The sequence below is a fragment of the Salvelinus sp. IW2-2015 genome, linkage group LG18, assembly GCF_002910315.2.
Source record: "Salvelinus sp. IW2-2015 linkage group LG18, ASM291031v2, whole genome shotgun sequence".
Taxonomy (NCBI): Eukaryota; Metazoa; Chordata; class Actinopteri; order Salmoniformes; family Salmonidae; genus Salvelinus; species Salvelinus sp. IW2-2015.
In genome coordinates, this window is record NC_036858.1 from 15,920,026 (window position 1) to 15,983,582 (window position 63,557).

General features: G+C 42.7%; 2 protein-coding genes across 3 annotated transcripts; one reads left to right on the forward strand and one right to left on the reverse strand.

Moving 5' to 3' along the window:
- Positions 1 to 6,044: 6,044 nt before the first annotated feature.
- Positions 6,045 to 47,842, reverse strand: LOC111977731 (BRCA1 DNA repair associated). Of its 2 annotated transcripts, none has more exons than XM_024007304.2 (21): positions 47,750 to 47,842; positions 45,036 to 45,137; positions 44,759 to 44,812; positions 44,489 to 44,569; positions 44,139 to 44,227; positions 43,998 to 44,031; positions 43,704 to 43,825; positions 40,483 to 43,452; positions 40,303 to 40,376; positions 37,434 to 37,593; positions 37,150 to 37,219; positions 35,204 to 35,325; positions 33,508 to 33,749; positions 33,230 to 33,317; positions 26,961 to 27,038; positions 26,743 to 26,783; positions 26,408 to 26,491; positions 23,730 to 23,787; positions 10,238 to 10,311; positions 8,903 to 8,963; positions 6,045 to 7,944 (listed from the first exon to the last, which is right to left on the reverse strand). In XM_024007304.2, the coding sequence occupies exons 2-21, from the start codon at positions 45,116 to 45,118 to the stop codon at positions 7,850 to 7,852; spliced, it is 4,680 nt and encodes a 1,559-aa protein (XP_023863072.1). In that variant the 5' UTR covers positions 45,119 to 45,137; positions 47,750 to 47,842; the 3' UTR covers positions 6,045 to 7,849. The 2 variants fall into 2 exon arrangements, with proteins under 2 accessions (XP_023863072.1, XP_023863071.1); XM_024007303.2 differs by having other exon boundaries at positions 33,508 to 33,752.
- becn1 (beclin 1, autophagy related) lies at positions 47,815 to 57,279 on the forward strand. Its single transcript, XM_024007305.2, has 11 exons — positions 47,815 to 47,902; positions 48,432 to 48,565; positions 48,681 to 48,745; positions 48,872 to 48,930; positions 49,164 to 49,391; positions 50,524 to 50,718; positions 51,260 to 51,406; positions 51,682 to 51,831; positions 52,027 to 52,087; positions 52,335 to 52,477; positions 55,683 to 57,279. Exons 2-11 carry the CDS (start codon positions 48,439 to 48,441, stop codon positions 55,849 to 55,851), a joined length of 1,344 nt encoding a protein of 447 aa, XP_023863073.1. The 5' UTR covers positions 47,815 to 47,902; positions 48,432 to 48,438; the 3' UTR covers positions 55,852 to 57,279.
- The last annotated feature ends 6,278 nt before the right edge of the window (positions 57,280 to 63,557 follow it).

Below are 63,557 nucleotides of genomic sequence, written 5' to 3' on the forward strand. Positions count from 1 at the left end.
TGTGGTCAATTTGCAGTGTACAGATTATCATAACTACGTTCCGGCCCCTGACAATCCGCTCGGACCCCTGCTTTAGATCAGAGTTTTGGATATGACGAGACACCTATGTTTCCACCCTAAAAATGGGATTTCTTGTCCACAGAGTGGAACGGCGGGCTGTCAAGCTCACGCCCTTTCCTCTCTTTGGATTGGTAGATACATCTCGTTATTTTAATACTTTTTTGAATAATCGTGTGGTGTTGACGTCAATTGCCTGTATTCAATGGCGAGAGATGCTATTCTACTTTCCTCATGTCATGAATATGCTTCACCATCTCGCGACAACTGTGATAAGTGTTTTTTTCTCAAAGTTGTCGGGATGTCACGTGTCCTACTTATATCAGTACACTCGTAACAACCTTAGCATTACGAAACTTTATTAGATCAAATAAACATAATAAAGCAAATAAGCCATTCAAACTCTTGACCTCCATGCAAAAACTCCTTGCTTGGTGTGCAAAGGAAAGGAAAACGCCACCTGCTGGAGAAGACAGGTTTTTTGGCCCAGTTAACCATCTGGCTTAGACCAGAGATGGGCAACTCTTTACTGCACCGCTGTGCACCTCCCACATTTTGTAACAATGCGGAGGGCTCAATATACCTACGTACAGCTCCACACTGATTGGTTGATGGTAGGTGGGGGGCGGCAGGTCCTGTATAAACCACAAACCGCCTTCCCGACAGCTCTGCGCTGCTCCACGAGGCGCAAGAAGTATGGCGGTCCCCATACACTTACAACAAATGCCTTGTTGGCTAAGTTCGCTGTACTATACATTGCTCTCCATTAATATTTTTTTGTATCAGCATTTGTACAGTATACATCATCCTAATTTTATCTCCAAGATGTTGTCAATTTGAAAAAAAAAGTACATATTGCCGATATATTGGTGCATTGAACCATGTTGATCACAATTTAAAAACTCAGTAGATATTGCGAAAGCCATAGAAACAGAATGAATAGAATGGGATGCCCCATTCAAGTCAATGATTGCATAATGGGTGGACTGGCAGCCATTGGGTATACTTGCATAGGAGCAAAGCAGGACATGTACACATCAACATGTGCTGTGATTTGTTGATTCAACTCAAATAGGCATTACAAAAACACATTCCATTGAATGAACTACATCAGGTAACAATTTCAAATGAACATTCTACATCACCATGGAAATGAGTGCGTCACAATATCAGGCAGCCATTGCGAGTGGACCCATGAGTATACCAGTCAAATTGACAGGGTTAGAGGTTCCACGCCTGTTCTGTTCATTTTATTTCTATGGCTAAAACAATGACATCATACTATGTTTGAATTCCGACATCTTTATGCACATTGGCCATTGTCTATTGAACCATTTGAATATGTCCATTGTTGTTTGGTCCTTAAAAATCACTCTCGTAAAACAGTGCAATAACTCAGCTGATGGCAGTGTTTGGGACAGAGAATGTGCAGTGTTTGGGACAGAGAAATGTGCAGTGTTTGGGACAGAGAAACAATGTCACATTGAGACAAGTACTGAAAGAGCTGAGGCCTAATTCAGTGTTTTTTTCTTCTTGTCTCCAATAAAATGCATGCTATTGTCAAAGAGTTAAGCTGAATCCATACTCCAATGTTTCTCTGTGACTTTGGGGGAAATGCTGAAAACAGCATTCAGGGCTCCGTCACACCAAAGTGCACATCTGGCATTTGAAAGGCCCGCAAGTCAGAAGTGTGACAATTTTTTCTTCTTCTATTTTTCGGCCATGATGGAGTCAACGACCGCCTTGTTCAAGTTGGAGACGGAGCGTTGTAATGAGGACACTGGCATTTTGGTTTGTTTTGAATGCAAGATTTCAGAGTGCTTTCAGCTGAACTCTCACAGCTATTCTTGGTCGTCAATGGTATGTCCGAAGCGTGCACTTCATTCTTTAAAACTGAAGGTTTATGAATAATTATGAAATTGTAGATGTTCCAAAAGGGGGGTTAAAGACAGTTTTGTATTAGGCAACTTGAGTCTAGAACTTGATTGTCATGACTTGGAACTTCCAGCACCAAGTCGTTCTTCGCCCCCTCCATAGCCCCAAATGCAATACACTAATAGACTGTACATGGGAAACATATTGGCTTGTAGAGAACTGTTATACCTTTCTCAGCTAAAGTGGGGTGGGAAATACTCAGTAGGGTCTCTACTAACCAAATACAAGCATAATATCCCGCTGCTAGGAGAACGGTAATGTAATGTAAAGGACTCGGACGCTAAGGACTTGGACTCGAGGACTTCGGGTATCAGACCAGACAATATTAGACATTAGCCAAGAACATTTGACCGACATATCAACATATTACATTTATATATGAAATGCTCAGACATATATACTACACGGCCAAAAGTATGTAGACACCTGCACGTCGAGCGTCTCATTCCAAAACCATAGGCATTCATATGGAGTCGGTCCTCCCTTTGCTGCTATAACAACCTCCACTCTTCTGGGAAGGCTTTCCACTCGATGTTGGAACATTGCTGCAGGGACTTGCTCTGTGCAGGCCAGTCAAGTTCTTCCACACCAATCTCGACAAACCATTTCTGTATGGACCTCACTTTGTGCATGGAGGCTTTGTCATGCTGAAACAGGAAAGAGCCTTTCCCAAACTGTTGCCACAAAGTTAGAAGCACACAATTGTCTAGAATATCATTGTATGCTGTAGCATTAAGATTTCCCTTCACTGCAACTAAGGGGTCTAGCCTGAACAATGAAAAACAGCCCCAGACCATTATTCCCCTTCCACCAAACTTTACAGTTGGCACTATGCACTCGGGCAGGTAGCGTTCTTCTGGCATCCGCCAAACCCAGATTCGTCCGTTGGACTGCCAGATAGTGAAGTGTGATTGATCACTCGAGAGAACGCATTTCCACTGCTCCAGAGTCCAATGGTGTCGAGCTTTACACCGGTCCAGCAGATGCTTGGCATTACGCATAGTGATCTTAGGCTTGTGTGCGGCTGCTCGGCCATGGAAACCCATTTCATGAAGCTCCCGACTAACAGCTCCCGACTAGTGAGTGTTGCAACCGAGGAGACAATTATTACGCTTCGGTGCTTCAGCACGCCGCGGCCCCTTCTGTGAGCTTTTGTGGCCTACCACTTTGCGGCTGAGCCGTTGTTGCTCCTAAAAGTTTCCACAATAACAGCTCTTACAGTTAACCGGGGCAGCGCTAGCAAGGCAGAAATTTGACGAACTGACTTGTTGGAAAGGTGGCATCCTATGACGGTGCCACGTTGAAAGTCACCGAAAGTAACTTTTTTTTATTTATTTTTTTTACCTGTTTTTCTCCCCAATTGGTAGTTACAGTCTTGTCCCATCGCTGCAACTCCCTTACAGACACGGTAGAGGCGAAGGTCGAGAGCAATACTTCCTCTAGAACACGACAATGCCAAGCCGCACTGCTTCTTGACACACCAATGTGTCGGAGGAAACACCTTCCAGCTGGCGACCGAAGTCAGCTTGCAGGCGCCCGGCCCGCCACAAGGAGTCACTAGAGCGCAATGGGACAAGGAAATCCCAGCCGGCCAAACCCTACCCTAACGCGGACGACGCTGGGCCATTGTGCTCCGCCTCATGGGTCTCCCGGTCACGGACACAGCCTGGGATTGAACAAAGGTCTGTAGTGACGCCTCAAGGACTGCGATGCAGTGCCTTAGACCGCTCCGCCACCCGGGAGGCCCCAGTAAGGACATTCTACTGCCAACGTTTGTCTATGGAGATTGCATGGCTGCATGCTCAATTTTATACACCTGTCAGCAATGGGTGAGGCTGAAATAGCCGAATCCACTCATTTGAAGGGGTGTCCACATACTTCTGTATATATAGCGTATATGTGCATAAGACTCAATTTAAAACAATGCATGCGTGTGCATACATGCATAATATCATCCCGTCTAATTCACGACTTCTTGATGGAAACCTTTCCAGATTCCCTCAGCAGGCGATAATGTATAAAACAGCAGACGATAAAGTAGTATAGCAGGCCCCGTGGGCACCGCCAATCAATAAACCAGCGGCAGGCGAAACACTTCCAGGAGCTCAGTCAAAGTCTCTGTCGATATTTATACCCCAACTTCTACCTGGAGTAGGCTGCGGTCTACAGGGTAGGACTCTGTGAAGAGGGGATAGACGTCCTTGAGGCGTCACTCTTCCTTCAGTGCGGTCTACCATAAAAGCACAACCCTATATAGTGATATTATTACAAGCTTATAACTGGGAATCAGGACTAACTTTCCATCTTGGTCCCCCTGTCACATGCTCTCGCTGAATCTTGTGATAGCAGACCAACAGACATATAACATTGCCAAACATATGGTATAGCATTAAGCATATCAATGTTTTTTGTCTTGCATACATTTGGCTGGTTTCAATACATTATTTAGACAGTGCTTTTTCCATATATGATCGTTAAAGAGATATTGTCACCCTTTGGGGTCCAATTATAGTCAAGACAGACATGAGGCCTTCTGTCTCTCACAGCAGGAACGGTGCTCCATTACAATACGCCACACAACTGTCCTTTGTTCCGAAGCACGGATTCCAACTATTAAGATTCTCATTGACCGGATGCATCCATAGCATATGGCGCCTTGAGAGTGAAAAAAAGAAATGTTTAAGTTCAAATTCATTATTTCTATCCATTCTATTGGAGGGTGAACTTACAGCTAAAATCAGAGAAAAATTTGTCCCTTCCCGCTACCATTGAGGTTAGTACCCAAATGTGTTATTGAGTTTTTAAATTATTATAGAACTTTAAAAAAAAATGTTTTATTCATTATCGGTTAAATTGTCCGATATTTTGATATTTAATACCCTGGATACATACAAATTAGTTTGGATGGAACAGTCCCCCTAGGGTTTTACATTGCAACTTTACCACATGCCGCTAACCGTGCTAGTGTGCTACAAAATCTTTCATAGCACAATATTTAGGACACCACCAACTTTGTCTATCAGGAACAACCTCCCAGGCTTATGTGACCAACCAGGTATGCAAACCGGATAACCTGCCCGCCACAAGACTGTGTTAGCCTGTTGAGCAAAACCTAGGCATCAGCTCAGGGAGCTAACTCAAGTCTTCAGGTCTCAAACAAATGTCAGGCTACCCTAGTCACGCTAAGTTACTTACAGTCACAGAATTGCAACAGGCTCTCAATTTATGGACGAGGGCCATCCGTGGCCCCCTTAATGTGCTTGTGGTCCTCTCCACTTCTACCCTCGCTATCTTCCTTTCTATTCCCACATGTCGMCTGTTCAATAATTCAGTAGAACGCTTGCTACTGGCAGAGCATATTCCTGCTCCCCCCCCACGCCCCCTCTCTCCGCGCTGGTCTTGTTTAGGATATCTAGTGAACAGGGGTCTGAAAGCCTTGTAGGATACACATAGTGGGCTTTAATGAACCAGGGGTAAAAAGCTTCAACATTAAAATGCATGAGACCTTGAGAGAAGAGAACGGCGTACCGGGAAGTCAAGGTAAATAAATACTAATAGGTTTTTCTGAAAAGAAAAACACTCAAATGACGCTGGCGCAAAACAACAAGTATGTCTGATAAAAGGTTTTAAGCCAGTTTGAGCTCCCGGGCCTCAAACAAAGGTCTTTTTTCCTACCCTATAGAACAGTTTTGTGCTTGGCCCCCTCTTGCAATATGCTACTGATTCACTGAGAGAGATGCTCTGGCCGGAAGCACAGTTAGTGTATAATGTCAAATACTGGAGAACATTTCGTAACAGGCCTGTGAGCCCCACAAGCGTCCCCTTTTTCGTTGTTGTTTTCAGGGTATGCCAGGATTTTCGGAGGAAACAGAGGGGGACAGAGAACGGAGGCAAAAGACGACAATGTTGCGCCACCCTATTAAGATTCCTGTTGGCTTTCCCTGTGTGTGTGTGTGTGTGTGTGTGTGTGTGTGTGTGTGTGTGTGTGTGTGTGTGTGTTTGTACGAACACGTGCGCATGCGTGCATATAGAACAAAACACCAGCCTCTGGCTCTCTTCAGGTCATTGGTTTCTCATTCTCACAGGGTACAAAAATATATCATTTGTTTCCATGCGAGTCGTTTTAAGTAAGAGAACATTACATTTATGTACATCACACAGAGTTTAGTTATAACACAAAGCGACTGCATAACAACTATTTTAAAGGATGTAGTCATGGTGACAAAAACAAGACAACTTCAGGGGGATGGGGTAAAGTGCAGTAATATTTTGAACTGGTTGATCATGGATTGTCTCTTAGGCATACAGTGGTTTCAGAAAGTATTCACAACTTTCCCCCCCCCAAAAAATTGTGTTACAGCCTGAATTTAAAATGGATTAAATTGAGATGTCACTGGCTTACACACAATACCCCATAAATTTGACAAATGAATTACAAATGTAAAGGAGAAATGTCTAGAGTCAATAAGTATTGTTATGACAAGGCTAAATAAGTTCCCATAATAAGTTGCATGGGTTCACTCAGTGTGCAATAGTGTTTAGCAGGATATTTTTCCATGACTACCCCATCTCTGTGCCCCACACAATTATCTGTAAGGTCCCTCAGTCGGGCAGTGAATTTCAAACAGATTCAACCACAAAGACCAGGGAGGTTTCCCAATGCCTCGCAAAAGGGTACCTATTGCTGTGGTGCATCTGTACACCCAGTCACTACAAAGATACAGGCGTCCTTCCTAAAGCAGTTGCCGGAGAGGAAGGAAACCGCTCAGGTATTTCACCATGAGGCCAATTGTGACTTTAAAACCGTTAAGAGTTTAATGGCTGTGTTGGGAGAAAACTGAGGATGGATCAACAACAATGTAGTTACTCTACAATACTAAACTAATTGACAGAGTAAAGAGAAAGAAAGCATGCACAAAAAAATATTCCAAAACATGCATCCTGTTTGCAGTAAGCCACTAAATACCGCAAAAGAATTGCCAAAGCAATTCCCTTTTTGTACTGAAAACAAAGTGTTGCGTTTGGGGCAAATCCAATACAACACAATACTGAGTACAATTCTCCATATTTTCAAGGATAGTGGTGACTGCGTCATGTTATAGATATGTTTGTAATAATTGAGGACTGGGGAGTTTTTCAGGATAAAAAAGAAAGGGAATGGAGTGAAGCACAGGCAAAATCCTAGAGGAAAACCTGGTTCTGTCTGCTTTTCACCAGACACTGGAAGATTAATTCACCTTCCATCAGGACAATAACCTAAATCACAAGGCCAAATCTACACTGGTGTTGCTTACCAAGAAGACATTGAATGTTCCCGAGTGGCTGAGTTAGTTTTGACTTAAATCTACTTGAAAAACTATGGCAAGACCTGAAAATGGTTGTTTAGCAAAGATCAACAACCAACTTGATAGAACTTGAAGAATTTTAAAAAGAATAATGGGCCGTGGAAAGCTCTTACAGACTTACCCAGACACTTACAGCTGTAATCGCTGCCAAATGTGCTTCTACAAAGTATTGACTCAGGGGTGTGAATACTTATGTAAATTAAATATTTATGCATTTAATTTTCAATAGATTTGCCAACATTTTTTATAACATGTTTTCACTGTCATTAACAGGGTATCGTGTGAAGATAGGAGAGCAACGCAAAATGTGGAATAAGTCAAGGGGTATGAATACTTTCTGAAGGCACTGTATTAAGAAAGAGGGTGGCAAGGGAGCCACTTGGACGTGACACCAGGGACTGCCTCTAGTGACAGGATCCAGACCAGGGAACGATTTGCGTATCACACCAATGAACTGAGTGGAGTGGGTCCAGGCCAGCGGAGCGATTTGGATGTGACACCAGGTCTGGAGGTTACGTTCTGTAGTTGCCGAGGCTTTGAAGGGTGTAGGTTGCCACGGTATCAAATAGCCAACCACGGGTAATGACCGTGGCTATCCTCTGGAGGGCTGTGGAGAACACACAGGAAGTGATGATGAGGTATGTGTTGCTATGGCAACACCCTCAACAACAAAATGGCCACAGGTGCATTTAACTAAAACAGGTAGACGCAGCGATATGACATCACACGCAGCGGATCGACTTCTTACACCATTTGCTCTTCCCAATGCGAGCGTGACCTTGTGTTACCTTGTGTATGGGCTGATGTGTGTAGTGTGTGAGATGGTGCGACGTGAATGTGTGCATGTCTGTGTGTTTGATTAAAATCGATGGTGCAGAGGGGCTAGCAGGTTTAACTTGGTTACCTGGGAGAGCCTGCGGACGCTGGGTAAGAAAGGCCACGTTAAATATGTAACTACACGAACTAGACCACCGGGAGAGGGATGTATTGGGTGTGGTGCCGTTAGTAACTTTTTAATGAAAGAGATTGTATTTTGTGGCACAGAATTGATATTTTTCACAAAATATAGCATGTTTAAAATGGTGCCCCATAAGGATGCTGCTGCACCACCTCTCTCATCACCCCTCCCTCCCTCCCCCTCTTTAGCTTTATTAGTCCATTTGTTACAACGGACATAAAAATACAAAAATGTATACATGTTTCTCAGACCCCCAGATAGTACGCACAAACACAGCCCTTCCATCTGTCTGACACACTAGAGGTCTATCCCTGTGCGGTGCTTCAGCCTCAGGGCGATAGGGTGTGGATGACTTATGTAACCGCCCTGTCGCTGGCCCGGGACGGCACCATAATCACAGCATTTTTCGGAATGGAGCCTAACGGTGTGTGTGTTTGTGTGAGAATATGTGTGTGTGTGTGTGTGTGTGTGAAAGAACATTTTTGGAAATGTGTGTGAAAGAGAATGTGTGTGTGTGTGTGTGTGTTGTGTAGTGGGTGTGCACGTGCACGCGCGAGTGAGAATGTGTGTGTTTGTGGAAGAGTGTGTTTCCACTTGTGAGACTCACCTTTGTAGTTTATTGGTGATTGGTCCGAGCCTGGTTGTACCACTATTAGCTGACGAGTTTTCTGACAAAAAGTAAGAAAAATAGAATTTATAATCCCCTCTTCCCCACTACTGTATCCGGAATTATCCACTCAAGTAAAGAACAAGAGTAATTTAGTATTTCTCCACTTTCAGTTCTTTCAGTGCAGTTACAACACAGGTCTTACAAAGGCCCACACTGTGATATTTACAGCCGATAGACACAGTAACCCTTCTCCAGGGTTAACACACACACACACACACACACACACACAGGATACTTGACGCATTACAAGTCACGCATTACAAGTCTATCTGCATTCATCTTGCACTGACTCTAAGGGATACTTAGAAATACTATATATAGTAAGCTCCAAAAGTATTGGGACAGTGACACATTTGTTGTTGTTTTGGCTCTATACTCCAGCACTTTGGATTTGAAATGATACAATGACTGAGGTTAAAGTGCAGACTGCTTTAATTTGAGGGTATTTTCATCCATATCGTTTAGAAATTACAGCACTTTTTGTACATAGTCCACCCCATTTTAGGAGACCAAAGGTATTGGGAGAAATTCACTTATGTGTATTGAAGTTGTCAAAAATGTAGTATTTGGTCCCATATTCCTAGCACACAATGTTTACATCAAGCTTGTGACTCTACAAACTTGTTGGATGCATTTGTTTTGGTTGTGTTTCAGATTATTTTGTGCCCAATAGAAATGAAATGGTAAATAATGTAGTGTGTCATTTTGGAGTCACTTTTATTGTAAATAAGAATAGAATATGATTCTAAGCACTTCTACATTAATGTGGATTCTACCATGATTACAGATAATCCTGAATGAATCGTTAATAGTAATAATAATGAGAGAATGTTAGACGCACAAATGGGGGGGGGGGGGGGGAAGTGATATTTGTGCGTCTAACTCACTTAACTTTAGACTACTTTAATACGCATACAATTTCTCCCAATACTTTTGGTCCCCTAAAATGGGGGGGACTGTGTACAAAGTGCTGTAATTTCATAGTCGTATAATTTCAAATCCAAAGTGCTAGAGCACAGAGCCAAAACAACAACAAAAAATGTGTCACTATCCCTATAATTTGGGAGCTCACTGTACACACTCTGTATCCCCCCCCCCCACACACACTTTCATTCTCATCATATGTTGCTGCTAGTCCGTTCTTTATTTTACTCTTATTATTATCTAGCCTGATGCATCGTTGGGAAAGGCTCGTAAGTAAGCATGTCACGGTAGTATTCGGCGCATGTGACAAATAACATAATATTTTCAAGGTCAGACAGACATTCTTACCAGTTCACCAGTGAAGAGAAGAGGCTCTTGGACCACCGTTGCGCCGCAAAGCTCCACCATCCACTCCATCTGACCTGGAGAAAAAGGGAGAGAGCGAGAAAGACATACATCCTGATTAAGAGACAGAGGTCAGTGAGTTTCCCAGAGCCTTCATTAATAACGTGACTCTTGAAAACCTTTGCACGTCTACGAGTGATCCAGACAACTCGTAGGGCAGCCAAAGGGCAACTCGTAGGGCAGCCAAAGGGCAACTCGTAGGGCAGCCAAAGGGCAACTCGTAGGGCAGCCAAAGGGCAACTCGTAGGGCAGCCAAAGGGCAACTCGTAGGGCAGCCAAAGGGCAACTCGTAGGGCAGCCAAAGGGCATCGTCAGATGCTTTTTATTGCCCCACTGCGTCACTTTATTCACAGAACATCTCTGGTAAAACTTAGAATCAAGATGTTTAGGCTATCTGTCAGACAGTGCAACTTGGTCTCAGAGCATTGCGTATTATTCTGTACGTAAATCGGTGACCCTCCATTTTGTATGATACGTATGGTATATATTACTTTGTGGATGTCTATCACCCATTTGCAAAACGTACTATATACACACACACTACATGACCAAAAATATGTGGACACCTGCTCATCGAACATCTCATTCCAAAATCATGCCCCCCCACCCCCTTGCTGCTATAACAGCCTCCATTCTTCTGGGAAGGCTTTCCACTAGATGTTGGAACATTGGAAGCAAATCCCTGCAGCATCTTGCAGCACAAGAGAATTAGTGAGGTCGGGCACTGATGTTGGGCGATTAGGCCTGGCTCGTAGTCGGCGTTCCAATTCATCCCAAAGGTGTTCGATTGGGTGGTAGTCAGGGCTCTGTGCAGGCCAGTCAAGTTCTTCACACCGTTCTCGACAAACCATTTCTGTATGGACCTTGCTTTGTGCACAGGGGCATTGACATGCTGAAATAGGTAAGGACCTTCCCCAAATTGTTGCCACAAAGTTGGGAGCACAGAATCATCTAGAATGTCATTGTATGCTGTAGCATCCCTGGAACTAAGGGGATTAGCCCGAACCATGAAAAACAGCCGCAGACCATTATTCCTCCTCCACCAAACTTTACAGTTGGCACTATGCATTGGGGAAAGTAGCGTTCTTACGCCATCCGCCAAACCCAGATTTGTCCGTTGGACTGCCAGAAGCGTGATTGATCACTCCAGAGATCGCGTTTCCACTGCTTTAAAGTCCAATTGTGGCGAGCTTCACACCACTCCAGCCGACGCTTGGCATTGCGCATGGTGATCGTAGGCTTGTTTGCGGCTGCTCAGCCATGGAAACGCATTTCATGAAGCTCCCGATGAACAGTTCTTGTGCTGATGTTGCCTTCCAGAACTCAGTAGTGAGTGTTGCAACCGAGGACAGAGGATTTTTACACGCTTCAGCACTCGACGGTCCTGTTCTGTGAGCTTGTATGGCCTATCACTTCGTGGCTGAAAAGTTGTTGCTCCTAGATGTTTCCACTTCACAATAACAGCACTTACAGTTGACCGGGGCAGCTCTAGCAGGGCAGAAATTTAACGAACTGACACGTTGGAAAGGTGGCATCCTATGACRATGCCACGTTGAAAATCACTGAGTTCTTTCTTAAGGCCATTCTACTGCCAATGTTTGTCTATGGAGATTGCATGGCTGTKTGCTMAATTTTATACACCTGTCAGCAACGGGTGTGGCTGAAATAGCCGAATCTACTAATTTGAAGGGGTGTCCACATACTTCTGTATATATAGYGCATGTTACGAATTTGGAAAACGTAAAAGTAGCAAAAAAGTAGATAGTAGTTCAAAAGTTGCTAATTAGCTAAAAWTATCCATGATTAGATTYGAACTAGCAACCTTTGGGTTGCTAGGCGTTTGTGGTATCCACCCACCCCGACCAACCACCCTACTTTTGTAGCTAGCTGGGCTGGCATTTTATCCAGGTAGCCTAGGACAACTAAAACTAAACCGTGTACTGTATCATGACAGAGTCATAGACCGWTTAGGCAACATGAGTGGAAGATGGTATTGGCGTTTCTCTACAAGTCAACATGTTTTTTTTTTTATATATATATAGGTGATTAGATGATGTTAAAGTTGAAATGGTGCTGGAATAGTGGAGGCGGCGCATGTTTTCTTTGTGGTAACTCGAGGTTCTAAATCAATAGCTGTTTAGTAGTTTGAAACATGAACTTGCTTGACCATGCTGTAGGTCATTTAACGGTTTGTTACATGCAATATGTTTCGTGGACTTCACTGGACAGATKTTGCTCTCCGGTTTTGTGATGAAACAAAGGTGTGGTTGAATTTATTCTGCCACKGTATCATCCTACTGTCTCGGTTTATGTATTATAGTATCGAGGCATATGAATTAACAGGTTAGAGAGCAAACACAATTATCACAACACGTGGGTTGTAATATAGCTTTTTTYCCTGGCTTGGATTCTCCAGTGATTTTACCCATGCACCGCTACTGTTTGCAGCCATAGGTGGTAATATCGCTCAGAGCTGATCCCTCGTCAGTATTGTGGAAWAATTCTCATTTTAAGTATTGTGGAATAATTCTAATGTTAATTTGAATGAAAGCTGATCCAAGAGCGGCACTGCTTTTCTTTCAATCCTATCAGTGTCGACACATGGTCTAACCATGCACTTAGCGAACATTCTCTCTACATTAAAAAGTTGGCTTGAGGCCCTGATCATCTTAATTAAGTAACAGTCGAACGAGAAGGCCGCTATACCTCGYCATGGATAGGTATCAACTCCTTTTTTCACCAAGTCACCGGACTTAATTTCCTCCTTACCTCCTCTCCCCCATCTTCCACATCCCCAAAAACAATTTAGAGCATGGATTCATTACAGGATTTGATCACACGAATGGGAAGAGATAGGGAGAAAAGTATAGGGGGTGAAGGACGTAGCAGTGGGTTGGTGGAGAGAGGACTATTAAGGAGACCCTTACCATATGTGTCAATAGGTTGGTAACATAGAACCTGTCCATGAAGACCACGTCATTTCTCTCCGACGTAGGTGTTGGTGGTATACCGGTATGATGTTGATATGGATTTTGCCATATCGTGTTTTTACATCKGCATTGCTTGCTGTTTGGTGTTTTAGGCTGGGTTTCTGTATAGCACTTTGTGACATCGGCTGATATAAAAAGGGCTTTATAAATACATTTGATTGATAAATTAATACATGTATGAAATAAAGCGTTTTTGTTTTGTTAATTTCAGTCGAGTTTCTTCTCCTAAAAACATAGCCTTTTTTTTTTTTAGCAAAGAAGAAAAACTAGAAGCATGGACATTACACGCAATCTGCATGCCAATCAAAGTCAACAAACAAGCATGCGCAACTGCAGAGTAAGCGGAAATCTTGTGAAGTAAACTCCTTTCGTTAGCAAAAGTGCCCGAAAATCAAGCATCGAGAATGACTGACAAGGAAAATAACGCTATTGAGGTTGATTTGCAGGACGACGAATAATTGGTTCGAAAAAAGGGGGCCTACTCTGCCGTTTGGAACTGGTTTAGCTTTATATCCGACCTCGACCAACAAACAGTACTGTGTAAATTGTGTCGACGCACTCGCCAAAAGGTGGAAACACCAGCAATCTTTTTCACCACCTGAAAACCCTGCATGTGCACGAATGTGAAGAATCTACCAGAATGTGTGCAACAAACCCCCGGCACAATTCCCAAGACATCTTCAAGCAAGACCCGCACTCAGCTATCACTCAAGGCATCATTCGTTAGTGGCATTCCCTATGACAAAAAGAGCAAGAAGTGGAATGAGATAACGAGTGCAATTACGTATCACATAGCGACATGGAACCAATTCAAACTGTGGAGAAAGACAGTTTCAGAAAGTTGATTCGAACTCTAGACCCAAGATATGAGATGCCGAGCCGTAAATACTTCAACAACACTCTACACAGAATGTCGGGGCAGAGTTGCCAACAAAACCCGTAACGCTGCACTCTTCTCTACCACTGCCGACTTATGGTCAAGCCGGACCACAGAGCCATACATTAGCCTCACGATTCAACATTGACGACAACTGTAAGCTGCAAAGTGAATGCCTTCAGACCTCTTATTTCCCAGACGACCACACCGGAGGCATAATTGCAGCTGGGCTGAGGGAGGCACTTTCATCCCGGGGCTTGAAAGAATCACGTCAAGTATGTATGACCACTGACAGAGGATCGAACATGGTCAAAGCATTGGAGCTGAACAAAATGGACAAGACTAGGGTGTTTCGGACACAGGCTACACATTGCCATTGGTAAGTTTCAACGTCCAAAAACAGCTAGGTACCAGACTGTATTCCTTCCTCTAACATTATTCCACGGTTCCCTTGGCCAATGAATGACTACACCGTCGCAAAACCAACCTAAACCCGAGGTGACCTCTGGGTATGATATCATACGGTGAGAAGATTGGAACACTTTTTACACGCTCTCATCGTCAGAGTAGGGGTGTACGAAATGAGCAAAAAGTAATATCACAATATTTTCCACTGTCCGTACTATAACTACATAATATCACGATATACTGTACATTTTTATTTGAAGTATCACTTTATTCACTTCGTTAATGTCTTCAGTCTGTCTTGTTTATCGTTTGTGTCGGTCTTCATCCACAGGTGGTGTGATGTTCAGAGAGTTTCCATCACATTGCTTGGCTATACCAGGGGTGTCCAGCCCTTCTCCTGGACAACCACTGGGTGGCTTGTTTTGCGGAGTTATATTCTGTACCCTTTTCACATTAACGAGTCCGCACAAACAGAGTCAAGCCGAGCTGTACTTCCCTTCACTGTGCTAGCCTGGTTACGCATTCACCGTAGTGGCTGGAAAAAACGCTGTGAAAAGTTTGTCGCTATAGTTTGAAAATGGTATAATGTTGGTGCTCAAGAATCAGGACAGACTGTTGGACAAGAAACATGGGGGAAGGAACATTTACTGAAAACAATATATTTTGTGGATCTAGCCAAGAATTTGTTCACTTCAGGAAGAAAAACTTAATTCCAAAACATTACAAGGTTAGAAACGGAAATGACATTGTGTGTAAATCAACAAGCTACACATAGGAAACGAACCGCAACGTTGATGATTCTTTGCTTTCAGGGCTCGTGTTCACAGCACTTTGTAATTGCACTCTATATCCCAGTGAAATCGGGAAAAAAAATTTGCACCAACAAAGTGGCACTCGTAGACAAACGCCAAGTCTCCAGCGCAGACAGTGCAACCAAAACCACATTCATTTAATTTCTTACGTTTTATTCATACTTAACTTTTATTCAGTCTGGTAAGTCACAGATAAATGATCTTTTGCAATAACAACCTCGTTATTCAATASGCAAAAAGTTAAACATTTTCGACCTAAAAATATTTTCGACTTCAAGAAAATCCTCATTTGGGGAAAGCCAAGTAAATGCACATGATGTAGAGATTATATAGATTGCACTTATTGTATATGATAAACACAGTGGAAGCAGGCAGGTAAATAATAGATGAAGATCCTGTTGAGACATGTTGCCGAGAACAGACTCCAGTTGTGTACCCTCTCCACGTGAAAGAAAGCCACAAACACATGCATGCACGCACACCCGCTGAAACTAGAGACATTTAGCACGTAATCTAAAGCAGGGGTTCTCAAAGTGGGGTCCACGGACCCCCAGAGGTACTGCGGGGGGTCCACCCCCTCCGTTTAAACAACAGATTAAAGCATTTTGGAATAAGTAATACAATGTAATATTATGAATCTACAATTTGTGTTCTCAACATGGGCCTGGGAGGCTCACAGGGACATTGGTATTCACAGTACTCCACCAATTACAATTTTATTTGYATTTTTTTTTAACTCTAAATTAGTGTAACTGTCCAGTGAAAATCTCACTTTTAAAAGTTAATATCCTGTTAACTCATACCCAAAATGTTGACTCATCCTAGTCGTATTGGTGGCCAATGTTCCCTCTAAGCTTCACGGGTGAGTGGCCATGCACCTCCAAGACTGCCTCGCAGAAGAAATGCCAGGCCGCGCAGAGACGAAAGAGATTGAACGTCACCGAGGTCGCCCCATTACTTTGCACTATACAGAGCAACGTTTTTTTCTGTGATCCAATCAACATTATATCAGCCCCTTTTCAATGCAACAAACCTAACTTTTCAAGATTGAGTTTGTGACTCTGTAGTAGGCTGAGTCAGAGCGCACTCGAGTAGAATTATATTGGTGAGGATAGCCCAGGAGTGGTCTTTCAAATCACCCGAGAGTGAATGTGCTTTTTTAGATCAGAGCCACGCGTGTGCACATTTCTGATATTCTTTGACGTTATTAGACCAGTTATAGATAAGTATAGGTCAGCAATTTGGAGTTACTGCTTMCTACAAGAGCACAAGTGTAGGCTACATTTCTTTGAAAAGCCAGTCAGGTAAAAACCTTATGTCTTAATTAAAAGGGTCAGTGTTGAATTGAATATGCAAATAAGCCCATAGGCAGAGGTGTAGAATACATTGTCTAATTCTCTGTATGGTAATAATGATGACTTTTATTTTGTGGTTTCTTGCATCATACAACACAATACAATTTACATTCACCTATTTGGCCCATGGTGTTACATTAATCAATGTCAAGCCCTTCATAATGTTTTTAAAAATATATATATTTGTCTCATGCAATGTATGCCAGCATTGAACACCACATATAGGCTACTATAGGATGTCATAGATATCATGAGCTATTTCCATGTGAAAATGTTATGGGATTTGCTTAATTGGTTTTGTTGGTAGGCCTACATTACGCTCAAATAGTAGCCAATATACTATTGTGGCTGTGTAAAACTGTCAGGGTACAGCCTTCAGTGTCTACTGTAAACGCACGCCAAAAGATGCATTTTTTTTTTTGAAGAATGTTCAAGTTTCCGCTCACAAGACCTAATATTTGCTCAGTGTCCCAAAGAATTTACAGGGAACATTGTTCGTGGCCAAAGCATAAACTTGAAGAAAAATAATAATTAGTCGGCTGATTGAGCCGACCAATCAGCAGTCTACTTGTATTAATATTTTTAATGACCGGTATATGCCCACACCATTCTGTTGTTGGGGTACTCCCACACCATTCCAACACAGAAAAGCTGATTTTGAACATGCGTAATTACCTTCTTTTTTTTAATGGAAATCTGTTTACCACATAATGTAATTAATTATTGGTCATGATTCATAGAAATCTGGAAACAGTGGGCAGTTACTTTAAGCTTTAAAACTGCAAGTATCTATCTCTGCCTCATTGCAAAATGTGTAGAACTGCAGGAAATTAGCTTGAAAACGGCAACATTTTCCTTCTAATGCTAAGAGCCGGGCCTTTAAAATGTTCCTTCCCAGGGCCCGAGAATTGGTTTGTCTGGCCATGCACTGCCGAAGTCATGGTAAAACTCCTTTGTGTTTTTGTGTTCTGATTATGATGGGGTGCCTGATGAATTTGCTATCAGAAAAGGGGTCACAGGCCCCAAAAGTTTGAGAACCCCTGATCTATAGTGCACGTGCAAACCCATTAGCCAAGCCTGCATTGATACAGCTTGCAGAAATACACATTAGGAGCACTTTGATGCCCCAAGACCTTCATCCATCCATCCATCCATCCATCATACGGAGAAGAAATGTTTTTGCATGACGGAATATGAATTCTCCTCTACCTCTTCCGAACAGTGTCTCTTCTAAAGCGGAGTGGACAGAGAGGACAAGATATAGATACCCTTCACAGTCTCTTTCCATCAGTGTTTGCCGCTTATCAAATTTGTGATGAAGGGAGAAGATTGAACCTCAACCTCCAACTACCTACAGTGCCTTCAGAAAGTAGTCATACCCCTTAACTTATTCCACTTGTGACTCGTTTCAGGTTATGTCGCGCGTCACTACTTCACAGGAGCACCATTTGAAAGTAAACAGTTTTTTAAAAGTTATCAAAAATGCATTTTTGGGCAGTAATACCTTCTGGAACATGTGAACTTTCATGTGCCTTAATAACAAACTTGTATGCCATCTGTGAATACGAATAAAATGGTTAAATTACAAGCCTAGTTGGTTAAGCCCGAGAAAGCCAGCAACCTTCCCGCTAGCCACGATTAGCCGAGATAATGAGTGTGGTGGACATGCCAGATGAGTTCGGATTGGTCATATAGCACGCTTCTGTCTTTTTGAGCTGGCCAGTATGTGTAGGATAATCCTGTCTAACGCGGCTTTTGTTTTGTTTTATGTATCGCGTATTAAAAACGTAAGACTCCACTATGCAAGTATCCATTTCAATAGAAAGTCACTGCAACAACTTTTTCATAGCACTCTCATCTGAGTGTGCCAGAGTGCAGAATAACTGACAAATTTACAAACGCTCAACCCCCGTTGAATATGGCCGGTGTCAGTAAACGTTGGCAAAAAAGACCAACCAGCTCTGCTAGGGCGAGTAAATTGGTTAGAGTGAGCTGTTCTCTYTTTTGTGTCTGGAATTAGTCAGCAAGCTAGCCAACATTAGCCAGTTGACATGGGTGCTTGACTGCTGTTGTCAGGTCAGAACGCTCGGATCAACCCTACTTTCTGGCCAGAGCGTCCAGTGTGCGCCCCGAAAGCGAAACGCTCCGAATTTACAAAGCGGCCAATCTGACAACACCCAGAACACACTCTGGCACTCCAGATTAAATTTACGAATACACCTGTAGTATAAACCAGCCTTTAGTCTTGAAATCTTTGGTTGATTAGTACATAGTACATGTGAATCCTTAAATAGATGGGTGGTGCTAAAGCTTAAAGAGGGTGTGAACGATGCTGAATGGGTGTAGACAAACAAGAGTTCTCCAGTTTATCAACTTTCAAAGCAGAATTACTTTCCCTATTGTTCCTCAACTGTAGTGTATGATTGACAATTTGCTAGCTCTGAGTCTCTACTTTTAACCAATGTAAAAAAAACAACTTCAACACCATTTGGCCATGTACTCTTATAATCACCACCCGGCGCAGCCAGAAGAGGACTKGCCACCCCTCAGAGCCTGGTTCCTCTCTAGGTTTCTTCCTAGGTTCCGGCCTTTCTAGGGAGTTTTTCCTAGCCACCGTGCTTCTTCATCTGCATTGCTTGCCGTTTGTGGATTTGGCTGGGTTTCTGTATTACACTTTGTGACATGTGCTGATGTAAAAAGGGCTTTATAAATAAAATGTGCTGCTTCCTTGCGTCAAATGTTGCTGCCTAAGACCGAATTGAGCCAGTCGGTCACATTTTGTGTTACAGCCCGAATTCAAAATGGAATTAAATATATGTTTTCTCACCCATTTACACACAGTACTCCATCATGAGAAAGTTAAAACATGTTTTTAGAAATGTTTGCAAAAATATCTAAATTTACATTAGTATTCATTCCCCTGAGTCAATTCTTTGTAGAAGCACCTTTGGCAGCCATTACGGCTATGAGTTTTTCTGGGTAAGTCTAAGAGGTTTCCACACCTGGATTACACATAATTTTCCTATTATTTTCAAAATTCTTCAAGCTCGGTTGAATTGGTTGTTGATCATTGCTAGACAATCATCTTTCAGGTCTTGCCATAGATTTTCAAGTAGAAAATTCACTGTCTTCTTGGTAAGCAACTCCAATATAGATTTGACCTTGTGTTTTAGGTTATTGTCCTGCTAAAAGGTGAATACATCTCCCAGTGTCTGATGGAAAGCAAACTGAACCAGGTTTCCTCTTGGATCTAGTCGTTTCCTTCCTATCCGGCAACGGAGTTAGRAAGGACGCCTGTATCTTTGTAGTGACTGGGTGTATTGATACACCATCCAAAKTTCAATGAATAACATCACCATGCTCAATGGGATATTCAGTGTAAGATTTTTTTTTGGACCCATGTACCAATAGGTGCCATTCTTTGCGAGGGATTGGAAAACCTCCCTGGTCTTTGTGGTTGAATTTGTTCTTGAAATTCATTGCTCGACTGAGGGACCTTACAGATAATTGTATGTGTGGGGTACAGAGATGAGGTAGTCATTCAAAAATCATGTCCATGCAACTTAGTATGTGACTTGTTCAGCAAATGTTCACTCCTGAACTTATTTAGGCTTACCATAACTAAGGGGTTGAATAGTTATTGACTCAAGACATTTCAGCTTTTCATTTTTAATTAAAATTGTAAAAGATTTTTTTTTAACTATTCTATTTTGAGGTATTGTGTGTAGGCCAGTGAAAACAAATTTTAAATATTCTATCCATTTTAAATTCAGGATGTAACAACAAAATGTGGAAAAAGTCAAGGGGTGTGAATACTTTCTGAAGGCACTGTACTAAAAAGAGTCTCCAAGAAGAGTGAAAGATTACGTCTTAAGACAATTTAGAAGTGTTTACATGTTTTCAGACCTTTGGCACCAACTTTACTCCACAGTTACCCCTAAGGGCAAAGAATTGCTGTATAATGTTCAGGTAATTGGCAAAATAAAGGAAACACTTGAGTAAATGAGGGATACAAATTATATTGAAAACAGGTGTGGTTCCTGAGTTAACTAAGCAATTAAAACATCCCATCATGCTTAGGGCCATGTATAAAGTGCCCATTATTGGGTCTACCATGGCTAGAATAAGTTCTCTTAGTGACTTTGAAAGAGGGGTCTCAAAGGAGCATAGCTGGTTTAAAGGGTGTGTGTGTGTGTGTGTGTGTGTCAGTCACCAAATCTCAACCTAATTAAACACTTATGGGAGATGAGTGTCAGCAAGACAAAATAGATGATCGTGGACTACAGGAAAAGGAGGGCCGAACAGGCCCCCATTAACATTGACAGGGCTGTAGTGGAGCGGGTCGAGAGTTAAGGTCCTTGATGTCCACATCACCAACAAACTATCATGGTCCAAACACACCAAGACAGTCGTGAAGAGGGCACGACAACGCCTTTCCCCCCCCTCAGGACACTGAAAAGATTTGGCATGGGTCCCCAGATCCACAAAAAATTATACAACTGCACCATCGAGAGCATCCTGACCGGTTGCATCACCGCCTGGTATGGCAACTGCTCGGCATCCGACCGTAAGGCGCTACAGAGGGTAATGCATACGGCCCAATACATCACTGGGGCCAAGCTTCCTGCCATCCAGGACCTATATACTAGGCGGTGTCAGAGGAAGGCCCAAAAAATTGTCAGAGACTCTAGCCACCCTAGTCAGACTGTTCTCTCTGCTTCCGCACAGCAAGCGGTACCAGAGCACCACCTCTAGGTCCAAGAAGCTTCTAAACAGCTTCTATCCCCAAGCCGAAACACTGCTGAACAATTAATCAAATGGCCACTGGACCATTACATTGATCCCCCCCATTTGTTTTTACACTGCTGCTACTCGCTGTTTATTATCTATGCATAATCACTTTACCTCTACCTACATGTACAAATGACCTCAACTGACCTGTACTCACGCACATAATATCTCTACCAGTACCCCCTGTACATAGCCTTGTTATTGTTGTCATTTTGTGTTACTTAATTATTATTTTTTTTACATTAGTTTATTTAGTAAATATTTTCTATTTATTGAACTGCATTGTTGGTTAGAGGCTTATAAGTAAGCATTTTACGTTAAGGTCTACACCTGTTGTATTCGGCACGTGACAAATAACCTTTGATTTGATTCTGGAGCGGTGTCTGAAACAGCGTTTCCCACCGCCATCAACTAAACACTGAATTATGGAATGGTGTCAAATCCCTCCAATAGAGTTCCAGACACTCTATGCCAAGGCAGCTCGTGGTGGCCAAGGCAGCTCGTGGTGGCCAATGCAGCTCGTGGTGGCCAATGCAGCTCCGGCAGCTCGTGGTGGCCCAACACCCTATTATTAAGACACATTGGTATTTTCTTTMTTTTGGCAGTTACCTGTAGCTCCTCTTGTGACTGCCACAAGTGAGGTGAYATGTACATATGTCTGGTTTAAAGTTTTAAAAACCTTGCAAAGTTAAACCTTTGTGTATTTTCATTTTCATGCTATTATACATCTGCCAGTTCCGACTGCATTATTTGCACTGGCAAAGCTAAGATGGTCGCCATTGTCATTTCAGTGGACTATCCCTTTTAAGAGGGAATGTCCCTTTAAGAGGAAGGGGAGCAGTTTGGGGGAAATAGTGTGTGTGTACCTGGATGAGGTTTTTTTTGTGTGGAAAAACTTTTAAGTAGCCTAGATTAAGCATTCAAAGTTACACTTGTTGCTAATTTTTGTGGATTGTTAAATCAACGACAAAAGGATTCCTTTGTTTTGGAGGAAGCCTTAACATTGAGCTGTTGTAAGATCTCCACCAGGCTGGATTTCCCTCTCCCACAACCATCTAAGATCCATCTTGTTTTTTTTGTGTGTGTTTTTTTGTGTGTGTATTTAGGTCACATTTTGAAGGGGGATTGCACATTTTTGCCTTTTGATTAACTTTGGGACATTTTTTTTGTTGCGATTCTATTTGGACTTTCTGGGACTTGGACTTGCTGAACTTTGTTTTTGGTCTAGTTGAAGAAAATCAAATAGTTTGGATGGTTGAAACACTACCAATATATGCATATTTTGTTCACTTTATTCATTTTGTTGGTCTTAAAAATAAAACAAGTTTTAAAATTTGACCTTAATTTAAAAATAGGCAAGTCTTGCTTTGGTCACTCATGTGAAGACATAGGAACACGGTATTTCTTTGAACTTTTATATTGTAGCATGGTTTGAGATCCAAGCTGGTTGTTAAACTCTAGCTATGACTCATCCATAACTTTCAGTCAGTTCTCAACCCTCCCATTGCACATTGCAATTTATAACCATTCAATAAATTGACAGGCACAGAACAATGGGCTTCAAACTGTTCCCAACGTCAGAGAACTACTCCTCTATGCCAGAGTGTGTGTGTGTGTGTGTGTGTGTGTGTGTGTGTGTGTGTGATGAGTCAGTTGAGTGTCGGAGGTGTGAGTCCTACAGTCACATTGGTAAATCGGGGGACCTGGGTAGACACGTGATTCATTTTCTTGTCTCTAACAAGACAGCGGTACTACGGTCCTGGGGAGGGCTTTCCATAAATGCTAAGGCCACCTTGTTTTTCCTGACGTCCAGCCTTTCTTCCTTTTATGCCTTTTCACTTGTCCTTTCTTGAAAAAAATACTATATCTCACACCAACAAATAAAAACAGCATTAATATCTCTCTTCCCATAGCCAACGTTCCAAAGTTCAGCCACACTGTCACCTGCAAAAGGCTCTAGGGGAAACTGATGATACTTCTAATTTAAATGGACTTCTATTTCGAATGAGGGGGCGAACTGTATTTTTTCACAAAAACATTAAACATCCACCATTGCCAAATAAATCAATGGTATTTTCTAAAATATATATATATATATATATTTTTTTAAGTGTTCCAGCCTCAACCCATTTCTTGGCGAGGTGAGATTGTGTAGTATGGTCTGTAGCGGGTTGTTTTCTGGTCGGCGTTGCAGTTACTTACCAGTGGTCATATCGGTGAAAGGGCCTTGGAAACAGATCTCGTAATCCTTCATCAGCAGCTAGGGAGAGAGAGAGACAGGAGCTCCGTTTAGATTTAGTCAATTCAGGAGATAAGACCTTCTTCCAGGTGGGTCACAAAGGCCCAAAGCAACATCCAGGTCCTGTGGGACCATAACGTTCCATTGAAACCAGTGGAGCCAAGGTGGGGGGGGGGGGGGGGGGGGACCCCGCCTATACAATGGTAGGGAAAACACTGTATTAAACCAAAAGCACTAACTGCTTTTGAATCCAGTATGGTGTCAAACAGAACACGGGGACAAAAAAAAGGCTCAAGCTGTACAGAATTCTCCATGGTAACATCCATGCTTTTGGTAAAGTGCACCGCCAGTCAGGCACATCTCTACTGTTTACTGTTAATTTAGACCTATACATGGAAAATATATGTTCTAAATGGGTATCTCATGAAGTACTTCATTATCAATAGTTAACATTTGTCCAAACAATAAAGTTATTTATAGCCAGTCAAGCCATATAAAGCGACAACACTGATTTCACATCAAAGCCTAGGCTAATATCCACGATTCGGTTGGATGGTACTGTTTTAGAAGATAAAGCGCCAACCTTTTTGACTGAGAAACACTCAATCTCAACACTTCGGTCTCCATCCATAATGACCGCTAGCCCGCGGTGGCGGTCTGATGAACAAACGTCTCGCTTACATATTTCTCATTTAGACACCTAATGCCCTTCAGGTGGAATTAAAGGACATGATAACACACACACACACACACACACACACACACACACACACACACACACACACACACACACGCACGCACGCACGCACGCACCTGTCTCTTATACACATCTAGATGTGTATAAGAGACAGAGCTCGTGGTGGCCAATGCAGCTCCGGCAGCTCGTGGTGGCCCAACACCCTATTATTAAGACACATTGGTATTTTCTTTCTTTTGGCAGTTACCTGTAGCTCCTCTTGTGACTGCCACAAGTGAGGTGATATGTACATATGTCTGGTTTAAAGTTTTAAAAACCTTGCAAAGTTAAACCTTTGTGTATTTTCATTTTCATGCTATTATACATCTGCCAGTTCCGACTGCATTATTTGCACTGGCAAAGCTAAGATGGTCGCCATTGTCATTTCAGTGGACTATCCCTTTTAAGAGGGAATGTCCCTTTAAGAGGAAGGGGAGCAGTTTGGGGGAAATAGTGTGTGTGTACCTGGATGAGGTTTTTTTTGTGTGGAAAAACTTTTAAGTAGCCTAGATTAAGCATTCAAAGTTACACTTGTTGCTAATTTTTGTGGATTGTTAAATCAACGACAAAAGGATTCCTTTGTTTTGGAGGAAGCCTTAACATTGAGCTGTTGTAAGATCTCCACCAGGCTGGATTTCCCTCTCCCACAACCATCTAAGATCCATCTTGTTTTTTTTGTGTGTGTTTTTTTGTGTGTGTATTTAGGTCACATTTTGAAGGGGGATTGCACATTTTTGCCTTTTGATTAACTTTGGGACATTTTTTTTGTTGCGATTCTATTTGGACTTTCTGGGACTTGGACTTGCTGAACTTTGTTTTTGGTCTAGTTGAAGAAAATCAAATAGTTTGGATGGTTGAAACACTACCAATATATGCATATTTTGTTCACTTTATTCATTTTGTTGGTCTTAAAAATAAAACAAGTTTTAAAATTTGACCTTAATTTAAAAATAGGCAAGTCTTGCTTTGGTCACTCATGTGAAGACATAGGAACACGGTATTTCTTTGAACTTTTATATTGTAGCATGGTTTGAGATCCAAGCTGGTTGTTAAACTCTAGCTATGACTCATCCATAACTTTCAGTCAGTTCTCAACCCTCCCATTGCACATTGCAATTTATAACCATTCAATAAATTGACAGGCACAGAACAATGGGCTTCAAACTGTTCCCAACGTCAGAGAACTACTCCTCTATGCCAGAGTGTGTGTGTGTGTGTGTGTGTGTGTGTGTGTGTGTGTGTGTGTGTGTGTGTGTGTGTGTGTGTGTGTGTGTGTGTGNCCACTCACATCTTGCAATCAGCATTCTGGTGACAAACGCCTAGAATACCAATTTATCGGTTTGACTGTCTGTCCTGTTCGTCTGGCGACGGCGAGCGAATATGAACACGGCAGTGTGTCTGAAGCCATCAAGGTGGGGAGACTGTAATCGGGTCCTTCAAATAGGCCTGAAATTACTGGTTAATTCAATTAGGGGCCTCCTCAAAGCAGCCAATAATACCAACATGACATCAAGCCATTTCAAATTCTCCTCTTCAGTTGCAAAGGCTCCTCTGCTGCTGCTTTCAGGTCTGGCCCCACTCCAAAAGGAGATGAAAGCGCCATCAGAAAATGGGTTTGACTTTTTAAAGCARGACTAGGCGTGCACTCCAAGATGACGCATCTAGTGGTTTGAAGCAGGTGCTGGAGATSAAATAATCTGTTCAGCAAAAAGTTTTGAAAAAGTAAAAGACTGCACACATCTTGTAATATGGGGGTGTATTCGTTTAAATGCAATATGGGGTAATATGTTGTAATAGAATACCTAGGTGTACATTTGCGATGGAATAGTGCAGGTGTGATATGGGGTGTGGTGTGTATTACGGGGTGTAATAGTGAAGGTGTAACAGCACAGGTGTAAAACKTACACTTGTGTCCCCTGTGGTCCGTGCTCTCATGGGCCCTTGGTGATCATGTCCGTTCACAACGTCTCCTCGCACCTCAAATGMCGTCTGTGGGGGTGGACGAGGGGTTAAAATATTCTTAATAGGGAAGTCGGTAGTATCATTTGTCATTGAAATAAAAATGTTTTATTAACATGWATTTTTTACGACCAAGACGTTGGGGGAAAAATTACCAGGACATTACCAAGAAAAGAACTAACTAAAATCCATGCTTCACAAACAGAGATTAACTCAATGGGAAACCTATGGAATATACTGTAATCTACTCTTGGGATATAACATGCAACCAGAGAGTGTACCTCATTTAAGACTGTCCCTTGTTTGAAGCACTCGGAAATCCCTGTGGAGTATAGGAACAAAAATAATGCTTATATTYGGCAACACAAACAATCCCCATTTTCCTTGAGCTGTGTTACGTAAGAAACCTTCCCTTCCCTGTGGTTTCACATTAACGCTGGTTTCCCTAAATCTGTCTGTGGTGAGGGGACAAATTACAGTGACGGAACTCTGAACTCACACTGGAAGCTCACCACCCACTTCCTGCCTGCGATGCCCAGGAAGTACTTGAGCGTGCGCTCACACACCAGATCACYATCTGTGACGGACAGACAAACAAAAAGGTAGGGTAGACGTGAGAAAACATACACATAGAACACATAGTACACACAAATCACAACTTCAATGAATGTCATCCACGGCRTTTCATAAAAATGGCCTCAAAACACTTCGTTAACCTCACCCAATGAAATCACTGTTCACAAATACTTTGTTGCCATGTTGGGGTTTTGTGATTTGATGACAAGATTTTCAAAATGACAGTAAGATCATGAACTGAACTTGGAAAACCAGCAGTAAATGGCAGCGCAGAGCATCAAATCGGAAATCYATAGTCGTATTTTACAGTCACAGTGGACTACGAGTCGGCATTCTGTGGGAAATGAATGCTTCACCGCATGTGATCCACAACCAGGTTAGAGAGACATGTCAGGRAGTCCGGTGATACTTCGTCAATCTGCGTAATAAAGTTACACCTTGATGAATATGAAGTTACACTAGATATCAAGCATGCGGTGGTTGACAGTGCAGAGTAGAGAGCTGACCCACGGCAATGAGTGCGTAGGCGAGAGCCCTGCTGTGATCTTAGAGATGGTGCCTGGAGCTTCCTGTCTGGTGGTTGGCAGCACACACACACACACACACTTTCCTATCAGTAACAGTCTTGTCATCAGTTAAGTCTTGTCTCAATCCACAACCATCTGCAGTGCATTCGGGAAGTATTCAGAGACCTTCACCTTTTCCCACATTTTGTTACGTTACAGCCTTATTCTAAAATGGATGAAAGAGTTTTTCTCCTCATCAATCGACACATAATGCCCCATAATGACAAAGCAAAATATCACATTTACATAAGTATTCAGACCCTTTACTCAGTACTTTGTTGAAGCACCTTTGGCAGCGATTACAGCCTCGAGTCTTCTTGGGTATGATGCTCGAAGCTTGGCACACTTGTATTTGGGGAGTTTCTCCCATTCTTCTTTGCAGATCCTCACAAGTCCTGTTTGATCGGGTTCAAGTCTGGCCTCTGGCTGGGCCACGCAAGGTCATTCAGAGACCTCCTGAGTTGTCTTGGCTGTGTGCTTAGGGTTGTTGTCCTGTTGGAAGGTGAACCTTCGCCCCAGTCTGAGGTTCTGAGCGCCCTGGAGAAGGTTTTCATCAAGGATAGCGCTGTACTTTTCTCCGTTCATCTTTCCCTCGATCCTCACTAGTCTCCAAGTCCCTGCCGCTGAAAAACATCCCCACAGCATGATGCTGCAACCACTATGCTTCCCCGTGGGATGGTGCCAGGTTTCCTCCAGACGTGACGCTTGGCATTCAGGCCAAAGATCTCAATCTTGATTTCATCAGACCAGAGAATCTTGTTTCTCATGGTCAGAGTCCTTTAGGTGCCTTTTGGCAAACTTCAAGCGGGCTGTCATGTGCCTTGTACTGAGGGGTGTCTTCCATCTGGCCACTCTACCATAAAGACCTGATTGGTGGAGGGCTGCAGAGATGATTGTCCTTCTGGAAGGTTCTCCTATTTCCACAGAGGAACTCTGGAGCTCTGTCAGAGTGACCATCGGGTTATTGGTCACCTCCCTGACCAAGGCCCTTCTCCCCCGATTGCTCAGTTTGGCTGGGCGGCCAGCTCTAGAAAGAGTCTTAGTGGTTCTAAACTTATTCCATTTAAGAATAATGGAGGCCACTGTTCTTGGGGACCTTCAATGCTGCAGAAATGTTTTGGTACGCTTCCCCAGATCTGTGCCTTGACACAATCCTGTCTCGGAGCTCTACGGACAATTCCTTCGGCCTCATGGCTTGGTGTTAGCTCCGACATGCACTATCAACTGTGGGACCTTATATAGACAGGTGTGTGCCTTTCCAAATCATGAACAATCAACTGAATTTACTACAGGTGGACTCCAGCCAAGTTGTAGAAACATCAAGGTTGATCAATGGAAACAGGATGCACCTAAGCTCAATTTTGAGTCTCATAGCAAAGGGTCAGAATACTTATGTAAATAAGGTTTAGTTTTTTTTWTTTTTTTTTATACATTTGCAAAATTTTCTAAAAAMCTGTTTTCACTTTGTCATTATGGGCTATTGTGTGTAGATTGATGATCGATTATTTAATTTTTTTAATCCATTTTAGAATAAGGCTGTAACGTAACAAAATGTGGAAAATGCGAAGGGGTCTGAATACTTTCCGAATACACTGTTAAGAAGTCACCACATTGAGTGCAACATGTCAAAGGCAGGGTTGTATCCATTAGTGCACATTGTAGCAAAACATTTTGCAACGGAAATCAAAAACAATTGTTTCTTAAGTAGAGGCAGTCACTCCATGTTTCAGTCCGTTTTCTTCCAGTTGGTGCCTAATGAATACTACCTAGGTGTGGAATTCTAAACGTCTGTTTTAGTCTAATGACCATGGTGAGATAACTCTTTCTCGCACACAGACCCAAACTTTCCTCCTCCTACTCCTCCTCAACCTTTCACTGCCCCCGAAAGATCAAGAACCTGCACAATTTCATTTGGCAGTTGCCGGGGTAACGGATGCCATTAACGTGGCTTCCTTAAACCACTCTTCAGCTAATGTTGTGCTTTGGAGGAGGCGGCTTTGAAATCCAAAGAATCCATCAGAGAGCGTAATTAAGGCTTGAAGACGGTGTGTGTGTGTGTGTAGAGGGCTGTGTGTTTGTGTTAGGGATGGGAATTGCCAGAGAACTGATACAATATTATCACGATACTTAAAAGTATTCACACCCCTTGACATTTTCCACATTTTGTTGTGTTACCGCCTGAATTTAAAATGGATTAAATTGCGATTTTTTTGGGGGTCACTTTTGGGTGATGCGTTGTATTTTCCGCAAATATAACACTTTGTATTCATGTCAAAAACGGAATTGCTTTGCCACATTTTTTGCAATATTTTCTTTAGTGGCTTACTGCAAACAGGATGCATGTTTTGGAATATTTGTTTTTCTATACAAGCTTCCTTCTTTGCACTCTGTCAATTAGGTTAGTATTGTGAAGTAATTACTACGTTGTTGATCCACCCTCAGTTTCTCCTATAAAATCCATTAAAACCTTACGGTTTAATATAACGCTTTGTATTCAGGACATAAAGTTAATTTCATTGCCACATTTTTTGCAGTATTACTTGTGCCTTATTGCACACCGGATGCATGTTTTGGAATATTTTTATTCTGTACAAACTTCCTTTTCAATATGTCATTTAGGTTAGTATTGTGGAGTACCTACAATGTAGTTGATCCATCCTCAGTTTTCTATCACAGCCGTTTCCTTCCTCTCCGGCAACTGAGTTAGGAAGGACACCTGTATCTTTGTAGTGACTGGGTGTATTGATAAATCATCCAAAGTTTAATGAATAACTTCACCATGCTCAAAGGAATATTCAATGCCTTTTGTTTGTTTTTACCCATCTACCAATAGGTGCCCTTTGCGAGGCATGGGAAAACCTCCCTGGTCTTTGTGGTTGAATCTGTGTTTTAAATTCACTGCTCAACTGAGGGACCTTACAGATAATTGTATGTGTGGGGTACAGAGATGAGGTAATCATTCAAAAATCCTGTTAAACACTATTATTGCACACAGAGTGAGTCCATGCAACTTGTCATGTGACTTGTTATGCACATTTTTACTCCTGATCATATTTAGGCTTGCCATAGCAAAGGGGTTGAATACTTATTTACGCAAGATAATTAATTTATGTAAACATACCGTTCCAGTCAAAAGTTTGGACACTCATTCAAGGGTTTTTCTTCATTTTTACTATTTTCTACATTGTAGCATAATAGTGAATCAAAACTATGAAATAGTGAGTAAGTGTGTCCTCCACAATCACCCAACCTCAACCTAATTGAGATGGTTTGGGATGAGTTGGACTGCAGAGTGAAAGAAAAGCAGCCAACAAGTGCTTAGCATATGTGGGAACTCCTTCAAGACTGTTGGAAAAACATTCCAGGTGAAGCTGGTTGAGAGAATGCCAAGCATGTGCAAAGCTGTCAAGGCAAAGGGTGGTGGCTACTTTGTAGAATCTAAAATATATATTGATTTGTTTAACACTTTTTTGTTTTATTACATGATCCCATGTGTTATTTCATAGTTTTGATGTCTTCACTATTATTCTACAATGTAGAAAATAGTCCAAAATAAAGAAAAGCTCTTGAATGAGTAAGTGTGTCCAAACTTTTGACTAGTACTGTAATTCCACTTCGACATTATGAGGTATTGTGTGTAGGCCAGTCACACAAATTCTACATTTAAATCTATTTTAAATTCAGGGTGTAACGCAACAAAATGTTGAAAAAGTCACGGGGTATGAATTCTTTCTGAAGACACTGTAGCTAGTACCTACTGGCTAAAACTTGACATTTACAGATACTGATGATACTAGATACTGATGATACTAGGTAGCCTAGTGGTTAGAGCGTTGGACTAGTAACCGAAAGGTTGCAAGATCAAATCCCCGAGCTGACAATGTAAAAATCTGTTGTTCTGAACAAGGCAGTCAAGGGGTGTGAATTCTTTCTGAAGGCACTGTAGCCAGTACCTACTGGCTAAGGTACTGCTAAGGCACTGGCCGTCATTGAAAATAAGATTTTTTTCTTAACTGACTTGCCTAGTTAAATAAAGGTAAAATAAAAAGCTTGTAGGCCTAATGTGTATTGTGAAGGCTATACAAAAAAACCTTTGTCCTCCCTGTGTTGTACACTTACCAAACAATATAATCAAGAAGTATTGTTAAGGAAACCATCCACTGGCACGCAGACAAGGCTGCATAAATACAGTGGAACATAATGTAGGCCTACCTGTTACAACTGACCCGTGTTACATTCAGCAGTGGCCTCCACCAAGGCACTGAGCGCTACATGCCACAAAACCATGCTATTATATACACTCCGGTTTAATGAGTTGCGAAATAAATGTAGTCGCAGAGGAAAGCTCGGATCMCCCTCTTTCAAAAGTGCTTTTAGAATAATATTCTAAATGTATTTTGCATAAAACGTACATCAATAATTAGCATACATGTCAAAGTGTAGGTGATATGCGAATTTAGCTTACAGCTTCTCATGTCTACACCAATGCTGAAATGGAGATGCCTGAAAATGTAGCCAACTTTAATTTGACTTTTGATTACATAAATATAGGCTAAACGCCATTAGATTTATCAAACATGACTGAAGGACAAACGTTAACGTCTAAAAGGCTTGAGTCTGTCGGCATACTTAAGGCACGGTTCATTCACATAGGAGAGAAATGACAGTGCCTGTTGCGCACCGCCCATTGGAATCGGAGTTGAGGCAATCAGCATTTTGAAACACTTTAACCATAAACTTCATTGTTTGTCATTTTATAAGGCATGTCTATCTAATCTTGTTTCAAAGTAGTCTAGCCAAAAACCGACCATTGAAATGTTGAGGTCATTATTACTGCCGTGAGCGTATTTCTGCGGTTATAATGTGAAGAAATAAGATTATCAACATTTTAAGCTAAACGTTCTGATCTGTTGCATCAGCCTCATTGCTTTTTTACGTTTATTTTTGATTTACAGTGGTTGCATGAATTTGGGATCTACCGTCCCACAACTGTCCCAGAATCTGTTTTGAATCTGTTTTCTATTGTCTCCGGGACGACTAGATGCTCTTAATTTCAAGCCGCCTCGAGATAAATATTTATTTCTCGCACAGAACGTTGAGCTGAGCAATAGAATGGGTAACCTATTCTATGGGGGAACAGTAGATTGACATAGGCCAGTGATTTTAACGTTCGTTTCTCATCTTGTTGGCTGAGGAGAGATAAATGTGGACAGTTCTTCTATCATCTTCAAAGTGTGCTTCGGAATTCCATAAGAAGGATGTACGCCGTTGCATTCCCGATGTGTCGGTCTTCACTTGTACTTCGGAGCTGTGAGGGCTGTGAGAAGGAGCTGATCACGTGACCGGCATTGGCTAATAAGAATTGAGATCTGAGAAAGCCATGTGAGTGAGAGGTGCTTCAGAGCACCGCGATTGGTAGCCGGGGGAAGGGAATTATTATAATAATTATATTCAGCCGAAGGGCACAACGGCCACAAGGCATGGCTTTTTGGTGGGGGGAATAATGGACACACAAGGGGCATCAAAGGCCATGCTGCCGTGAAATCCGCGGTCTGGACCTACCTGAATTAGTCCAAAAATAAATACTTGTTTAATTTTCTGTAGCGAAAGGTTACTCCACACTAACCTGTGTTCATGATGACATGGGTGGTCTCGGATGTCACTTGTGAACACACACTGCCTCCAATCCTCTTGGCAAACTTGTTCACCATCGACTGGAGAGAAAGTGGAAAAATCTGTCATCAGTAAGCAAACTCGAGACTCAAGTGCCACAGAAGTACAACCAGTATCTCATAAGGTAGATTAAAGTTATATTAAAACCTAATAACATCAAGTATTATCACACATTTAAAACACCTGGAACGTGTGAATTGACGTACTAGGATGCGTCACAGAAACATTTACCTGTTCAGGTGCACTGAGTCCTGATGCTACCAGCACCAACTTGACCCCAGCGGGTTCCTGCAGTGGAGTGTGTGTTGATGGGTGTGTGTTGGCAGGCTGGATGGCCCCCGGGGTATCCTGGACCTCCAGCCCAGCTGAGGGAGCATTGGTCCCGCTGTGCACTCTGACCACCGACGACCCCTGGTTGGGCCTCGCTCTCATGCTGCTCCTTAGGATCCGTCCTGACTGTCTGCCAAGCCGCCCTGCTGACGTAGACACGCAAATACATTCACATACTACAAAATAACACTAATCAATCGAAACCGTGAACTAACAAACATGTAATACTACTATGGATGTGTACAAAACAGACTAGCTATGACCTCCGTAAGGCAACGACGGTACAGGGACAAAGTAGAGTTGCAATTCAACGGCTCAGACACAAGACGCATGTGGCAGGGACTCCAGACAATCGCGGATTATAAAGGGAAAGCCAGCCATGTCACGGACACCGTCGCCTCGCTCCCGGACAAGCTAAACACCTACTTCGCCCGCTTCCAGGAAAAACAACACCTAGCCGCCGACGTGGGCTCCCGCTGCTCACAAGGACTACGATCTCCATGGTCGACGTGAATAAGGAGTTCAAGTGCGTTAACCCTCGCAAGGCTGCCAGCCCAGAAGGTATCCCAAATCGCGTCATCAGAGCATGTGCAGACCAGCTGGCTGGTGTGTTTATGGGACATAGTCAATCTCTCCCTATCCCAGTCTGTTGTCCCCACTTCAAAATGTCCACTAGTGATGCACCGATATGACATTTTTGTCCGATACCAATATCTGATATTTGCCTCGCAAAAAAAACAAACTATACTGATACCCCATATTTCAAATTTTAGCAGCCTTTTAAGCATTCTAGTACAGTTAAATAGTTAACACCTACACGAACACAGCAGTCTAAGGCACTGCATCTCAGTGCAAGAGGCATCACTACAGTCCCTGGTTCAAATCCAGGCTGTAGCACATTCGGCCGTGATTGGGAGTCCCATAGGGCGGCGCACAATTGGCCCAGCGTCGTACGGGTTTGGCCGGGGTAGGCCGTCATTGTAAATAAGAATTTATTCTTAACTGACTTGCCTAGTTAAATAAAGGTTACACGTGCACACACACTGACCAAAAAGTTATTTTGTTGGCATTTACGTATGTCCCCATTACCAGTAAAACATAATCAAAACCAATTTCTTTCACTTACTTGCTGTTTCGTTGTTCATTTGTTCATTCTCAACCAGGATTTCTATGGAACGCCGTTTGGGTCTTGCGTGTCAAATAACACACTATTTGGCGTGTCAAATAACACACTATTTGGCGTGTCAAATAACACTTAACACGTTATATAGGTATGCACGTCAGCTTTGACATTGGTTTTGCACATCAGCGTTAAACTTGATACGGTCACCAATATATCGTGCATCCCTAAACATAAGCATTTTGCTGCACCTGCGATAAAACCTGCAAAACTGTACGCGACAAATAAACTTTGATTTGATGCAAGTTCATGGCAACACACAAACACTCTCAGATTAAGACAGAGATGGGTATTCTCTATACTACTATGGCTTTTGACTTTTGAAAAATTTGGGAAGGACCTCAGACCTTCCACAAAATTATTTTTGGTCTTATTAGTCTAATGCCATTGTAGTAGCCACTGGATCCGTGGACTTACCCCCAGTCCCTCCAGGCCCCTTGGTGCGGCAGGGCGTGGTGGGGGTGGGCCCAAGGCCCTCACAGTCTCCAAGACCAGGGGGTGGTGAGTCTGCATTTCCCCCAATGTTTTGGGCACCTTCCCTAGGGTAGAAGAGAGAACATCAGACTATGTGGAAAGTTTTTGGGAAAGAGCARCCACGGCAAAGAACCACAAGGAAGAGACATTGACAGATATACATTGAATTAATAAAATTGTGGTTGACAGTTATGACTAAAAGCTTAACCCTTGTGATTAAAAATTGAATATAACCTAGTGAAGCAAGATTCAATTGCGGTTTGGTGAATCAAAAAATATGCAATAGAAACTTACTCAGGGACATTTTGATTAGGATAAGGTAATGCAGCAACTTGACAGAACTCCTGTATTTAAATGACCGGTGGCTAGATGATAGTCCCAGGTAAAAGACGTCATTGCAACCCATTCCTTACAATTTCACCAATGTCTCCAGACATGCACAGTAAAATAGAGGCCAGCAAAACTTGTCTCATATGATCCCAGTCTCTCCTCTTTTTCCCTATTCATCCCTCTTTCAGGGCCGACCCTAGCCTTTTGGTGAGGTGAAATGAGATTTGGTTGGTTGGGGAGGCCCCCAACCTTCGGGCAAAACATTTTAGTGGCCCCCCTCTTGTACGATCTAAAGTAAATTTGCTGCAATTCTACACATTTTTCCATGGGGAGTAGAGGAAATGTTGCAGTTTTAAAGCAAGATTTATGCAATTCTACAAATTTTGCCATGGGCGGAGAGAAGGTTAGCAATTTTATAACAAATTTCATGAAATTCTACTCATTTTGCCATGGGGCAGAGAGAACATTTTTTCATTTTATACAGCTAATTTCCTGCAATTCTACACATTTTGCAAAGACTTATGCCAAGTTAATGATATCGGGAGTTAGAGTGACTAACAAAATCAATGGGAGCCCCCTAGCAGCCAGGGGGGCCCTAAGCGACTGCTTATGTTGCTTATGCCTGGAGCCGGCCCTGCTCTCTCCCTCCCCCAGAGGACAGCACTTAGAACCCTGGAGATGAGTAAGGAGGGAGAGATAGGGAGATGCAGTCAAGCGGGAGAGATAAATTACCGTGGCAACCCAAGTTTCCCTCTAAGTGCTCCAAATGACAAATAAGATGCAGCCGCTAATTACTTTTTGATTCTCCGCAGCATAAGCAGATTCCGGCTTCATTAGGGAGATTATCCGCCTGTCCTCCGAGATGCATCACCCTCTATCCAAAAAACTGCACCAGGCAGACGCTGAGCTAGCTAAAACAAAGATACTAGCTAACACGAGCTAACTTTCTTGGACTTTCCCCTCAGTCACGGGTTGAGGGAAAAAGCAATTACATGGCAGACACTTAAAAATATTGCTATGTTGAGGATGAAATTCATGCCCTGAAAATGGCTCTGAAGCTGATACAGGGCCCCACTCTGGTTGAAATGAGCATATACTGCCCGAAGGTTGCAGCCAACGACACCCACCCCCCTCCATCAGTCGCGCCTCAATAAGTCGCAGATTCAGATGACTTGCTGTTGTGGTGATGGCTCATAAGTAAGCAGCTGGCAATAATAGTGCTCCCATCTCATGCTGTGAATAAAAAGTCTACTTATCATCTAAGTGCGATTTCCTACATTCTAAACTCGGTGGGGGACGACCCTGTTTTCTGTTGCACTGAGTTCAATTAAAAACGCCCAAATTAGGATTTTTCTAATTGCACAGACTTAATTTGTGCTACTTTGCGATAACATTTATATTTTTCAATAACTCCCACATATTTTATGAAGTAGTAAGCAACACCTAACCAACAGCACCGGGTTATCAAAGTGATTGTGTAGTGAAGCGTTGAATCAGTCATAATTTCATGAAGTCTGTTGTTAATGTGTGGTGCCTCGTTAACCTCTGGCTTTGCTCACCTGCTGGCAGATCTCTTCCTGGTGCCCTGGCCACACGGCAGGGTCGCCTGGAGATCAAGGCCTGAGGAGACTAAACAAACAAATTCAGGTCAGCTGCCATTCGAAAGTAGACAGCTTTCAAACAATACTGTCAACCAGTCCCCTGCTCGTATTTCTTAAAAAGGTATACTGAACTGAAACCATCTCCTATTCTACACGACAGACAATTTCCTCTTCTGTACAATACATTTCTATCTGGTCGGTCAGTTATGTTGCACCCTCCTGAACAAAGCCCAGTTCTGTACCTGTGGACCTGTCTGGTTGAAGCAGCGCTGGGGGATATGGGGCCCCGGGGTTGACTTTGGCCCCAGTGGGCTCCTCCTCCTCCTTCTCCTGGAGCGCTTCAGACACCAACGCCATCATTCTCTCCAGCCTCCGCAGCTCCTCCTGCATCGCAACCTTTTGCTGAAGGAGAGAAAGGGAGAGCGAGATACATAACTATAGATGAGCGAGGCAGAATGAGGAAAAATATATACCGCAATTGAAAGGGAGACAATGTCTGGTAAAATTGGTGGAGCGCCTGCTTAGTGTGTATTTGTGTACGTACACTACATGACAAAAAGTATGTGGACACCTGCTCGTCGAACATCTCATTCCAAAATCATGGGCATTAATATGGAGTTGGTCCCTCTGTGCTGCTATAACAGTCTCCACTCTTCTGGGAAGGCTTTCCACTAGATGTTGGAACATTGCTGTATGGACTTGCTTCCATTCAGCCACAAGAGTATTAGTGAGGTCGGGCACTGATGTTGGGCGATTAGGCCTGGCTCGCGGTCGGCATTCCAATTCATCCCAAAGGTGTTCGATGGGGTTGAGGTCCAGGCTCTGTGCAGCTCAGTCAAGTTCTTCCACACCGAGCTCGACAAACCATTTCTGTATGGTCCTTGCTTTGTGCATGAGGGCATTGTCATGCTGAAACAAGAAAGGGGCGTGCCACATAGTTGGAAGCACAGAATCATCTAGAATGTCATTGTATGCTGTAGCATTAAGACGTCCCTTCACTGGAACTAAGGGGCCTAGCCAAAACCATGAGAAATATCCCCAGACCATTATTCCTCCGACACTAAACTTTACAGTTGGCACTATGCATTCGGGCAGGTAGCGTTCTCCTGGCATCTGCCAAACCCAGATTAGTCCGTCAGACTGCCAGATGGTAAAGCGTGATTGATCACTCCAGAGAACGCGTTTCCACTGCTCCAGAGTCCAATGGCGATGAACTTTACACCACTCCAGCCGACACTTGGCAGTGTGCGTGGTGATGTTAGGCTTGTGTGCAGCTGCTCGGCCATGGAAACCCATTTCATGAAGCTCCCGACGAAGGGTTATTGTGCTGACGTTGCTTCCAGAGGCAGTTTGGAACTCTGTAGTGAGTGTTGCAACCGAGGAAAGACGATTTTTACGTTCTAGCACTCGTCTGTGAGCTTGTATGGCCTACCACTTTGTGGCTGAGCCGTTGTTGCTCCTAGACATTGCCACTTCACAATAACAGCACTTACAGTTGACCGGGGCAGCTCTAGCAAGGCAGAAATTTGACGAAATGACTTGTTGGAAAGGTGGCATCGTATGACGGTGCCACATTGAAAGTCACTGAGCTCGTCAGTATGGGCCATTCTACTGCCAATGTTTGTCTATGAAGATTGCATGGCTGTGTGCTTGATTTTATACACTGGTCAGCAACGGGTGTGGCTGAAATAACCAAATCTACTAATTTGAAGGGGTGTCCACATACACAAAATATACAGAAGTGTGTGTGTGTGTGTGTGTGTGTGTGTGTGTGTGTGAGTGAAAGTTCTAACGCATGGGTCGCCTTTACGCTGATACGGGTAAACAATAGAAAACGTCCATCAACTAGGAGAGGATGGCGCTAGGCATGTCATTCGACTGGTGGTGGCAGAACCAAACATTAAAGATGGATTTTCTGCCATCCAGCATTACTGGAGTTGGCAGCGGAAATTTGCTTGAAGCACTGAACACTTCATCAAAAAGAAGTAAAGAGACAGAAGGATGGAGAGGGGGAAGACAGAAAGAGACAGACCAAGAGGTAAAAAAAATAATAGGGGGAGTACACACACACACAAAGAGAGATGGAGATAAAGAAACAGAGAGAGAGAGTAAGTTGGGGTGTAGTCATTTGTCTGAGGGGAAGACCTAGGGTTCAACGGTTCAGGGCAGATATGGAAGACACTCAGCCCCAAAAGGCTTGCAGCCATGCCCCCTAGATGTGTCAGGGCTTTGGCTAAGCTCATTACTCACTGGCCATGACTGAGCATTGAGCCAGAACCATACAGACCCAGAATGACGACTGGTGAGTAAATCCTCTATGGAGGCCAAGAGATGGGATGTATGAGATTATTTTCTAACTGGAGTAACATATACTGTAGGTAGTCAGCGTGTAAAAATCGCCAAACACATGCGCACAGGCAAGCGTGCATTGGACGCTCGTAGACACAGACACACGCTTGTCAGAGAGACCCAATCCTCAACTGGCTGTACAGCTGTGAATAAACTCCTCTCCGCTGCCTAAAACCACATAAACCAAACTCCCAATCAAATACAGCAGACAAAGTAGGAGTGCATGAAGACGGATGGGGCAGAAAACGAGAATCATCTCCTCGGCCGCATTTCCGCAAACTTAAATGAAATGCAATTTAGAAAGATGCTGAGGGGGACATTCTTTACGCGTCCATGTAGTCGGTCTTCCAAGCACTGACAAGCTTGGTGAAGAAAAAATAAATAAATGCAATGTCTGCCATCTATTGGTCATGGCGTGCCAATGCAGCACAAAGCATCCAATACTGCAAACTACTACTGCTTGTGATATAGAGGGCCATATTTACATTTGAAAATTATAGCTACATGTGTACCAAAGATGGGTGTGACACGTATTGAGTATTAAATTAGCTGGAAAATATTGGCAAAAATTCAGAGAAAACATTTAATGCTTAGCTGAGATTTAGATATATTTAAAAAAATCGACATCACTACCCCGTGTGAGATTTACACACTAGGGTTTCCTTTTATTAAAAAATACATCAAAGTAAGTTATAACTTGGTTCGTAATGTCTACCGTCTAGTAATATATGAAATAACAGGGCGGAGTATAAATATCCTTACCTGAGTGGCAATGCACTCGCTTGAAAACTGTGATGATTCCTGTGTCAGGCCAGTGTCACCTGCCATTCCTTCCCCTGAAAGATCAGAAACATTTGAAAATGCATTTACGCATTTCATGTTTCAGTCTCAGTTCAATCACAGGTAATAAGATGAATATAATAAGGCCTAACATTTACTCACCTTCTTCTGGTGTTCCAAACAGGTCCACAGATGCCTGGCTGGTGGTGACCCATTCAGGACTGGGGCACATGGGAGGACTGCTCGCTCGCTGCCCATCTTCAGCTGCAGCACAGGTACCATCACCAGCCTCCCTGTAGCTTCCTTGTTCCCTCGCATGGTCTTTGAGCAATGTGACTGATTCCTCCTCCTCCTCCTCAGCGGTTGGTGGACAAGCCGAAGGTCTGAAAATTTGCGCAAGGGAAGGCAGTTCCTCTTCCTCCCCACTGCAGTCGGACTCCGAGGAAGACTCCAGTCTCTGAGCCTTCCTCCGCTTTAGGGTGCCCTTGATGGGAGAGTGCAAGCTGACCACACCACTTCCTTTAGTCCTCTCTGCCTCTTGGATAACTACTGATTGGATAATTGGAAGGAGGTCATCTGGAGTCAAGGAGGACTCTGTATTGGCCATGTTTCCAGTCATGTTCTCTGGCCACGTTTTGTTTGGCTCCACTGCAGTCTCTGATCCAACACTGTGGCTACTCTCCAGAACTGTTGGACTTTTCCTCATGCTGCCCTCCACTTTGTATGGCTGCTGACTTTTAGGGACTCTAAGTTGCTTTGTAGCTACAGGTGTCGGATCTGGTAGATTTTCCTTAGAGGCGCCAAAAGCTGGAAAGAGCAGACCAGAACCCACAGCTTGGAGGGGAGATTCCATTTGGCTTTTTGTGACTTTGTTGGGACTGAGGGCACTTTTTGAGCTGTTGCCAGAAAGCCTGGCCAGAATCTGTTTCTGGGTCTTCCCACTGGTATCAGGGTTTGAAGACTCCACTAAATCCTGAGGTGGTCTGGTAAGAATGGACTTTCTGAGCCTTTTACGATTCCTCTGCGCTTTTTCTTGTGAAATATTGTTGAGGGAACTTGAAGGTGGGCTCAAATCACTAGAGCAAGAATTTTCAAATACTGTCCTTTTCTCAGATTCCTGTTGGACTGTGGGACACTCCGTTGTCCTTGAAAATCCCTGCCCATTTCCTGCTTCCATCTCTGTGCCGACATGTTTGTTCTCTTGAGTCTTTGTAAGAGTTGTATTTTCCTTGTTGGACCAGAAGGAACTCCTCTTGATATTTGGACTACCAAGGTGGAAAGACTTCCTTTTGGTGGCTTTGAAGCTCTTCAGCAGTTGCTCAGTGTCCAGCTCACTGTCATTCCGGTCATCATCCTCCAGATCAATACATTTGGCCTGGCTGGCTGACGTCTCTTGTGGTACAGCTAATGGTTTGATAACCGGATTACTTTGGTTTACACTCTCAGGCACGGCACATGAGACACTTGCCTCAGGAGTACTAATTGAACTTGGTACCATAGTCACTGAACAAGCAACATCAGCGTGACAAGGAATTCCTGTACTTGGGACTTCAACAATAGACTCCTCAACTGGGTTCACTTTCTGTGACTCAATCATTTCACACAATCTTTTCTCGCTAGAGTCCAAGTTCTCAATACCTCCCATTTCTTCATCTAAAACACATCCGTTTTTCCTTACAGCCTTTTCTGTATTTTCGTTCTGCAAACAAGCCACATTATCCCTGTCAGTGTCAGCTTTCGCCTCCTCTGATTGCAACAAGATGCAGCAGTCTGAATCAAGTACGTCAACCTTTGTGGATGTTGCAGTGCTGATCTTCTTGTTACTCCCTTGTACTTCCTCTGTGAAGAGCTGAAGCCTCCGACTCCTCCTGGTTCTCCTCATGATCGGGCTTCCTGGATCCTCACTGCTAGGGTAACTCTCAATCTGAACCTCAGTCTGGCCTGACGGTCTGCTCTTAGGTATCTTAGGGTCAATTCCACCCTCTCCGACACCCACAAGGACTAAGGACTTGGCTGCCTTGCTCTTCTCCACCTTGATGTTTTCCCCTTTTTTCTTGGCAGGCTTCTTTTGCTCGTTATTCTCCGACTTCACTTTCCCTTGTAAATCCCCGTCAACGTCCTGCCACCTACCGTGCATCTTTTTATTTGGCTTCCTCCCAGATTCCCGTAGTGGCACATCAAACACAGGACTGTCCTCTACATCTTCATTCTCTTTGTTGTCACCTTCTGGCAACTCATCAAGCTCTTCTCCTTGCTTGTCAGAGCTATTAGAATTCAGCTCCCCAGTCAGGTCAATCAACTTATCTTCTTCAGTATCTCTTGGGTGTTCATTGGGAGAATCCTCTTGTGGTTCTGTCATCTCTGGTCGGTCATCCATAACACTGTCTTCATTCTCCTCAGATCTTGGTCTCTTGACAAAGTCAGCAGGTGTCAGTTTATTACTCATCCTCCTTTTGGCAATCTTCTTCAGGATTGGGAGTTCCTCAGCTGGACAGGGTGGTGGAGGGTCTGTGATTGCTCTGTTCTGTGGTGAAAAACTGCGGATCCCTCTTCGATCCCGTTTGTAAACAGCCCCAAATACCAGCTCCTCAAGACATTTGCCACGCTCTTCTCTCTTTGGACTCTCGTCCTTATTTCTGAGGTTATCCTCTAAGGGTGAGGCGGGGGAACAACTTCCTGCCAAAGAAACTGAGTCATAAGAGCCCTCTGTGTTTTTCTCCTTCTCAGAGTTTTCTTCTGTTGAGGAATTATTCATGAGCCACTCAGAGACTTTCTCTAGACTTTTCTTCTGATTCTGGTCAATCATTTCAGTCAAGGACTTTCTTTTGTTATTCCTCGAAGATCGTCTGACAGGTTGGTCTATGACTTTTTCAGGGAGGCATGGTGGATCTTGAGGATGAGTGGTTATCTTTTTTCCTAGCTTTTGGGGTCGTGAAGGAGCTCTTTCAACAACCACAGGTATTTCTGCCTCTAATGCTGGCTTCTGTTTTTCTGTGGTGGAGGTAGCTTTAGAGTCATCGGTATCCTTTTCAATGGCTGGAGGTATGTCACCTAGGCCGCTATCAAACCCCTCGTCCGAAATGACAGGGCAAGAATCTTCAAGACCCATGAGCTTTGCAAAGCCATCCTTGGCTGAAGAGAGAGGCATGGCGGTGACTAACACAAGACTCATAATAATCATATGCTCAAATAATCATGTGAAAAGCATGCTTTGAAAAAGACACATTCTAAGACTTTCAGTAATTTCAATGAATGAAATATACACTATTATTTTGAATGACTTATTCTTATTAATCTACTAATACAGCTGTCCATCAATAACGCTATTACGGAATAGTTACAGGAAAATTGACAACACACCATACCCAAATTAAATCTCTCACCTGCTATAGTTGACGAGCAGGACATTGGAAACTCATGATCCTCGTCATCAGCACGGTCAGTGGCCCACACTTCATCAGATGAGACATCATGGTCGTTTTTCTTCTGCACAGTCTCTGTGACACTATTTAGAAGAGAAAGGAAAATAAAGATGGAAGGAAATGTTGAATGAAATACTAATTCATTTGAAAAATATGCAGGAGTGACAAAAGATAGAAAAATACTTATTGTAAGTAAATGTACCACGTCTTTATTGAAACTAGCGCTATAATTGTTTTCGGAGCTACTGTTCTTACCTATGTCTCCTCATCTGGGACATTCCAGTGAAGTCTGAAAAAAATGTTAAAGTCATCATTATCAAAATTCTACCACATCTCAAACATTAGTTATAGTATAGTAACATGTTTTGGTGATAGAAGCTAAACGATGTGGCTCACAGTTTGTGCAGGTGTCATGTTCATAGGCCTGGACCATATTCTGCAATCCCTCTGCCAATTTCTGGAACCCAGGGCTCTCCTGCAAACTCCTGCACACAGACAACAGGGTCAAATAACACAATTGACCCAACTGTAAATCACACGTAGTCACCAGAAAACAAAAGTAAACAGGCTTACACCCAGAGTCTGATTCGTTATGGCAGAATAATTCAAAACATTGTGTTCTTTTGAGAAGTACAGCATAGTACAATTTTCATTTGAAAGCATATCTCTGACACATTTACTCTCATAATGAACGCAATTCAGGAGGGGGGGGGGGTTGTTATTCCTCTACAGTCAATACGGCATACCTTTTTGTGATCTTTATCTTACAAACTGGACAGTTGGCCTCCTTTCTCCTACTGCTGTCCAAGAGCTTTATTATGCAAAACCTAATTCATGGAGAGAGCAACAACTGTGAGTGATTGTAAAACGTAAAAACAAAGCCAGGTTAGTGGGAGATGTCAATGCGTAACACTGTCATTGAAAATAAACGTTAAAATCACTTACAAACATCTAGCTACACTACATAATGAACCAGCAGTAAAGGACCACGGCAAAGAAAGTGAAAGCTTACTTACTTGCAAAACTGGTGGTCACACTTAGTAGACACAGGTGTGCTCATCAATTCCAAACTACATGGAACAGAGAGCATAGAGCAGAAGAACAAACTATGAACAGGATCATAATTGCCTACTTCCTGCTGCTCATCAGACAACAATTGATTTCAACATAAAGTAGAAACAGCCTGCATACTAAACAGTAAACTACCACCAAAAGTATATGAAACATCAACACACCTTACACAATACAGAAATCTTCTACAGATGGCTAACGTTATTCTGCTGTCACACTCACCATATTGGACACTGCAAGATCTCCCAGATGACAGAAATCCCCCGTCTGACATCTTCAGCCTTCGGGGTCTTCATGGTGTTCATTTTCTCATGTGCAGCACAACTGTAGCCAAGTAATGGGTGATTTCATTAGTTTCTGACCATCCTGACAACAGAAATAATTTGAGCTTTTCCTAGCAAGTTGATTTCCTAGCCATCGATGTTCCCACTAGCTGCTATTAGCATCACTGGTATTTAGTACACTAGACGTGCTCTGTTATTGTATAGGGTTGCACAAAAACAGTCCACAGGAAGCCAGAAGTTAAATTACATTTCAAGTTAGTGTGCCGGTGGGCAAAATAAAAGTCCTGCACGCCCGCCATATGTGGACCAAAAAGGAATAATTTGTGGGGTAATTTTATTTTGACATGAGGTAAGCAGAGAAGAAGTGGGTCTACAACAGACCCACATTTAGAGAGTCTGTTGAATAATACATTCTTTAGATATTTTGTCTTAAATTCCCCCATCATCAAGTTTTTTTTAACTTCTGGATTCCCGCTGACTGTTTTTGTGCAACCCAATAGGGAGCAACGCTAGCGTATGTAAATACACTCACGTTGCTAAAAGCAGCTAAGGCCTGACGTATTTCATTTTGCCATCTTCATCGGAATCTTGCCCCACTACTGTAGTAATCACTACAATTGCACTAGAATTGTGTCTTTTTGTTATTACTTGATATTTTTTTGTATGTTTTAGTATTTTCTCGTTAATAATACCTGTGTTCTCTTTTGTATGATGTAACAATCTAAATTGTTGATTTGTATTTTGAATAATAAATGAAAAATATATAAAATCTTGCCCTACTACTGAACTGACACAAGTAGCAAAGATTTTTATAACTAAACCAAGATAAACCACAGCCCGTCGATGCAAACTAGAACAAATGAGTCAGTGGGCAGAAAAGGCAAGGCATTCTGCAGAGCCAAGCACGAGCTAGCGAGATCCTATTGGCGCGTTCTAGCAAAATGTGTTTTTTTTCCTGTTAGGCAACAACTAGTCTGATGTGCGCGTGTGCAATAACTCAATTCAACTTTGCACTCCTAAACAAATACTTTTTTATATATACTTTGGTAAAGTCTAAAAAACGTTGTCCACTCTGTTCAGAACTGATTCTACACTCTGTTCAGAACTGATTCTAGTTTTGGGAACAGAAAACTGTATTGAGACCAAACGTTTCATTAAATAGAAAATTAGCAGAATGTTGGCCAAATCCATCTCCTCCCACTACCGGCCACTGGGCTTCCTCTCACTATCATATTGGTAGTGAGTGGAAACGCAAAGCGGATGCTTCACATTTATACATCCGGTGAAATATCTGTCTCATCTGTGCATGTAATATTTGTAACTCAAGAAGGAGATCAAGCTAGCTTGCAGAGCAGCTAACTAGCTAAAATATAGGCTAAAGATACCACTGTAGCTAGCGACCTCCACTTAATAATTATCACAACAAAAAACATAATTGTCATCAAACTTAAAAAGGGAGGCAAAAGTCATAATAGACTTGTCTTAACAGCCAATGTGTATTATTTAACATTATTACTAAAATAGTACTCACTTACAGGAATGAGTAATTGTTTACACGTTGCTAGCTATACCATAAAGTCACTGAAAACCACATATTTCCTATTTTTCTGTGGTTTAGTCACTCTGGCTGGACTGAAGAAAACGCAAATTCAAAGTATGCAGCGTCCGTCTCGCAACGGACCATTCAACCGCAAGGGGGAATTGTGATTCCACTCAGATGTGGACGTCCCAATTTAAATGAATGGCATCTGGCGCAACGTAATGCAGTGTCTATAATGAATGAACTAGGCATTAGAAGTTCAGAACCAGAACGTGTTAGCTATATATAAATAATTATGCTCGAATTGAAAAATCATTAAACTAAATAATGACGTTTCTATCATCCTAATCCAGGTGAAGATTACATCTCACATTCCAGTGTTCGAATTTGTGTAAACAAGACTGCATGGGATTTCTGTTTTTGCAACTCTCTGCAGCTAATGGCTATGTCCGCTGTAGCTATAATTCAGGGAGCCACTTCTGGATTTGACAGGTCTAATGCCGCGTTCAAAACAACTGGGAACTCGGAAAAATACGAGGTCAAATTATGACATCAGTGATCTTCAGGTCGGAAAGTCGAAGCACTAAAAATAGGCCAGAGTTCCCGAGTTGGACGACCACTCAAAACGATTATTCCCAGTCGGAGCTCGTTTTCTTCCAAGTTCCCAGTTGTTTTGAACGTGCCATAAACGTTTCCACCTCCAACACGTCAAAACAACCGCTATACTGATGTTGGCTAAAGAAGCGTATCTGATTTAATCGAGCCCTACATCCCTACTAGTTAGTGTTGTAACGTTAACTAATAGCAATCTATTGTTATTCGTAAAGAGTTGATCAAATTTGCCAAATATATAAAAATATTAAGAATAGTGTGTCAGTGTCCTTGCATGCTAACAACAACTGCAGGCTGGGCACTAACGTTACACAATGTTGTKGCTGTGGCTAGCTAGCGCCAATTACACAACTTGAGTTTGAGTGGACAGGCATAATAATGTAATGAATGACGAGACTGTTTGATTTCAATAAGATCACCAACAGAGCAAATACATATTATAACACTACACCTGACACAAATACTGAGTGAATGAAGAAAATAGTAAAACTTTACAGTACTTTTGTATCTTGCTTCTCTCCTGGATTCAGTTTGGTTTTCCCGCAACTATTTTGGCGCGTGACCACAACCCTTCCCGTTGAAGAATGACAACTTCCTTTCGCGAGTAATCTTAAAGGCGTCATATCCGTTAAAAACAACAATAAAGTCCTATGGTAAGAAAACTCTTAAAGTCATGTCAAATAAAGATATATTTTGATATACTTAAGTCTTTCTGTTGTTGAAATATCGATAAATATGAGACTTTGCTACTGACACTGTTGTTTTGAACCGCCGAGTTAGTACCGTATTTTAGCCAGCTAGCTACTGTTAGCTAACATTAGCCCAATCATGTTCTAAAGGAGCGTAACATTATTTCTTATAGTCCAAGGTCGGACTGTACATGTTCTGTTTAAAGGCGAATTGGCTCTGGAAGCCAGAATGTAAACATTAATCGATTCTCAATTGCGGTTATTTCTCGCTGATATAAAAGCTTATGTTTCCAAAACAGTACTGCAAACGATGCATGTTAATGTTTAGAGCAAGCATCCGGGTTCTTAACAAAATTCACCCAGTCAGTAGATACTGTCGTCAATAGGCGCAAAGTAGTTGGCGTCTATGAATGGGGTAAGCTAAACTGTGCTAGCAAAACCACCAGTCACGAGTAGTTTGCCCGCCAGCTAACCCTGTTAATTCTGTTTCCAGTGTTGCTATGGAGGGCTCCAAGTCCTCTAGTACCACCATGCAGGTCAGCTTTGTGTGTCAGCGCTGCAGTCAGCCTCTAAAGCTGGATACATCCTTCAATGTGCTCGACCGTGTCACCATCCAGGAACTTATTGGTATGTTTACCTGAGTGTATGTTTGAGAGAGCGTGTGTGCGCATGCTTTGGAGAGCGCTACAGAGGAAGAGATGGAGATCAGCGTTGTGAGTCTGTGTGTCTTCTATCCCATCAGCTCCTCTGGTCACAGTGACACCAAGCAAGCAGACAGAAAGCAATGAGGCGGAAAGTGCTCCAGAGGTGAGACACTGGGTTTGTTCAATCCAATGGAAAGATGGTTTTAAAACCAGGTTTCACAGCAATATCCTTTATAGAAATTAAGTTTTAAACACTGACAGGGGTTCTGATTTTCCTCTCTTCCTCCAGGAAACCTTTGTGGAAACAAAGCAAGATGGAGTCGCAAGAAAATACATCCCTCCTGCAAGGTAGCATCATGTCTAACTTTCTACCTTCCAATCTGCTTGGCCTACACAGTGTAATGCCCTGCTCTCAACTTGAACTATCATACCCTCTAGGCCTAGGATGATGCCTACATAGTTGTGTGTGTGTGTGTGTGTGTGTGTGTGTGTGTGTGTGTGTGTGTGTGTGGTTGTGTGTTGTGTGGTGTGTGTGTGTGTGTATGTTGTGTGTGGTGTGTGTGTGTGTGTGTGTGCAAGCCGATGATGTCCACAGAGAGCGCCAACAGCTTCACTCTGATTGGAGAAGCGTCGGACGGAGGCACTATGGAGAACCTCAGTCGGAGGCTGAAGGTGACAAGCGATCTGTTTGACATCATGTCGGGCCAGACCGACGTAGACCACCCGCTGTGCGAGGAGTGTACCGACACCCTGCTAGACCACCTGGACACGCAGCTCAACATCACAGAGAATGAGTGCCAGAACTACAAGTGAGCAGTCACACACTGCAACTACACTAACATTACAGAACTAGTGGGTAGTCAAAGTGTACTACACTATGTAACACACAGCACGATTTGCTCTAGAAATATTTTTCTTAGGCAGGGAGACCCACCAGGACTTAGTTTACACCAATATTTTGTTGCCTGGAGCAATATTGTGCATCAAAAGAGGATCACTTATTTGCATGCATGAATCATGTGTGTGGATATGAACGTGTTTTTGATGCCATGTGTAGGGAAATGTTGTTGTTCACGTTCGAATGACGTGCGCGCATCCCGGTGTGGTGACACTGATGGTTTCTCAGAACTGGTGGCTTGATGGGCAGCAGGTAGCCTCGTGGTTAGATCATTGGGCCAGTAACCAAAAGTTTGCTGGATTGAATCCCCGAGCTGTCGTTCTGCCCCTGAGCAAGGCAGTTAACCCACTGTTCCCCTGGTGCCGAAGACGTGGATGTCGATTATGGCAGCCCCCCGCACCTCTCTGATTCACATTTCAGTTGAACGCATTCAGTTGTACAACTGACTAGGTATCCCCCTTTCCCTTCTACGGCTAGCTAGATTGAGAATTTACTTAGCAGGTTATTATAATTTACATTGCAGGTTAGGAGAATTATGTTAATAAAAGTGTTTGGCTAGCATGTTGTACTCCCATCTTGCCATAACCGTAGAAGCCATCAATCCAGAGAAACCATCAGATAGCTAACGTTGAAGTAGGGACCTTAACAAACTTAACAGTGAGCGAGTGAAAACACAGAAGACCGAGGGCTATAGCTATGTAAAACGAGTTATCTTATTCTTCTGGCTTTATCCAGCTCTATTTGTGATATTTTATCTTGCCTCGCTGGCTTGCTAGGTGATCAATCCTCTGACATCTGCGATGTTGTGGACGATAACATCTGAATTCGTGTTCGTTAACTTGCACGAGCTGCATTTGAAGTTACATGTGCTTGTATCCACTGCTAGGTAAACAGGTTTCTGATGACGAACTGTGCATGCAACTTTTCATGACGCGGCCGGGAAAGGTGTCTATGTGTGTTTTGTGTTTTTCATGTGTCTTTTTCCTTGTCTGTGCGTGTGTGTGTGTTTTCCTTGTCTGACTACGGTGTGTGTTCTCTACTAGGAACTGCCTGGAGCTGCTGTCCCAGCTGAAGGAGGAGGAGGAGGACAGCCTGTTGCTGGAGCTCCAGAAACTGGGTGAGGAGGAGTCGTCACTGGTGGGGGAGCTGGAGGCGGTGGAAGAGCAGAGGGCTGCCGTGGCCGAGGACCTGGTCCAGGGACGCAGCCACTCCCAGCAGCTAGACACTGAGGAACTGCAGTGAGTAATAGCTGTCTGTCCTCCATCTCTGAGGAATTTTGGCTGTTGTATTTCTAAGTTCAAAGCACTTTGGCTGTCATCCTGTCTCACATGGGTTAGAGCGTAAAATGAGCTTTGGAAGTCAGCTGTCTCAACCTTATGCACTTAGTAAAGAAATTAATGGGACACCGTTCACCCTACTGGGAACTGACATTTTGAGACTGTATAACGCAGTGTTTCCAAAACTCGTTCCTCGGGACTCCAAGGGGTGCTCGTTTTGGTTTTTGGCCTAGCGCTACACAGCCTAATCAACTAATCACCAAGCTTTGATCATTTGAATCAACCGTGTAGTGTTATGGCAAACTCCAAAACGTGCACCTCTTGGGAACCTGAGGACCGAGTTTGGGAAATGCTGGTATATTGCAAGACAGGAGAATGGGACGAGGAAAGAGAGGGAGACACCAAATCGACCCCTACTCTATGCACAATATAATTCAATTTCACAAATGAATCCCTTATCCTCCCCTGGCCTGTGTGAGTGATGTGTGTCTGTGTGCTCCAGGTACCAGAAGGAGTACAGTGAGTTCAAGCGGCAGCAGCTGGAGCTGGATGACGAGCTGAAGAGTGTGGACAACCAGATGCGATACTGCCAGATTCAACTGGACCGCCTGAAGAAGACCAACGTCTTCAACGCCACCTTCCACATCTGGTAAGGACACATACTCTGACGCATTACAGACGCTTATACATGCTCTAAAATACACAGACGTGCACAAACAAACACACGCGTGAAATATTGACCCAATGTATGTCAGTTTAGCGACTTAATCTCTGTTTGAAGTGGTGGCGATTGCATGCTTGCGTTTAGAATGAACGGCTGCCTCTGTCTCTCACCCCTCATCTTGTCTTCACATAGAATTTCAAACGGCATCTTTTACATTGATAGTTTTTAGTGCTTACAATAACTTTGTCTCTGGTCCCCAGGCACAGTGGCCAGTTTGGCACCATCAATAACTTCCGTCTGGGCCGACTACCCAGTGTCCCCGTCGAATGGAACGAGATCAACGCCGCCTGGGGTCAGACCGTGCTACTGCTCCACGCCCTAGCCAACAAGATGGGGCTACGCTTCCAGAGGTCAGACATGATGCCACACACAAGGACATACACACGTGCACACCCTTCTGCGCCATGTAATGTGTTTCGTTACCAAAGAAGTAACTGTATTTTAATCAGTTATTTTATCATATCCAAATAAACATGATACATTGTACAATATGTCATTTCAAATCATGTAAAACATCTTGCTGGATTTCTTGAACCTCTCTATAGATACCGCCTGGTCCCATATGGAAACCACTCTTACCTGGAGTCACTTACAGACAAGTCCAAGGTAATGCTTGTTACCGGCAAGTGAGGTCTCACACTTAAAGGCATATGAACACACTTTCTGCTGGCTACTATATGGAGACAAAAAACATATATATATGTGTGTATATATGAGCTGTGGGAAAAAAATAGTGAACTATCCTTTTTAGTATTATTTTGCAATGCTCTTTAGACTGGCCCAAGCCAACCCCAGTGAATAGGCCATGTTGTATATGGTACATTCCACTCTCTCTTTCTTCTTGTGTGTGTAGGAGCTACCACTGTACTGTTCAGGGGGTCTGCGCTTCTTCTGGGACAACAAGTTTGACCATGCCATGGTGGCCTTCCTGGACTGTGTGCAGCAGTTCAAGGAGGAGGTGGAGAAGGGAGACACGGGATTCTGCCTGCCCTACAGGTCAGTCAACTAGTCTAGCAGACATCATCGAATTATAATTGTAATCATCTATGGAATATGCCGAGAGTCCAAGGATTAAGCTGTCAAAAGCTGACCAACTTCAGTTATTTGTGTAAATTTGGTAAGTTATACCACTAAATTAATTCGTTTATCTTTCTTCATTTTTCCAATTCATAAAAAAATCACTCCTTTTTGTATTTGACAAATACGTTCCCTTGTTTCTTAATATTTCATTTATTCTACTTTCCTGCACTAGTAACACATCTGACAGAATGATTTAGATGAGTATTTGGATTAGATTTTATTGAGGTGTTTTATACAGGTGTTTCTGTAGATTTGAGGAACTGCTGAACACTGTTGGTTTAGATGTTTCTGGATACAATACTGCCTCCTACTAGTACTGCCTCTTATTGGAACCCTCACAGATTCCAAGGTAGTAGTCCTCATTTGGGCAGCAGGGGGTTTAGCAGTTACTGTATGTCTGTCTGATCAATCCAAAATACAAAAGAGCTACAGACTCAGGTCCCTTGGTGCATCACACCACGGATCGCGTCACGTAGCCAGCCAGTACAGTGCCTTTGAGCCGGTGCTTGGTGGAGTCATAGACCCCYCGTCTAGAGCTCTTGGAGGAGAGCTTGGCACAGATCTCGCTGTGTTTCTCCAGGCGACTAGGATCAAAGCACCGGCCGCAGTGCTCACACTGCTTCAGCTTGGAGTTGGCTGCACTCATCCCAAATCGACGTTTCARCACCACCTGAATGAATGGATGTTATCAGATGGGCCAAATAATGGGCAGCTGGGCAACAGACACAAGATATACAACATGTACAAACCAGAGGAGGCTGGTGGGAGGAGCTATAGGAGGATGGGCTCAATGTAATGGCTATAATGGAATGAAGGGAACGGTATCACACACATCTATCATATGGAAACAACGTTTGATTCCGATCAATTAATTTAATTCCAGGCATTACAACGWGCCTATCCTCCTATAGCCCCTCCCATCAGCCTCCTCTGATACAAATGCACGTGATCACCAACACTACACTAGATCAACAGTTAGCATGGCTTTGGAATGTCAAGCTACTTTACCTGTCTGTCCTCCTTTTTCTCTTCCATGTTMAAACCCTTCTTGACTTCCTTTGGCTTGTTCACAGTGTATCTCGTGGCTGTCTGCTTTGGCTTACTTGACACACTGCTTTCTTCTCCATTTCTCCTCACCTCTTTAATCCTTTCTTCCTCTTCTTCCTCTTCTTTGTTATCTCTTATCATCTCCCATAGGTCAGAATCCACCTTCATCAGGCAGATCTCCTGGATGAACTTCTCCACCTTTTTTCTGAAACGTTCTTTTGCATTTATCTCCTCCAAAGCCTGAGCATCCATCTTGGCCCCACTCTTAATCAGTTTCAATTCTTGGGTGACACTGATCAGCTTGGCCTTCATACATGCCATCACCTGCTCAGCCTCTGAGTTAAAGACGTCCCATACCATCTCATCGGGGCACGGCGGTAGATCCTGTACAGTTAGGGTCTGAGTCTTGAACTGAACGTGTTTCTTCACAACCTGCCTTCTGAACTTTGAAGCAGCAGGACGAGGGCTGCCCTCTGGTCTGACTGGCTGGAATGGCTTCTTCTTGGCATCATTGTTTGGCACAGTGACTCTGGCTCTAATGGGAGGCAGTGGCATCTTGGTGACCATATTGGCTCCATGGACTGCCTTCAATGGCTTGGCACTATGGAGGTAGATGTCTTTCACCACGCATGTTTGATCCCTCTTGGTACGGATGGGTTGCAGTGGCTTCCGGATGGGAGGAACAGTAGCCTTCCCTGACTGCTGAGATGTTGGAGCTACATGCAGTCCTTGACTCTTCCCATTGCAGATGKACCTCTTCTTCTGCAGGACTGGGATTCTTGAGGGAGGATGTGGTTTCTTTTCCACAGCCTTCAAACTGGCAAGTCGCTGCAGAGCACCCTTTCTTTCTTCAGTCAACTCCAGTACTGGGATTCTGGAGGTGTTAAAACTGTTTTGTTTGAGCGCTGGAAGCTTCTCAGTGGCCTTGGGTTGAGGTGGCAGCGCAGGCTGAATGGAGTTGCTACTGGCAGCTCCAAGGTTCCCTGTTAAAGCATTATCTTCCTGTAGCGACTGCAAGAATCTCCTCCTCMTCAAGGAGATTGACAGTGACATTCTTCTAAMCTCGTTCTGCAACTAAATTTTCRTCTAGAAGAACTTTCTATATTTTATTGTGATCTACTGTGTTAACTATATCTCAGGAGGAATMTGCTAGATTGTCTTGGATACTAGTGTTCTATTTTCAGCAATCAGACGCCAGAATGTTCAAACAGAACATTTGGAATTTATTGATCAGTTGTGACATCATAATKGGTTCACATATAATGAGACTTCTAGAATCTCACACACTTATGCGGATGTGATGTCATAATAGACCATAATATACTGCCCAAAATGGTGAATGTTACCTACCTGTGTTGAACTGCTTGCCCTCATCTCATATTTAAACATGCCACTTTTCTTTGAGGGGAAACATATTACTGTACTCTCTGAATTGTCAATTTAAAGATATTTTGCCAATTAATTCATTACTAAATTTAGCTAACATAGTTAATTCAGAGAATCTTACCTTTGCCTTGGCAGTCTTGTCCAGATCATCATGGCATTTGTAGTTCTTAATGATAGCCACATTAGCAGCTAATTAGCAGTTCATTTTGGGGGGMTAAATACAGGCGACTAAATTGATAAGTCACCTTGTCCTACAGATATTTCCATGGTTATAAAAACGTCACACAAGGGTAAGCCTACATGAAACACATCCCTTATTTTAWATGTTTCTAAAATTCCCTATGGGGAGAAATKAATGTTGGAAAAACGGTTGGAACCATTTCCTTGTTTGACTGCTATGTTTTATGGGTATTATGACTCATACTGTTGTACTCTATTGTACTTACACAAATAACTGGAGTTGGTCAGCTTTTGACAGCTTAATCCTTTGTCTCTGCATGATCATTTSCCTCCAACTAGTCACTAGCATGAGAAATGTGCMGATTATTTTGTTTTAGCGTACTGGCCTTAGATTTAAAAAATGTGGGTGTTAGCAGCTGTAGATGTTGCACCAGTTTCTTTCATACCCCTCAAGAAATAAACACTTGTGGGTTTGAGTTTTAACAAACCTTTTTCTGTTATGGGTCAGGATGGATGTCGAGAAGGGCAAGATTGAGGACACGGGAGGCAGCAGCGGCTCCTACTCCATCAAGACCCAGTTCAACTCGGAGGAGCAGTGGACCGAGGCGCTCAAGTTCATGTTGACCAACCTCAAGTGGGGTCTGGCGTGGGTGTCGTCTCAGTTTTACAACCGATAGAGGAGGAAGATGAGGACTCACCCTGGGTGTGCCCCTTKACCCTTCTRAAACCACAATTTCRTCACAATGTGTGACTCTGTAAAGTAGTTCTTCTGCAATGCTCTYCTTGCTTCCCTATGATGTTTTGAGAGGGTGGGGAGAAGACTGGAGGAAGGACTTTTGAGATTYACCACTGGTGTGAGTTCCAATCCAATTAGTCTTGTTTCCTTGTTTGATTTCCATATTGACCATATGAAAGGACAAAATAAAAACTGTTAAATTGTACACATTCAAGTCCACCTAGACTCATAGGTGTTATGAAGAGAGCTATCTGAGACTTTTGGAGCACATTCCAGGATTGAGTCCTAATAGTAGCTAAGTGGCTTCTGGTTGTGTCTTTTCCATCATATGCACATATCTTATGACACTGGATAGGGGAAAGCTGTTGTTTCCAATTGACCTGTTCAATTCTTAAAGATCAGTACACATGAAGGGAAGGAGAGAAGGACACGTTGAACTACTGAGATGCAGCACTGGAATGGGTTCTWATGTATCACAAGCTTCTTACTTTGCTCCAGAAGCAAATCTAGAGTCACGAATCTGGTTTTCTGCCAATTTACTTCAATTGGATTGTATCTTAGTGGTTCAACTCCACTCTAGCCACAGAATACTGTACATTTATGTTYTAATAGTTTTTCTTTTACTGTGCTGACAAGGTAAAGATGGTTTAATTTCACCATGCGTTGGAACAGGATTGGAACGTTTGCCTTGTCTGTTCTCTTGTCTCCCCACTCGCAGGGCGCTCGAAGTGTCTACCGAAAGCTTTGGCATTGGGATTATGCTGTGCTTTTGTTCATTGGCAAATTCAACAAGGCAATCCTTTTACTACAAGTGACTTCTTGGTGTAGATTTAAATGTAGACAAKGAGGCTTGTGGCAGTATTTAATGCCCGTATCACTGTATGATTTGGTTTTTCAGGTTCATTACACATATGAACATGCCAATAACGGACCCACACAGAACGCCTTACGTAAAAGGATATTTCCAATTCTAACATTTGTATAAAAAAGGTCATCAAAATGTAGAGACAGATAGATTGATTGATTGACTACGTAAGAAGCCAATTTAAGTCAAAACTAACTGGGGTGCTCTTGAACATAGAATGTCGTCTTGGTAAGCAACTCCAGTGTATATTTGGCCTTGTGTTTTAGGTTATAGTCCTGGTAAAAGTTGAATATCTCAGTGTCTAAAGCAGACTGAACCAGGTTRTCCTCTAGGATTGTGCCTGTGCTTAGCGCTATTCTGTTTATTTTCATCATAAACATCCTTGCCGATGACAGGCATGTAGCCACCACCATGCTTGAAAAGTTGAAGAGTGGTACTCGTTGTTGGATTTTCTCCAAATATAATGCTTTGTATTCAGGACATAAAGATAAGTTCACTACCACATTTTTTGCAGTATTACTTGTGCCTTAATTACAAACAGGATGTTTGTTTTGGAATATTTTTATTCTGTACAAACTTCCTTTTCACTATGTCATTTAGGTTAGTATTGTGGAGTAACTACAATGTAGTTGATCCATCCTCAGTTTATCACAGCCGTTAAACTGTTTTTAAGTCACCATTGGCCTCATGGTGAAATCCTTGAGCGTTTTCCTTCCTCTCCGACAACTGAGTTAGGAAAGACACCTATCTACCAATAGGTGCATTTTTTGCGAGGCATGAGAAAACCTCCCTGGTCTTTGTGGTTGAATCTGTGTTTGAAATTCACTGCTCATCTTAGGGTCCTTACAATTATCTGTATGTGTCAGGTACAGAGATGAGGTAGTAATTCAAAAATCCTGTTATACACTTATCAGATGGGTCCATTCAATTTGTGACTTGTTAAGCACATTTTTACTCCTAAACTTCATGCATGCCATAACAAAGGGATTGAATACTTATTGACACAACTTTTAATTCATTCATTTGTAAAAATCTCTAGAAACATAATTCCACTTTCACATTATGGGGGATTGTGTGTAGGCCAGTGAAACTCAACTTAATCCATACAACAAAATGTGGAAAAAGTCAAGTGGCGGGAATACTTTCTGAAAGCACTTTTAGATGGGCTCTTCAGGCAGTCATTGAGTTGCTAGCCTTGAACATAACACCTAGCTTGCTCTGTATGACTGTGTATATTTGAGTATTACCAGTTAGGCTATTCTGCTTTTCTCTGGWAAACAACAYACCTATGCTCAAGTGTGAAATCATGTTTCACAATATACTAAAATAACTTTGCTATTATTTAAGTTATGTTGGAATTTAGATTGTTATACTGCACAATTTGCAATGAATGAGAATTATCTTTGACGTAACTCCTTGCTAACAAGCCACAAAGTCATACCAACAGTCGGTGAATGGTTTATATGCATTTCWATTAAGTCTCTCTCCCTCTCCATTTTGGGGGAAAGCCTCATGAAAAAATATGGACAACCATCCAAATAACAAAGTAAACTCCCAGTCCAATATCCAAGAAAATATTTACATCTGATCAAATCAGTCAAAAATGATGATCCTAGTGAAAATGACTTCTTTCTTTCACCTGACAGTTAGACTTGTGTAAAACGTAACAGTGTTGTATCAGCCAGGCATGCCTTCAACTTTGGTCATCAAAAATAGAAACTCCCCCTTCATTTGAACCCTGCCGAGAAAAGCCTTTCTCTCAAAACATCAAATGGAATGGATATGTAGGAAAATGGTGCCGACAGACAGGGCTGCCATGCTTACAAGCATTTCGCTACACCCGCAATAACATCTGCTAAACACATATATGTGACAAATACAATTTGATTTGAGCCGTTTGGTTGTCCCAAAAACAGGAATGCACACACACAACACACTGTGACTTCAGTCCGTTTTCCTATGACCCTGTGATGCAGCCCACTGAACAGGCCCAGCAAGGTCTTTCTCTTCTTTGTGGCAGGGGTGTGTGTGTGTGTGTACATGTACGTGGGAAGCCATTGGGTCCTACAGACAAGCCATAGACTGGCACTGCCCCTTCATGTCTTAGGAGGGGTGAGGATAGGGAGGGCACTTCAGATATTACTCCTCCATCCTTTAGTCTGTTTTTACCCCCTCCATCCTCCTTCCCCCATCCCCATATCCAGAAGGGAGGGCGTTTGAGTAACGTGGCCCCCACACGAGCCCTCAGGGGTGGCGTTGGGCACCTCAGTTCGAGGCACTGCTGTTGTATGCGGTGGAGGGCGTGGAGCCCGACGCCAACGGCCCAGGTCCGGTGGCAAGGGCCTTGCAGAATGGGCCTTGCAGGCCGGTGGCAAGGGCCTTGCAGAAGGGGGGCATGAGAAAGGGGTCTTGGGTCAGCTGCAGCACGTCGATGCGCTCCTCCTTGCGGTTGCCCAGGTAGCGGCGGATGAAGGCCTGACGGAGAGAGAGATAAAGACACCGAATTGAGATGTTTATTTGTTTTTTAGGGGGTAGATCAGCTTTAATATTGCATATAGATTGTGGCTTCCATCAATGTAATTGTCTGCATAATTTCCAATCCCCCAATAGATAGATAGGGAGATACACACACAGAACCAGATAAAAATCTGGACACACTACTCATTCAAGGGCTTTTCTTTTTTTAAACTATTTTATACATTGTAGAATAACAGTCTACACATCAAAACTATGAAATAACACATTTGGAATCATGAGGTAACCCAAAAAGTGTTAAACAAATCAACATATACACTGCAAAAAGTCAGCTCTCAAAAACAAGGGGAAAAAAGCTGTAAAGTGAGGGAAATATTACTTAAAATAAACAAAATTATCTGCCAACAGAACAGGAACATTTTACTTGCCAAGATTTTTTAAACAAGTAAAAATATCTAGTCTCGAATGCATAGCTATCTTAAACCTAGTGCGTTCAGACTAAAAACAAGTAATTTGTCTGGATACAAAGAAAATATTTAAGAATCATTTTCTGAATATGTAGGAAAATGTTTGTAAATTTATGCTAGTGCCATCATCTTGAAATAAGGCTGTATGTTTAGTAAATATATCTTAAAACCAGTACAGCTACACTAAAAACAAGTACATTTGTCTGGACACAAAGAAAAGATTTAAGAATTATATTAATCCGTTCATGGGATTCTCCATTGTCTACAGAGCCAGTAATTACCTTGGTCCAGCAGTGGTGGCTTCATGACCTTTTTGAACACTCCATAAAACTGTGCCTTGTTGTAAAAGGTCCCCCAGCGGGTCTTCAGTTCAGGTATAAAGCAGTTCCCTCGATCGAGGATCCGCCGGAGKTCATCCATAACATGACAGACAGACAGACAACCAGACCGAATTCTCGCGAGCTCACTGTTTTACATTTGCCCAAAGTAGTTTACCCCCGTCCCTACTATGGATTCTCACGCTGCTCAGTTCCCACGCCGTATCTCATTTGAGATTCGGTCTGGTGTTAACCAGGCTAAAGAAGCATAGGCCTACTTAGAATGAATACATTTACTTACATGATCCAGTTCTCTGAAGCAGGGATACGCTTGAAGTATCTTGGTAGGCCTGTCCTGCTCCTTAGTAGCATCAGAGTTGACGAAGGCCCGTCTTGCTTGGAGTTCAAGGTCCAGGAGCTGGGAAACATCCTTSTGGTTGGGTCTGGCCTTGGTTTTGTACATCTCCTGTAGAGYTTTATAATGTCTCGCCAGGTTCTGTAGGCTCTCAGTAGTTTCTGATGCCAGAAAACATAACAAACCCGACCAATTAACATTTAAAAATGTAGACTGAAATTAAGAACAGTGATTCCGCTGGTACTACCCCCCCAAACCTCTCATTCCACAGGAAACACTGAAGACTAAATAGTCACTGTTTCTAGTCCCTCATTTAGAGTAGTAGTAGAAGTTGAATTTATACGGAAACACTATCCACTATTTCAATTTGTGTACTTACCACCCAACTGTTCAACCTCTGGGCTGCTGCATCTAGATAGTGGGGATGTCTCCAAGATCAGGTTGAGGAGGTGGATTCGTCAGTCTCATCAGTGGACATCTCCTGGCTGCTCTGAAATCAAGGCTCGTGGCCTCTTTCTTGAAGGGGTCGCTCCCTGCTTCTTTATGGGGGTTGTCACATTCTGAATCCTTTTCAAAAGCTGCTAGTTCAGATTCCTAACAACAAATTGTTTGTGTTATAAATCACATTAAACAAAATCGAATCCAAAATGAAACGATACAAGCAGACACATGTTGCCCTGATTGATCTGGATGAAGCACATCCTCCTATTTTGAGTGTCAGATGTTTGCACTTTGACTGCCAGGTTCCAACAGTGCTGCGTTTGAAACATGTGTTGAAAACCTGAGAGTGCTTACCTACTCAGCTCCACTGGTTGTAGATTCTGTCCCGCAGCATTGGGTAGTCTCTCTGAGACGCTTCGCCATTACAGTGAGTTCACGCTGCATGGATACTGGAAGTCATCCCCTGCCGCTCTCTTAATGGAAATCATGCTTGTTACTGTATTCCTGATTAATCGACAGCGAAGATCTGGAAAGGATATAGTCTCCTTTGTTTTTAAAAGGTGCTTCTTGATTGCTCCAACTCTGTGTCTGTGTATAAGACATACTGTGGGCTGACAGCTGTACGGTTTGGTGGCACCATGTTGGTCTCTTGGGTTTGGAGAGGGTGGGGGGATGGAGGGACAGAGGATGGAATCACAGGTCCCAGAGGAGGTGCCTGGTCTACACAGGTCTGATTCTTGACCCTGTATAAGACATACATTTATTCTTAGTAATTATAAAGGCAAAGAACACCAACTGTAACAACAACCTAACAGCAAACACCAAAACAAGTACATCTGTAGATACATGTATTGTAATGATGGCCAGGAAATGCAAAGTTACTTTGATAACAGTAAACACTGTCTGCATGGTTAGATTAAATGTCTCTCAAATGTCAAAATCTAACATTACCTCATTTTCACCATGAGTAAATCTCCAAATGGTCTCTCCTTCTGAAGAAGTGCTCTGGCCGGAAAGAGATCACGATAAATCCTCCTTAGAGAGGCTGGGCAGCATGTCTGTGCTTATATTAGAAGTGAAAAACACATTTAACCACATGGTAATAGTTAGTAATAGCAACTAATCATGTTTATAGAGCGCAAAGTGTCAGTTGATATAGGTTATGAGACATTAGCATACGTCTTCCTTTCCAGTTAATCAGGAATGATTACCAAGCTAGCTAATGTTAGCTAACAAAATTAGACTACCAGTATATCATTAACGTTGACGTCAATTACTTTAAACCAAAAGATTGTGCAAGCTAATGAAACTAACGTTAACGCTAAATTGTCTCCCATATTGAAAATCTTAGTAATCTTTGCTTGCTAGCTAAGATTGGTAGACAATGACTGACACCATCGATAATTTAGCTTCGCGTCTTGGCACCATTTCTATTTATTTTCTATTGTCAATAGAAAGGGCGCCAAAGACTGTGAAGCTAAATAATCAACCGTGTCAGTCATTAGGGCACATTTACCACTCATTAACACCATTTCTGGCAATTAAGCACTCTCAATCTTACCAAAGTTCAAGTTTTTTCAACGAATGGCCGTTCGTGCAGTTATTAACTGCTAAAAGTCAACGTTACCTAGTTAAAATTAGCAAAATTGGTTTGCCAACTTTCCAATTCAAATGAACGTTAGCTAACTAAGGAGAAAGGTAGACGAGTATAAACAAATGAACTTTACCTTTTAATACTGGGGTTGAAAAATGTTCCATGCTTGGATAGGTGTCACCCATTCCATCTTCATTCATAGTGTTGTTAGATGACTCAAAGATTTGCACCGTATTTGACTTTTTAGTTTTTTAGGCCTCGCTTATTTGGCTAGATAATGTGATGAACGTACGTCAGTTAAGCAATATCACATGAGAGGGAGTGCTGAATATCAGCACGGCTGTGATTCGGCCGTAGGTACGAGGCCGCAGGACAAATATAATAATATTCAGTATAACAGCACGACCTCGAGTGTGATATTGCTTTTATACAACAGTTCTACAAGCACAATTTATTATTTAACAGTAATAAGCGACAACAGATTATGATTTGTTTATTTATTTAATCATTTATTTGGCTCCGCCAACACACATAGTTCCCCAACTGGTCTGGTACTGGACTGTTGCCAACCACCACATATACATTTTCCTACACACTAGCTTGCTACTGCTACTTTGTGTAGGACTACACGTTACCGTCCTCTACTGACGACCATTCATAATTTAACTCAAATGTTATTTGTGGAAATATGTTCATATTTGCGGTGCGAAGTTTGTTACAATTTAAGATGGATAACGATCGTTAATGTAATTTACGGTTATTAGAACACCTGTAAAGCGGAGTGATACATGTATAGTTAAAAGTCCCAGTGCTGTTGTTCTCTACTCCAATCAAATTACTGGTGGTATTATAAATACTTGTGAACATCATTTTCAGGTCTTTCCGCCCTTTTCATCGAAAGCAGTGGGAACGTTTTACTTGCGTTTAGTAACGTTCAAGATGCTTTGACGGTGCGCTTATACTGCTGCCCGTTTTTATGAACTTTTAATTGAAACTGTTATCTGAGCATATAATAGATTGCAGCACAGTCGCAGCCCTGATTTCTGGTTGCTCTGTGGTATTGACGGATGCACTGAGGAATATAGTGTACAATTCCTTCTCATGTAAAAGAAACCACCTCAACACCTACTTGA

What these genes read in the sequence shown, in the direction of transcription:
- becn1 (XM_024007305.2), top strand. Translation starts at nt 48,439, where the DNA reads ATGGAGGGCTCCAAGTCCTCTAGTACCACCATGCAGGTCAGCTTTGTG. An exon ending in AAATACATCCCTCCTGCAAG is followed by an intron (nt 48,931 to 49,163) that starts GTAGCATCATGT and finishes TGTGTGCAAGCC; the next exon opens with GATGATGTCCACAGAGAGCG. An exon ending in AACGCCACCTTCCACATCTG is followed by an intron (nt 51,407 to 51,681) that starts GTAAGGACACAT and finishes TCTGGTCCCCAG; the next exon opens with GCACAGTGGCCAGTTTGGCA.